Consider the following 72,089-nt stretch of genomic DNA (forward strand, 5'->3'; position numbering starts at 1 on the left):
CCTGTGGATCAGTGGTTGAGGAGATTTTGCAGCCTCTGCTGGAAGCAGGGCAGGCAGGTGTGTCCATTCCTGTGGATGAGATGAGACTAGCCTTACAGGAGATGGAGATGCTCCTTCCCACAGCCACAGATGAGAGAGATGGAGATGCAGTCAGTACAGCAGCCCCCGGGAAACTGTGGCAAATGAAAGGAACTTGATGTGAAAGTGAATACGAAAGAGAAGTTATGATGGGAAAAAAAGAATGTGACTTTTGTGGTTTTTTTTTTTTTACATGAATGAATTTCCAGGTATAAAGTTTATCTGGTTTTAAGCACCTGTCACCTGATCAATGACTGAAATATTATCCACATGCTTGTTCTCAGTTCTCTCACACACTAGAGGAGAACAGACATCACCGTTCTCATCCTGGAAAATGCCAACCTGTAAAATGTTTCCTGCCATGAATGTAGACCACCAGGGGCCAGAGGCTGTGTCCCAGCAAGATTCCTCTGGGCAAGTGTAACTTCTGGGAATGTCTTCAGCCTGGATGAGCAGGATGAGAACAGAATTCAGGTTTATATCAGGCAGAGACTGTCAGTAGCTCACGTGTGCCTCTGTGCAAAGACCCCGTGCTGCAGGCATTGGCTTATGAACCTCAGTTTTTGTGGTTCATGGGCTGATTGTACACAGCTGCCTCAGTATGTTACAACCATGGGCTCAGGCTGGGGAGAGCCCAGGATTTGGGGATGGATAGCATGGGGCTACTTGCTACTCTGAGGTTTCAAGCAGGTCCTAGGGAATCACTCTAGGCAGAGAAAAAGTCACAAGGTATTATTATTAATTTGGTATTGAGGGATATTGTTATGTCCATTTTTCTATCCCAACTCTACCTACTCCTATAAATAGAACTAAACCCAGTTTTCATTCACCTTTAGTTATTGAAAGTTTGTGTCCACAGTTCCATTAGAAGCTGGGAAGCCAGACCATATCAATCCAGTTTCTGAACACAGGAGGTGACTGCAGATGGGAGTAAATGTGAGTCTGATCTTAGGTCTCCAAACCACAGCCACTGGCTCAGGGAAAACCTATGGTTTTGCACTGTCTCACACCTGAATAGGGGAGCACCTTGATCTGTGTCCTCCTGAAGCCCACCACTGACTAGACCACCTTCCGGAAACCTCGTCCTCACTCCTGTCCTTTACCAGATGGACCTGCTCACTCACTATTCTTTCTATATTTTCTATATCTTTCTGTATTTTTTTGGTAAACTATTTCCCCAGAATCACACTGTACTTGGGCCAGGATGTGATGGAGGGAACTGGTGTTTAATCATGTGCCCATTGATGAGGCCATTGAGAGTCTTTCCTAAATGCTATTTTTCCTATGGTCCTGGAATCTGCTGGAAGACAGGGCCATGGGAAGAGCTATGAAATTATTCCTGGTACAAAATGTAAGTGTTGAATAGAATTAAGAAGTTGTCATCACCATCACTGGTCTGGACTCTGGGCCATTATTTCCAGAGTCCCAAACAGAGTTTTCTCTGGGATCAGCAGGGTACAAGTGCCCCTTATATATCTATTTTTTGGGAAATGCAGTGAGCGTTTGTTTTTTTTTTCTCTTTTGTTGACAGTATCAATTCTAGGGCAAAGTGTAACTCTTCTTTCCACATTTGCAAACATCTTTTGTTTCCTGATGCCCACAAAAAAATCATAAGTGGCTTCGTCAAAAAAATTCTCCTTCTTGTCACATAGAATGCTCAGCTTATAGTAAGATATTACCTCCACATCTACAAATCCTTAGAATCTGTCCTGACCTCTGTTTTCATTCACTTGTGTTGACTGTCTTTTCTAAACCTGTGTATTTTCCCCCTTGATATTGTATGAGTCAGTGTTTTTATAAAAGTGAGGCTATATTTTATATACTTCATATTCAGGTAGATTAAAGTACATATGGCCCTAAAAACGTTAGAGGTGATTTTAGACTCTGTGATGATTTTTATCATTCAGAAAGTATTTTTTTATTCTGGCAGTTGAACTGCTAGATGTTTATCACCTTCGTCCAATCAGGGAGGCACTGCTTGGAGGCTGTTCCTCAGCACTGGGTGTTTCCTTGCTCTTCCTGGTTCATCTCCTCTCCCAGGAGTGGCCCTTCCAGCATTCTCCCTGAAGGCTTTGGTCTGATCAGGATCCAACTGTCTCCGCAGTCCTTGGAGATGAGTGTTTGCCTCTGGGCATAGAGATTGCTGAAAGCTCTGCTGTATTTTGAAGCCTCCACCATCTCCTTTCTTTCAGATTTTCAGCTTCTGGGCAGCTGTTTCTGAGACACCAAATGTGTTTAAGGGGCATTAAAGAGAGTTACATAGGGCTCACCCATCCAGCCTTCACTACTTGCTTTCTTAGCTCTTCCAATACCTGCTCTCTTTGTATGTATTCACTAATTCTATGGAGATAAGATGAAATTAAATAATAGGTGTTAATTTGATTTTCTGAACACTCCACATACCTAGATAATTTGAAGGCAAGGTTATCACTCACACAAGGATATCCCAGGTAGAGCAAGATGGTCACAAGCTGGACCAGGCTGGGTTGAGACCAGTAGAAGTTTTGGCTTTTATAAGGCTGGGGAGGGAGTGGGTAAAGTTGCCTTGAGTGGACTTTGGTTCATGAGCTTTCAGCTTTCCTACAGCAGTTGCATGGATATAGGGCAGACAGAAATAAGGGGGTACAAACTGAGAGGGTCATGGATCAAACATTAAAAATGGATTTGGATGCCTTATTACATGGTCTGTCTCTGACGTGTCACATTTAAATTTTTTTATGTTTTGTCCACATTCGTATACTTTTTCTTGGTAGTTGGTATGAAATGAGCTATTCCAGCATTTAACAAAATGGGGATTTCAGAAAAAATAACAATTTAAGGAATCATTTGAAGGAAAAATATAGTGGGAAATATGGGATCCACATAGTTACAAGATAAAGCAATTTGAGGACGAAAAGTAATATTTACGGAGTGCTTACAAATTTTGCCAGTCAATATGATACATATTTTATAAGTATTTCTTGAATTAATTGTTAAAACAGGTCTTGGCATGGTTACACTTTTACTTTCCTTTCTTATAGCTGATAAACCAAGGGGAAAAATTTAAATAAATTGCCAAATTCACACATCTATTAAATATGAGTTAAATTCCAATCAAGGATGGATGGTTCCAGCCACTGTCATTTGAGATGGGAGGAAACAACATTTCTAAGTCCTCTTCCCTGAGCTTTCCACCAGATCACCCCAATTAGACATTGGGAACCTGGATAAGAAGAAAGAGCAGTTGAATCCGTGTACTCTTTTTGTTTGGGGCTGTGACATTTTGAGATACAAGTTCTCATGCTGTTAAAAGTAATAACATGGTACACTTTGAGCATTTAGGCTGCTGACTGCAGAGGTGAAATTTGCCTCAGACCCACTGTAACCACACTAAAGAAGGATAGGGGACAGATGGACGAATTATGATTGAGAACACTGGGCACCTGTCATGTTTTTCATTGGTAGCTGTTCAGGTAGGTAGTAATATTTTGATGCTTTGCCACCAATGGTGACTTTCTGACTTGAAGCTGTTTCTGGATGTTGCTAATTAAGTGAACAACTTAACTTTATTAAAGTCACGTGATCCAAAATATCATTGAGATTAAACACATCACATTCCATGATTTCTCAGATAACTTAAGATTGAGTTCTCTGTAAGAAGTCACAAGTCACAGACCCTAAAGGGTCCTCAGGATTCATCTTCCAATGAGAAGAAATAATAGCTGACTAGTGAATTTTTTTTTATCTCTAAGGAATGCATGTCTCATGGTTTCTCTGTCTTTATGTGTAAAAGGAGGGCAGTGGAGTAGGTGATCTATTCCCCAGTGGTTGATACAGTGCACGTTTCTGTTAGAAGTCATTAAGACATGGGTTGATTAGGTAGGATTCATTCTTACTGCACTCTTGGTCACTTTTGGATAGGGGATAACCTCTTCAATTCAGCCCAATTTCTTCAAGTATCAATGATCTACAAAATTGTACAAAAATTTAACTAAAGAGCAACCTAAAGGGAAAAAGGTAATATATTGAATATCCTTCAAAAGATTCCTTGCATCCATTTTTATTTCTTGTTGCTGCTGTTAAGGATATGTGTGTGTGTGTGTGTGTGTGTGTGTGTGTGTACTTGATCTTGTGCATTCAGTAAGAATATTTAACAGGTGACCTACGCTTTTCCCAAATTACTAAGTGCACCATATGGTATTTTTACCTATGGGCACTGTGTGTTAGAGCACATCTCTAGAAGTTATTCATCTTGCATAACCAAAATTTTCCTACCTATTATTTTAAGGCAGTTTGATCATACGGTGATCATCTACACAATAAAACAGCAGAGTGAAGACACACAATCTAAGGTGGTCCTCTGAAATACTTTGCTTGCATCTAGAATGAACACCAGCTCACATCCTTAGTCTTGTTCCAGGATGGTGTTAACTGTCTTGCTCTCTGTTACAATGTAGACTAGAGAAATGGTGATTATCTGGACATTCCAAAGTACATTGTACTGTAAAATACCTGTTAATCATAACATTTTAATTAACCTGAGGATCAAGAAATTGCAAGAACTCTAGATGACTTGTGAATATATCTGTGGTCACAGGATGGAATGCAAATACTTCCAAAATTCATGACTTGCCTTATTGGTGAATAAGGCCTGGGTGCAGAGGTCTGAGGAAGGATGGCTTATGCTCTCAAGATAGAGAGGAAGTCATTGGAACTTGTATCTCCTATCACTGAAAATAAAGCACAGAGTTTTGTAGGCCTTATGAAATATTGAGCTACCACATTACGTACTTAGGATGTAGGGGTAATATACCATCCAATTGATCAGGTATATTAGAAGGCTTCTAGCTGGCAGGAGGCCCACAGCAGGAGAGGACTCTGCATCAGGTTTAGGTAGGAATACAAACAGTTCCGTCACTTGGACAACATGATCTAACACATTGCCTGGTGCAGGTTACATCTGATTAGTTAAGGACACTGTGAGCACGCTCTGAAAAGCTCTAATATAAAGTCATATCTTACATTTGTAGGCTTGTAGTGTAAGACCACACCATCCTTAAAAAACTAAAATTTAAAAAAACTATACACTGGGTTTCCCTGGTGGCACAGTGGTTAAGAATCCACCTGCCAAATGCTAACAACTGTAAAAGAGGAAATCAACAGTAACACAATAATAGTGGGGAACTTTAACACCCCACTTACACCAATGGACAGACCATCCAGACAGAAAATTAACAAGGAAGCACAAGCTTTAAATGACACAATAAACCAGCTAGATTTAATAGATATCTAGAGGACATTACATCCAAAAACAGCAGATTACACGTTCTTCTCAAGTGCACATGGAACATTCTTCAGGATAGATCACATTTTGGGTCACAAATCAAGCCTTGGTAAATTTAAGAAAATTGAAATTGTATCAAGCATTTTCTCTGACCACAACACTATGAAAGTAGAAATCAACTACAGGAAAAAAAATGTAAAAAACACAAACACATGGAAGCTAAACAATACACTACTAAATAACCAAGAGATCACTGAAGAATCAAAGAGGAAACCAAAAAAAGCTAGAGACAAATGACAATGAAAACACAATGACACAAAACCTATGGGATGCAGCAAAGGCAGTTCTAAGAGGGAAGTTTATCACAATACAATCCTACCTCAAGAAACAAGAAACATCCCAAATAAACAATCTAACCTTACACCTAAAGAAACTAGAGAAAGAAGAGCAAACAAAACCCAGAGTTAGTAGAAGGTGAGAAATCATAAAGATCACAGCAGAAATAAATGAAATAGAAACAAAGAAAACAATAGCAAAAATCAATAAAGCTAAAAGCTGGTTGTTTGAGAAGATAAACAAAATTGATAAACCTCTAGCAAGACTCATCAAGAAAAAGAGGGAGAGGACTCAAATCAATAAAATCAGAAATGAAACAGAAGTTACAATGGACACCACAGAAATAAAAAGCACCATAAGAGACTAGTACAGGCAACTATATGCCAATAAAGTGGACAACCTGGATAAAATGGACAGATTCTTAGAAAGGTATAATCTTCCAAGACTGAATCAGGAAAAAACAGAAAATATGAACAGACCAATCACAAGTAATGAAATTGAAACTGTAATAAAAAATCTCCCAACAAACAAAAGTCTAGGACCAGATGGCTTCACAGGTGAATTGTATCAAACATTTAGAGTAGAGCTAACACCCATCCTTCTCAAACTCTTCCAAAAAGTTGCAGAGGAAAGAGCACTCCCAAACTCATTCTATGAGGCCACTATCACCCTGATACCAAAACCAGACAAAGATACTACAAACAAAGAAGATTACAAACCAATATCACAGATGAATTTAGATGCAAAAATCCTGGACAAAATACTAGCAAACAGAATGCAACAACACATGAAAAGGATCATACACCATGATCAATTGGGGCTTATCCCTGGAATGCAAGGATTCTTCAATATACGCGAATCAATCAATGTGAAACACCATATTAACAAATTGAAGGATAAAAACCACATGATCATCTCAATAGATGCAGAAAACACTTTTGACAAAATTCAACACCCATTTATGATGAAAACTTTCCAGAAGATGGGCACAGAGGGAACCTACCTCAACATAATAAAGCCCATAGATGACAAACCCATAGCAAAAATCATTCTAAATGGTGAAAAACTGAAAGCATTCCCTCCAAGATCAGGAAGAAGATAAGGACATCCACTCTCGCCACTACTATTCAATGTAGTTTTGGAAGTCCTTGCCACAGCAATCAGAGAAGAAAAAGAAATGAAAAGAATCCAAATTGGAGAAGAAGTAAAACTGTCACTGTTCGCAGATGATATGATACTACATAAGAAAATCCTAAAGATGCCACCAGAAAACTACTCGAGCTAATCAATGCATTTGGTAAAGTTGCAGGATACAAAACTAACACACAGAAATCTGTTGCATTTCTATACACTAACAATGAAAGATCAGAAAGAGAAATTAAGGAAACAATCCCATTCACCATTGCAACAAAAAGAATAAAATACCTAGGAATAAACCTAACTAAGGAGGTAAAAGACCTGTATGAAGCAAATTATAAGACACGAATGAAAGAAATCAAAGATGACACAAACAGATGGAGAGATATACCATGTTCTTGGATTAGAAGAATCAACATTGTGAAAATGACTATACTACCCAAAGCAATCTACAGATTGAAAGCAATCCCTATCAAATGACCAATGGCATTTTTTACAGAACTAGAACAAAAAATCCTAAACTTTGTATGGAGACACAAAAGACCCCAAATAGCCAAAGCAATCTTCAGGGGAAAAAATGGAACTGGAGGAATCAGACTCCCTGACTTCAGACTATATTACAAAGCTACAGTAATCAAGATAGTGTGGCACTGGCACAAAAACAGAAATATAGATCAATGGAACAGGATAGAAAGCCCAGAGATAAACTATGGTCAACTAATCTAAGACAAAGGAGGCAAGGATATACAGTGGAGAAAAGACAGCCTCTTCAATAAGTGGTGCTGGGAAAACTGGACAGCTACATGTGAAAGAATGAAATGAGAACACTCCCTAACACCATACATAAAAATAAACTCCAAATGGATTAAAGACTTAAATGTAAGGCCAGACACGATAAAACTCCTAGAGGAAAACATAGGAAGAACACTCTGACATAAATCACAACAAGATTTTTTTGGACCCACCTCCTAGAGTAATGGAAATAAAAACAAACAAAAAATAAATAAGTGGGACCTAATGAAACTTAAAATCTTCTGTACAGCAAGAAGAAAATACAGCCCTCAGAATGGGAGAAAATATTTGCAAATGAATCAACAGACAAAGGATTAATCTCCAAAACATATAAACTGTTCATGCAACTCTATATCAAAAAAACAAACAACCCAATCAAAAAATGGGCAGAAGACCTACATAGGCATTTCTCCAAAGAAGACATATGGATGGCCGAGAGGCACATGAAAAGCTGCTCAACATCACTCATTATTAGAGAAATGCAAATCAAAACTACAATGAGATATCACCTCACACCGGTTAGAATGGGCATCATCAGAAAATCTACACACAGTAAATGCTGGAGAGGGTGTCAAGAAAAGGGAACCCTCTTGCAATGTTGATGGGAATGTCAGTTGATATGGCCACTATGGAGAACAGTATGGAGGTTCCTCAAAAATCTAAAAATAGTTACCAGATGACCCAGCAATCCCACTACTGGGCATATACCCAGAGAACACCATAATTCAAAAAGGCACATGCACTCCAATGTTCATTGCAGCACTGTTTACGATAGCCAGGACATGGAAGCAACCTAAATGTCCATCAAGAGATGAATGGATAAAGAAGATGTGGTATATGTACACAATAGAATATTACTCAGCTGTAAAAAGAAGGAAATTGGGACATTTGTAGAGACATGGATGGACCTAGAGACTATCATGCAGAGTGAAGTGAGTCAGAAAGAGAAAAAAAAATCATATATTAACACATATATGCAGAATGTAGAAAAATGGTACAAGGCAACCGGTTTGCAAGGCAGAAATAGAGACACAGATGTAGAGAACAAGCATATGGACACCAAGTGGGGGAAGCGGGTGGGGGATGGGGTTGGGGTGGGATGAATTGGGAGATTGGGATCGCCATATATACATTATTAATAAGAAAAAAATATCAAATTGTACGCTTTAAATATATGCAGTTTATTGTATATTAATTGTATCTCAATAAAAGTTCTTAAGGAAAAAAAATTAAAAAAAAGAATGCGCCTGCTAACACAGGGGACACGGGTTCAAACCCTGGTCCTGGAAGATCCCACATGCTACGGAGCAACTAAGCCTGTGTGTCGCAACTATTGAACCTGCACTCTACAGCCCACGAGCCATAACTACTGAGCCTATGTGCTGCAACTACTGAAACCCACACTCCTAAAGCCTGTGCTCCACAACGACAGAAGCCACTGCAATAAGAATCCCGTGCACTGCAATGAATTGTAGCCCCCGCCTCTGCAACTATAGAAAGCCCGCGTGCAGCAACGAAGACCTAAATAAATAAATTTATTTTAAAAAAGCCAAAAAAAATTATACACTGTTCAAAAACGAGGTCACAGGATGTTACAGACTTCTCTATGGGATTTTAAGTAGCTGGTGATCCAGCTTCCTACTGATAATTTCACATTTATCAAATTATCAGGATGGATGTGTCACAGCTGCAGTCAGTCTTGCGAAGGAAATATTTCATTTCAGGTTGGGCCTACGCAAATTCAGCAGCACACTTCATTTCCATGAATGGGTATCCCAGGTCCCCATATCACTTACCAATCCTGCCCTAACACCTCCACATCAGCTTATATATTGGCTTCATGAGAGTGGTGAACAAGCTAATTCCATAGGAAAAAACACTCCAGGTTTTCTCCATGGCTATGTTGATATCATGTGTTGATTTGAGTAAAGATGTACAGTTCCCACATTACAGCCCAGTTAATGGCAGGGTCTGAAATAAAATGTTAAACTAGCAGGTATTTGAACAGTGCCCATGGGGACAGTATTAGTCTGGATAGAGAACTGACCTGAGATAAGGGTGTACAGTGATTTCAGGCTAGCTGGTTAATCAAAGAGAAGATTGGAAGACCAGAGATTGGAGTCGGGAGGAAAGAAATGTAGATAAACCTAAGGACATGCACATGATATAATTGTAACTTTGTGTTATGTTGAAATTCTGCAGAGCATCTACCACAGACAAGACACCAAACAACCAAGAACTAGAAGATTCTTACATCTCTGAGCAGATTAATGGACCCCAGACCTTGTGACAACTACCACGGTATTTGCTCTGCGTGTCCATAAGTAGAGCAGCCCTGGTGACATGGGTGGAGGCTGTGCAGACACCCAACATCATGAGCCCATGTCCAACACTTCCACCCTGCCACTTCCACCACATCCACCACCTTCACCGCCTCCACCATATCCATCACCTCCACCAGTGTAGATCTCATATTTTCACCTCTGGATATCAGTGTTCTCAGCATTAGGGACCAATTCCAGCAGCCACGTGGTGGTATTTTGTCCTCCATATCACTTCCTCCTTGAGAAGCTGTGATGCATCACTCCTGGGATTAGTTGTAATTTGGATAGTTTAGCCTTCCCTGCCCACGGAGCCTCAGCTGGTGTTACTATCTTCGGATTCACAGAGCCTGTGGTTTGCCCATAAGAGAAGCCATTGGATCAAGGCACTTACTTTCTGAAGAAAGTCATACATAACAATAGCCATGTGATCAGAGCACCCATTAATCCTACCAAACACAACATTACACAGAGGAGGCTGCCTAGGTGTGAACTCTGGTAGACTCAGGAAACTGCAGTAAGATATTCTGTATATTTTCAAATAGTGACCATGACAGCAAGAATGAATAGGTTTTGATTCAAGGGTGAAACTTACAGCAAGCTTGTGAATCATTCTACACAGTGACCAATTTGGGAAATGCCTGCTTCCTCTCATACAATTTCGGGCCTTGCTGAGGCAAAGTTTCTGATTCCTACAAGTATATGTCTACCTGGAGATTCTATGGGATATTCTAAAGCTGTATCAATATGTGGTCATTTATGGCAGGAGACTGACAGGCAATCAAAGAATTTATTATTTTGCCAAGGTAATGAGCTCTGCTACTCAGGAAGTGAGAGTTTTCTGCCACATATTGTGAGACTGAGGGAAACATACCTGCACATCAGAACTGAGGCACACTGGAGACCACAGGAAAATCCAGATGGTCATTCTCCCCAATTCCCCTTCCTGCTTCTGAGATCGTTTAGTTTTCACCATTTCATTTTGACAATTTAGCATTCGAGGTGTTAGTATTCTGTAGGACTCCTGTATGTATTTCACCACGTTGACAGGTTTTGGTTTTACCTCCTCTCTCAGCCTGGAAACTCTGGATCTCTGGATGTTATCACCCCATGAGGGATCAGTTGACTACGGCCGAGTTTAATTCCTAGTCTTCCCGTTTAGCCTTTGTTTTCCTCTCAGTTCATTCCACAATCTCTTTTAAACTCAAAGATGAATTCATATTTTCAAATACTTTATTGTCTTAAATTTCTTAATTTGAGGGGTCCCGTCTGCTTATTTCTACGTATTTGTTTCCCATACATTTTGAAACCTAATGCAATTGACACATTGGAATTTTCACTGCACTTGCCATGGAGTCCATTATCTTGGGATAGGCAATCAACTCTAAAATATTTTCTGAACGAGAAGCAGATTCAATTGTGTTGTCTAGTCATTCATTCATCCTTGTAATTCTATCACACTGTGTGCTGACACTTAAGTGGCAGGACCCTTATTAGGTCAGATACCATTTGGGGCACTACTGTAAATGAAATCTATTCAATGCATACATTTCATATACATTTCGGACTAAGATACATTATTCAAGTTTATTTTCAGTTAATGACTATGTTATGTAAGAATAGTGAACTTATTGTTTGAACACTTTTCTTATGACACTATACTATCACATTTGCCATATCTAAAGTACTATTTAGTTTAAATATTCTTAATTCTTTTTCAATTTGGGAGTAAAAAGAAGTGTCATATCATCTAGATTTTCTCTGTGGTATATGGAGGAAATTTATGTCCTCCATCATGCATTTTTACTCTTTATTTTCAAAGCACGATTTTTGAAATTGAAAGCCTTTTCACTCAGAAAAACATAAAAGTGGCAAAAACAAAACAAAACAAAAAACCCCCCAAATCTTTTTGGATTGAGATCTTTTATTTTATGTGAATTTCAACGAGTCTACTTAAATACTCAAAAATTAAACGTTTTCACAGATTATTCTTATTCACAGTCTCCTGAGGACAGCTTTGTGTTCAATACTTTCTCAAATATGTTTAAAGAAGAGGCCATATATGTAGTAAAAATTAGAAAATTGAATAGAGTGAAAGACCAATTAGCAATATTGCCAAATAGTATCCAGTTAAAAATATACCCCACACTGTTCATTTAAAAACATGTTAAAATTTTGTTGTCACATATCAATGTTATTTAGTTATTAGACTGGATGCATGTAATTGACAAACATAGACAAGGGAGGGAGATTAGGCGGACCTTCCCCTCTGCCTCCGTTTCATATCACTGGTTGCTACAGGACACAGGACCCCCTACATTCCCTGCTGCTCCTGCCAGGACCAGGCTGTGCAGCTGACAAGCCCTTAACACGTGGTGCCTGAGGTGTAGCTGAGACACTCGTGGTCCAGAGCCCTCAGCTGCACTCTATTCCCCTGAGATCTCCAACATCTTCTTCTTATACAGATGCAGAGAACCTGCTGTCAGTTCCCCAGAGAAGCTGCACGTTGGGCAGCTGGGCAGCCCCAGGCAGGGAGGTTTGTGTTCAGGGCTGTACCACTGTGGGAGGATCTTATTTAGCTTGGCTACAGTAATAAACTCCAGCATCCTCAACCTCCACCCTGCTGAGGGTAAGTGTAAAATCCATCCCTGACCCACTGCCACTGAACCTGTCTGAAACCCCAGAGTCACGTTTAGAAACCTGATTGATAGATCAATCGCCTTGGAGACTGTCCTGGTTTATGTTGTAACCAATACAAATAGATGTTACCATCACTATGAAGGAGGTTCTGACTAGACTTGCAGGAGATGGAAGCGGTCTCTCCAGGGAGGACAGACAGGGAGAGTGGAGTCTGGGTCAGCACAATGTCCCCACTGGATCCTAAAATAATGAGAGAAAACAACAAGGTTATGGACAAATATTATGAGCCATTTTCAGAAATTTCTTTGTATTTATTTCAGTCTCAACGACTTTTTAAAAATTCTGATTAATAACCTAAAACAATGAACTTTAAAGAGAACACAAGATTTCCAAAGCACAAAGGGACCTCTGAAAGTTGCCTACACATCGACTGCTTTCTCTGTCCCAGGCTTCACCAGAGCACAGGTACTTATTTCCTCGGGGTCTGTCCACATTGTCATATTGCTAAACATCACATGCCCTTTACAGAGGGTAAGAGATGTGCATCTAACATGTGGACAAATACACATGAAAAGCAGTGGAGCTCCCAGAGCTCACCAACACCCCCCCCCCCCACCCGCGCCATTCTCCTTCTCCTCTCCTCTCCGTGCTTACCTGGAACCCAGAGCATGAGGAGCCCCAGGAGCTGAGCAAGGAACCTCATTTTCAGAAGTTTGAGCTGAGGTGTCCTGATAAGTCAGAGCAAGACTGGAGCTGAGCTTTTATCTCAGACTCTCAAGGAAAGGGCCTCCCTAGGGAACAGCATGCAAATCCCCAGGTGGGGGCAGCAGTGGGGAAAGAGCCCCAGAGGGTGGGGGACTCATGTGAGCAAAGGAAGAGAAAATGTCTCTGTGTGGAAGGAAAATCTTCATCCTCAGTACAGGTGAAATCCATGCTGTCTAAATGGCGAAAGAGACACAGTTCAAGGTTTTCTTCTATTTTCTCTACCAATTTCTAGTTTTTCTGAAGTTTTCCAGTCACAGTTACACTTCTCCTTATTAGGGTTTTAGTTCCAGAAATATTTGATATAGTTATTTTTTATCTTTCTATACTAGACTCTGGGTTTGTTTGTTTTCATTTTTCTAACTGAAGTATAATTGATTTACAAAGTTTCTGGTGTACAGCAAAGTGCTTAAGTTATACATATATATTCTTTTTCAGATTGTCTTCCCTTTGAGATAAAGCACATACAAAAAGCAGGGTAGATGTCTTAAATGCCTAAATTAAATTGAACTTATAGGAAATATGAAGTGGTTGTGAGACTGTCTATTACTGTATTATTAATAGGCAAGTAATCTGATTGCACCAACATAATTTATTACTTAATATTAGAAATACAAGTCTTTGATTCTATACAGCAAAAAAAAAATCAAAGAAATAATTCCTGGTCACAGTAGTCCTGATTACAGCCATAAACAGACAAGGGCAATGCATTTTTTGTTGGAAATGAATGATAAGGTTTCAAAGTTCAATAAACATAATTTCTCTTTGTACAGAGTACACTTCTAGTGTTGGTCCTAAGAAAACTCAAACTCCACTCAGAACATGTAAAAAAATAGAAGAGATAGTAAAAATGTTACAAAATCTGTCTCAATGTGAACATTTGCAGAGGAAAAAAGAGAGAGATTGAGACAGAGAGAGAGAGAAGGCATCATTTGAATTACCATCTTTATAGCATTAAAATTTCCAATGTGAAAGTCAAATATGGACAACCTTTCTCCAGAACTTGCAGCAGGTAGACAGGTATGTGTTAAGAATTTGACTTGACTGCCCCCTAGTGTGTCGTTGACATAAGAACCAGGTGAAAGGAGGTACAATAGACAGATAGTAATTTCCATTTTAAACCCCCCTAAGAAGAGGACCGGTATAGAAATTGGGCCAAAACAAAGAAAATCATCTGAAATGAGTTGGGAACTCTTCCTGGCTGCCTGGGGACATTCTGCTTGTCATCTGGTGGCTGGTTTCCCTTAGCTGGAGGTGCTTCCTAATTACATTACTGAGCAGGAAAGAGCTGACACCAAATAGCAGAATCAACTTTCCCCCAATGTTAAGAAAGCTCTCACATGCGCCCCATAAACAGGACTGGGGTGCACATTCCTCTCCGTGAGAAACAAAGCTCACATGTCCGATTACCAAAGAAAAGACATGGAAGCCCAGAGCACAGTGAGGCCAGATTTTAATATCAGTCTTGCAAGAGCAGGTGTCTACCCTGTCTGCAGGGACAGGCACACCATGATGATCTCGGAAATTCTTTTTATCCCTAGTCCGCAAATCCCTCCCCTGGTTCCTCATTGGCTGAGTACTACAGGGTTCACGCGCTTTCCCAAATATAGCCTACCAATGAGGTTACAATGTGTACAGTACGACTATTTGATTGGAGGGCTTAGGCCTCCTCTATGACGTCATGACAGCTACCACGCCTCCCTTTCTTCTGCTACCTTTGGCGGGAACCTTTGCCCGTTACATTCTGGTATGAGCCTTTGGTCACGTCCACAAACTTTTACTACATTCCTTGGAAATGAATCACCAGACATCTGTTATCTCTCACATTATCTGGTGTTGAGTGTGTGTTTTTCTCAAAGAAAGGAATCAGCTGATAGCGTCTCTGATTGCTGGTCGCAACACATTCCACTCCGAGGAGGGCTGGTCTGGCTCATGGACCAGGTGACATGGAATCTGCCACATCTGAGTGGGGCCAGAAAAGTATAGGGCTTTTCAGCAGGTCCATCCTGCAGTGTAAGCAGCCCTGGCACCTGGGCCAGTGAGGACACAGAAGACTTGACTGAAGACATCAGCCATTGGACATAACGGACACCTACAGATCAACCTGATGAACAATAGCAAAAATTATTTCAGACCCACCTGACAATAAAGTACACCAGGGAACCTAGTGGATGCTCCAGGAAGCACATGGAAGCAATTCCTTGGATGGACTGTGGGCCTTGAGCTCCCTCCGTGGGGAGGAAGGTGGACACTATGGGGGGCTGTCCTGGTGACACCCTCACCCTTGTTTACCTAGAAGAGGACCCAGGGCTCCATGACCCTCCTCCTCAAGGATCTATGGGATACACAGCAGGATCCTGTGGGGCTCCTGGGCACAAAAGCCTCTCGGGGTCTCCCATCTTCAATAGAGGAAAGAGGCTTCATTTAGCCTCCAAAGACTTTTTTGAGTTCCAAAGAGCAGGTCCAAACAGCTGCTAATTAGGGAAGGGAGGAGATATGGAGACAAGGGAGGAATAATGAAAAGAAAGAACAGTGCAGCCTTGGGGCAGGGTCCTGGCTCCCCCCAAAGGGATTCATAACAATATCTTTGAGCTGTTTTGCAGTTACTGAAACCCCCACCAGGTGCTGTTAAGGATGTGCTGCCCACAGGCACATAGACCTCAGGTCAGCTGGAACCAGAAGGTTGAGGATGCTGACTCCCACTTACCTCCCCACCAACCCGTCAGAAGAATGCCCACAAGCTGATCACTCCCGCTTTCAACCATGACTATAAAATGCCTCATTCCCCCTCCAGGTTGGGACACAGAGTTTTGAGGGCATTAGCTCACTGTGGCCTCCTTTGCCTGGTAAAGCAATGAAGCTATTCTTGTCTACTTCACCCCAAACTCTGTCTCTGAGATTTAGCTTTGGTGTCAGGGTACAGAGGCCAGATCCGACTGCATGCCCTCATTTCCACCTGAGCCCAGCCTGGCGGCAGCTGGTCCTCCACACCCCACAGCTGCTCCTGCCGCCCTTGGGGGCTGAGCCTCAACCGGAAGTTAGTGTTTGGATCCTTAGACTGTGCAGGGTCCAGTGAGCCTCCTGCCCACAGAGGCACGTGCAGCATCTCCAGGCTCTTTGTGGTGATTGTAGTGAGAAATCAACAGACTTTTGAATAGAAATGTGTCCACACTGGGAACTTGAGGAGAAACATACCCTGAACTCTGGGTATCTTTGTATGTGTTACAAACTCATGAGTCTAAAACACTTTATTCTTCAACTTTCTAGGTAAGAACACAATTGTAATTACACTTGCTATGTAATCTATTATGCTGAAAAGGAAATCATTTTTACTAAGTTTTATTCCCTTAACCAGCAACAGGATCATATTATCCAGGGGGATTTGCAATTATTTTACATCAGTCACATGATGTCAGAACATGTAACCAGCATGTCCATTATTCACTCAGAAATATGTTTAGAGCATTTAGAAACTGGAATCTATTTGAAGTATGTGCTTTCTATATAGGTATCACTAGAAAACATGACTCAGATTCAGTTTTAAGATATGAAGAGTCTTGTGAAAATTTGTATTTATTTATTGTTTGAAATTACTTGTTTTAATAACAATACAATACAAAGACTGTAATCTCTGAAAATTATTTTGTTTAAAAACATGAAAACAGAAATATGAAAAATATAAAATCATGAACCCCCACTGCTGGGGAGAATGTTGGACAGTTTGGAAAGCCCACCACTGCAGAAGGCCCAACATAATAAGAGGAAAAAGTGAAGAATTTATATTTCCAAAACTTCAGAGAACAGGGCAAACAGAAGAATTAGATGACATGAAATAGCAAAGTTTTCAAGTTTGAATTGGTATTTACCAAACAATTTTCTCTTCTACATTATGTTCCAAACTGGCACATGAACAGAAGTTCTGACCTGGTTCAAGCAGAGGAATGCAGCTGGAGAAAGGGAATCCAGCTGAGGTCTGTGGTCCCAAAGGGTAACTTCTGTCATGTGGCCAAGTGTCTAAAGGGAACATGGGTGAAGTCTGAGTCAGCAATCAGGCTGGGGGATGCTGGCCCAGAAACAGGGATCTCCTACTTGTTCAGGCACTTTTTCTTTTCCAAGACTGCCCACCTCATTCCTAATATATGTCTGAACCCCCATGTTGGTCTCCATCTCCTCTCCATTTGCATATTTTTTTGAACCTTTCCGTTTCCATGTCACTGCCTGAAGCACCTCCCCACCACATGACCTCTGCTGGACCACCTCCAGGAGCAAATAAGTTTTGGAGACTCTCCTCGGCTGAGTTAGGTTGACAGTGACTGTGGGACATGACCTCAGGTCTCTGCACAGGAACATCACTAAGCTCTTGACGATGACACATCTCAAGCTCTGCTCCACACGCTCATGTCCTGTAACAGCTGTAGCATCTCAGACACAACTTAGGACACCAGGCAGACGTCCCTTCCTCTCTGTGATTCCATGAGGAACATACTGGGTCTCCTCTCTGGGTTCTTACTATCAAGCCTCCGCACCCACCGCCATTGTTAATCCCACCACATAGAAGCCAGAGAGCAGGTTACGTCCAACTGTGTGTGTCCCCTAGACTCCCTTCCTGTGTGGATTCCTGCAGTCTTCACACACTTTAAAAGTTTTGAGAAATAAAAACGCTCTCCTATCATTCTGTGTACTTCCAGTGTTCTATGGGGTAAATTCTATGCCCTATACCTTCCAGTTCATGGTTACTTTTTTTTTTAAATCCTAACTTTTGGAATTTTAAGACACTCATTATCTTTCCGCTAAAGGTAATTGAGACAAATGAGAGATATTTAGCATTAGGATATCATGTCTACCATGAATTTACAGAAGAATATTTGGACAAACATAACCCCAAATTTTCTCTAATTTTTTTCAGCTTAAGCTCCATGAGGGCATCTTGTGTAGACTATGATCTGGCACATGTTAAAGGAGTAGGAAGGTCTTTCGTAAGAAGGAGAATCAGAAAGTGGGAAAAGTGGGAAAAACTACTTTGCATATTATGACATTTTATGTTCTTAAAAATACACCAAGAACTGTCAGATCCCAACCTATTTCCCTTGTTTTGCTGCAAATCTGCCTCAGTTGTCCACCTGTTGTACGGACTACATTTATGTGAGACCTAACTGGACACGAGGGAGGGAGAAGTAGGATGAGCTTTCAGTCTCCTCTCCTTCCTCAAGTCTGTTTGCTCAGAGGCCACGTCGACCCATCCATTCTCCTGCTGGTTCTGTCACTCAAGGCTGTGCAGCTGATGGGGCCTTAACCTGTGGTGTCTGAGGTGCAGCTAAGGCTCTTATGGTCCCGAGCCCTCAGCTTCACCCTATTCCCCTGAACTCCAACAGCTTCCTTCTACACAGACTCAGAGCATCTGCCTGCCTGCTCCCCAGACAGTCAACACACGTGAGCAGCTGGGCCACCCAACAAGGGAGGTTTTTGTTCAGGGCTGTACCACTGTGGGAGGAACTTCTATAGCTTGCATGCAGTAATAAACTCCAACATCTTCAGCCTCTACCCTGCTGATTTTAAGAGTGAAATCTGTTTCTGACCCACTGCCAGTGAACCTGTCTGGGACCCCAGAGGCCCGCTTGGAACCCAAGTTGATCAGGAGCTGTGGGGACTGGCCCGGCTTCTGCAGGTACCAATATAAAAAAATGTATCCATCGAAATCAGAGTCTTCATCACTATGTAGAAGGCTCTGACTGGATGTGCAGGAGATGGAGGCCGGCTCTCCAGGGATGACTGACAGGGAGAGTGGAGTCTGGGTCAGCACAATGTCCCCACTGGATCCTAAAATAATCAGAGAGAATTACAAGGTTTCAATCAAATTTTATGAGTCACATTTAGAATTTTCCATTTGTTATTTACTTCAGGCTAAATTATTTTTTTCTGATTCATACCCAAAATATCAAATTTCAAAGAGAACCCCAAATTTGTAATGTAAAAAGAATTCTCTAGAAGTCATGCACCCTTGCCCACACTTTCTATGTCACGGTCTTTATCAGAGCACAGGTACTTGTTTCTTTGGAACCCTCCTCCCTCTCACAGATCCAAACACCACTTACCCACCCGCAGGGCCCGTCATACACATCTAACCCCCAGACAGAGCACACATGGTGCCCAGTGCTGCCCCCAGAGCTCACCTCCTCCCCCCATTCTCCTCCTCTCCCCTGTGTGCTGACCTGAGACCCAGAGCATGAGGAGCCCCAGGAGCTGAGCAGGGAACCTCATTTTCAGACGTTTGAGCTGAGGAGTCCTGATAAGTCAGAGCAAGACTGGAGCTGAGCTTTTATCTCAGACTCTCAAGGGAAGGGCCTCCCTAGGGAACAGCATGCAAATCCCCAGGTGGGGGCAGCAGTGGGGAAAGAGCCCCAGGGGGTGGGGGACTCATGTGAGCAAAGGAAGAAAAAACGTCTCTGTGTGGAAGGAAAATCTGTAGCCTCGACTGAGATGAAATCCATGCTGCCTAAATGGCGAAAGAGACACAGTTCAAGGTTTTCTTCTATTTTCGCTAGCAATTTCTAACTTTTCAGAACTTTTGCAGTCACAGTTACACTTCTCCTGAATAAGGCCGAGTTCCAGAAATATTTGATATTTTAATTTTTTTCTTATGTTTCTTTACTAGACTCTGGGTGTGTTTTTTTTTTATACTGAATTATAATTGAGTTATGAAGTTCCAGGTATACAGCAACGTGGTTCACGTATACACATATATTCTTTTTCAGATTGTTTTCCATTTGAGATAAAGCACATACAGTAAAACAGGGTAGAAATCTTAAAAGCCCAACTGAACTTAAATTGAACATATAGGAAATATGAAGTGGTTGTGAGAATGTTCATTAATCTGTCATTCCAGGTAAACTGACTACACCAACATAATTTATTATTTTATAAATAGAAACAGAAATCTTTGATTGTATACAGAAAAAGAAAAAAAAGGGAGCAAATAATTCCTGGTCACAGTCATCCTGATTACAACCCTAAACAGAGGGAGGACAGTTCATCTTTGCTGGGAATGAATGATAAGATTTCCATGTTCAATAAACATAATTTGTCTTTGTATAAACTCAACTTCTAGTGTTGGTCATAACAGAACTCCAGCTCCACTCAGAACATGTGAAAAAGCAGAAGATAAAATGGAAAACGTGTTACAAAATCTGTCTCAATGTGAACATTTGCAGAGAGAAAAGAGAGGTTGAGAGAGAGAGACTGGAGGCATCATTTGAATTACAATCTTTACAGCATTAAAATCTTCAATGTGAAAGGGAAATAAGGACAACCTTTATCCGGAACTTGCATCAGGTAGACAGGTATGTGTGTTAAGAATTTGACTTGACTGCCCCCTAGTGTGCTGTTGACATAAGGACCAGGTGAAAGGAGGTACAATACAAGGGCAGATAATAATTCCTATTTCAATTCCCTCTAAGGAGTCCACCGGTACGGAAATTGCGCCCAAACAAACAAAATCATCTGAAATGAGTTGGGAACTCTTCCTGGCTGCCTGGGGACATTCTGCTTGTCATCTGGTGGCTGGTTTCCCTTAGCTGGAGGTGCTTCCTGATTACATTACTGGGAAGGAAAGAGCTGGCACCAAGGATCAGGATAATCTTCCCCCAATGTTAAGAGAGCTCTCACATGCGCCCCATATACAGGACTGGGGTGCACATTCCTATCCGGGTGTTGAATGTGTGTCTTGTTCTCAAAGAAAGGAATCAGCCAACAGCCTCTCTGGCACCTGGTCACCACACATTCCACTCATAGGAGGGCTGGTCTGGCTCATGGACCAGGTGACATGGAATCTGCCACATCTGAGTGGGGCCAGAAAAGCAAAGGGCTCTGCAGCTGGTCCAGCATGCAGTGCAAGCAGCCCTGCCACCTGGGCCTGTGAGCACACAGAAGACTTGATCGAAGACATCAGCCATCGGACATAAGGACACCTAGAGATCAACCTGCTGAACAATAGGATAATCCTTTTCAACCCACCTGATGATAAAGTACAATAGGGAATGTAGTGGATGCTCCAGGGAGGCCATGGAAGCAATTCCCTGGATGGTCTGTGGGCCTTGAGCTCCCTCCGTGGGGAGGAAGGTGGACACTATGGGGCGCTGTCCTGGTGACACCCTGACCTCTGTTTGTCTAGAAGTGGACCCAAGATGTGACCCAGGCCTCCATGACCCTCCTCCTCAAGGATCTATGGGATACATAGCAGGCCTGTGGGGCTCCTGGGCACAAAGTCCTCTGTAGGTCTCCCATCTTCAATACAGGAAAGAGGCCTCATTTAGCCTCCAAAGACTTTTTTGAATTCCAAAGAGCAGGTCCAAACAGCTGCTAATTAGGGAAGGGAGGAGATATGGAGACAAGGGAGGAATAATGAAAAGAAAGAACAGTGCAGCCTTGGGGCAGGGTCCTGGTTCCCCCCAAGGGGATTCATAACAATATCTTTGAGCTGTTTTGCAGTTACTGAAACCCCCACCAGGTGCTGTTAAGGACGTGCTGCCCACAGGCACATAGACCTCAGGTCTGCTGGAACCAGAAGGTTGAGGATGCTGACTCCCACTTACCTCCCCACCAACCCGTCAGAAGAATGCCCACAAGCTGATCACTCCCGCTTTCAACCATGACTATAAAATGCCTCATTCCCCCTCCAGGTCGGGACACAGAGTTTTGAGGGCATTAGCTCACTGTGGCCTCCTTTGCCTGGTAAAGCAATGAAGCTATTCTTGTCTACTTCACCCCAAACTCTGTCTCTGAGATTTAGCTTTGATGTCAGGGTACAGAGGCCAGATCCGACTGCATACCCTCATTTCCACCTGAGCCCAGCCTGGTGGCAGCTGGTCCTCCACACCCCACAGCTGCTCCTGCCGCCCTTGGGGTGGAGCCTCATCAGGAAGTTAGTGTTTGGCTCCTTAGACTGTGCAGGGTCCAGTGAGCCTCCTGCCCACAGAGGCACGTGCAGCATCTCCAGGCTCTTTGTGGTGATTATAGTGAGAAATCAACAGATTTTTGAATAGAAATGTGTCCACACTGGGAACATGAGGAGAAACACACACTGAACTGTGAGTTTCTTCGTATATTTTACAAACTCATTAGTGTAAAACACTTTTTTCTTCAACTTTCTAGGTAAGAATACAAATTTAATTACACTTGCTGTGTAACCTATTATGCTGAAAAGGAAATCGTTTTCACGAAGTTTTATTCCCTTAACCAGCAACAAGCTCATATTGTCCAGGGGATTTGCAATTATTTTACATCAGTCACATGATGTCAGGTGTTGTAACCTACATGTCCATTATCCGTTCAGAAATATGTTTAGAGCATTTAAAACCTGGGATCTATTTGAAGTATGTGCTTTCTATACAAGTATCACTAGAAAACATGACACAGATTTGTTTTTAAGATATGAAGTCTTGTGAAAATTTGTATTTATTTATTGTTTGAAATTACTTGTTTTTATAACAATACAATACAAAGACTGTAATCTCTGAAAGTTATTTTGTTTAAAAACATGAAAACAGAAATATGAAATATATAAAATCATGAACCCCCACTGCTGGGGAGAATGTTGGACAGTTTGGAAAGCCCACCACTGCAGAAGGCCCAACATAATAAAAGGAGAAAGTGAAGAATTTATATTTCCAAAACTTCAGAGAACAGTGGAAAATAGAAGAATTAGATGACATGAAATAGCAAAATTTTCAAGTTTGAATTGATATTTACCAAACAATTTGCTCTTCTATATTATGTTCCAAACTGGCCCATGGACAGAAGCTCTGACCTGGTTCAAGCAGAGGAATGTAGTTGGAAAAAGAGAATCCAGCTGAGGTCTGTGGTCCCAAAGGGTAACTTCTATCACGTGGCCAGGTGTCTAAAGGGAACATGGGTGAAGCCTGAGTCAGCAATCAGGCTAGGGGATGCTGGCCCAGAAAACAAGGATCTCCTACTTATTCAGGCACTTTTTCTTTTCCAAGACTGCCCACCTCATTCCTAATATATGTCCGAATCCCCCATGTTGGTCTCTCTCTCCTCTCCATCTGCATATTTTTTTGAACCTTTCAGTTTCCATGTCACTGCCTGAAGCACCTCCCCACCACATGACCTCTGCTGGACCACTTCCAGGAGGAAATAAGTTTTGGAGACTCTCCTCGGCTGAGTTAGGTTGACAGTGACTGTGGGACATGACCTCAGGTCTCTGCATAGGAACATCACTAAGCTCTTGACGATGACACATCTCAAGCTCTGCTCCACACGCTCATTTCCTGTAACAGCTGTAGCATCTCAGACACAACTTAGGACACCAGGCAGACGTCCCTTCCTCTCTGTGATTCCATGAGGAACATACTGGTCTCCTCTCTGGGTTCTTACTATCAAGCCTCCGCACCCAACGCCATTGTTAATCCCACCACATAGAAGCCAGAGAGCAGATTACATCCAACTGTGTGTGTCCACTAGACTCCCTTCTTGTGTGCATTCCTGCAGTCTTCCCACACTTTAAAATTCCTCCAATTTGGGAAAAAAACAAACAAAAACTATCTTATGTCATTCTGAGTCTTCTAGTGTTCTACGGGTAAATTATATGCTTTTCAACTTCCAGTTTATGGTTTGTTTTTTTTTAATTTTTAAATCCGAACTTTTGAAATGTGAAAACTCACATTTTTCTTTTGGTAAAAGGTATGTGAGACAACTCAGAGATGTTTTGCATTAGAATATTATGGCTGCCACCAATTCAAAACAGAATATTGGGGGACTCATAATCCAAAATTTTTACTAATTTTTCCCCACTAACTCCCCCTGAGGCAGCTTGTGTAGACTGCCACCTGGCACATGTTGAAGGAGTAGGAAGGTCCATATTAAGAAGGGGATCTAAAAAGTGGGGGAAGTGGGAAAAAACTGTTTCTGAATATTATGACATTTTATGTTCTTAAAAATATACCCGAAACTACTAAAGCCCAGCATGTATCTTGCTACAAATCTGCCTCACTTGTCCACCTATTATACTGACTCCATTTATTTGACACCTAACTGTACACAAGGGAGGGAGAAGTAGGATGAGCTTTCACTCACCTCTCCTTCTCCACAGGTCTGTTTGCTCAGAGGGCACTTAGACTGGTTCATTCTTCTGCTGGTTCTGTCGCTCAAGGCTGTGCAGGTGATGGGACTTAACCTGTGGTGTCTGAGGTGAAGCTGAGATATTTGTGTTCTTGAGCCCTCAGCTTCATCCTATTCCCCTGACCTCCAACATCTTCGTCTTACACAGACACAGAGCATCTGCCTGTCTGCTCCCCAGACAGTCAACACATGTGGGCAGCTGGGTCCCCAGGAGAGGGGAGTTTTTGTTCAGGGCTGTACCATTGTGGGAGGAGATTGTGTTCTTTGCTGGCAGTAATAAACTCCAATGTCCTCAGCCTCCACCCTGCTGATTTTAAGGGTGAAATCTGTCCCTGACCCACTGCCAGTGAACCTGTCTGGGACCCCAGAGGCCCGCCTGGAAGCCCCATAGATCAGGAGTTGTGGAGACTGGCCTGGCTTCTGCAGGCACCAGTGCAAACAATTGTCTCCATCACTATGTAGGAGGCTCTTACCGGATGTGCAGGAGATGCAGGCCTGCTCTCCAGGGGTGACTGACAGGGAGAGTGGAGTCTGGGTCAGCACAATGTCCCCACTGGATCCTAAAATAATCAGAGAAAAATGTAGATTATGGATAAATTTCATGAACCATTTTCAGAATTTTCCTTTTGTTATTTACTTTAGGCTAAATCAGTTTGGTGTTTTGGGTTTTTTTTTTTTTTTTTTGATTCTGAAAAATACGCAAAATTTCCAATTTCAAAAAAAATCCAAGATTTACCAGTTTTCTAGTTTCTTAGGCCTTCTTCAATCATATTACACTTCTCTTTAATAAAGCTGAGTTTCCATGATGATGTGGTGTTTTTGTTATTTTTTAAATTTCTTAAAAACACTGTTTTTGTTCTTTTTCAATTTCATTGAGATTAAAAAAATACAGAAAAAAGGGCAGATATCGTAAGTGCTCAATTGATGCAGGTTTACATATTTCACTACTTAGATAAAAACACAGAATATGTCACATTCTCTGAATGCCTCACTCTTACACTTTTCAAGTCAAGAACTACTCCCAACCTAGGACACTGGATTCTGAGGGTTAGGGTAGAAGCATGTGTAGTTTCTGGGAAAACTGGGGTTAGGGTCACCAGGGACAGAAAGCCGGAGCCGAGATGCATAAAGCACATAGAAGCCAGGAAGCTGATTAAAAACCAGCAAATTCAGAAACAGATTTAGGTGAACAAATTTGGAAGCTCTGACTGAATAACGCTCACATGAAATTAAAATTTTATCATGGATTTATGTTTCTCATATACAGATATTTTTAGGATTTTAAGAGTGTAAATATCAGAATGCTCAAGCTTAACACAGACTAGGATTTTCTACTAGAGAGACTGGGAAAGACAGTTTTCTCAGCTCCACAGGCCAGGCCCTCTTTGGGGCCCTGAACCTGTCTATAACCAAATGTCTATGAGATTGGTAGTGAAGTCAGGGCAGGGCAGGCCTGTGCTCCTGGTGCCTGGAGAGCAGGTGGCCAGTCCTGCAGGGGTCAGGGCTGATGAGAACTGAGGTGAGAGAGTCAGCATGGAGCCATCTGTGAGCATCTCAGCCAGCTGTGCAGACACTGGGGACCTAATGACAGGGACTCCTGGGCTTGGGACCTGAACATGTTCCCACCTCCTTTAAGGACTCCCCACCTCCTCACCCCAGCTTGGTTCTACACTGAAAGGAGCCACTGCTCTGACCCTGATTCTCTGGAGGAAGCAGCTGCTCCACTGAGCACAAGGGCTGAGCCCACATGGGAGGTGTGTGTTTAGGGCCATTGTACTGTGCAGGTCTCAGTGAGGGCTCTGTGCACCGAAGTAACGTGCAGTGTCTCCAGTCTCCACACTGGTGACTGTGAGTGTGAAATCCTCCCCAGACCCACTGCCATTGAGCTGAGCTGGGACCCAGGAACCCTGTTGGACCCGCCATGGGTCAGTGGTTCAGGAGATTGTGAGGTTTCTGCTGGAAGTAGAGCAGGTAGGTGTGTCCATTCCTGTGGATGAGATGAGACTGGCCTTACAGGAGATGGAGATGCTCCTTCCCACGGCCACAGAGGAGAGGGATGGAGACGGAGTCAGTACAGCAGCCCCCGGGAGATTGGGAGAGAGAAAGAAACTTAGTGTGAATGTAAATATGGAAGAGCAGTTATGAAAGAAAAAAACGGATGTGCCTTATTCAGGTATTTTTTTACATGAATATAGTTCTGTGTATAAAGTTGGTCAAGTTTTAAGCACCTGTCACCTGATCAATGACTGAAATATTATCCATATGCTTGTTCTCAGTTCTCTCACACACTAGATGAGAACAGACATCACAGTTCTCATCCTGGAAAATACCAACCTGTAAAACGTTTCTTACCGTGAATGTAGACCACCAGGGACCAGAGGCTGTCTCTCAGCAAACTTACTCTCAGGAAGGGTAACTTCTGGAAGTGTCTTTAGCCTGCATGAGCAGAATCAGAGCAAAGTTCACTTTTATATCAGGCAGAGACGGTCAATAGCCCACGTGTGTCTCTGTGCAAAGACCCCCTGCTGCAGGCATCGCTTTATGAACCTCAGGGTGTGTGGCTCCCGGGCTGATTGTACACAGATGCCTTCATATGATCCAACCATGGGCTCAGGATGGGGAGAGTCCAGGATTTGGGGGTGGATGACATGGGGCCGCCTGCTACTCTGAGGCATCAAGCAGCTCTTAGGGGATCAATGCAGGCAGAGAAGAAGTCACAGGTTGTTATCTTTAATTCGGTATTGAAAGATAATACTTATGTCCATTTTTCTATCCTGACTGTACCTACTGTTATAAATAGAACTAAAATCAGGCTTCATTAACCTTTAGTTATTGACAGTTTGTGTCCATAGTTCCCGAGAAGCTTGGAATCCAGACCATGTGAATCCAGTCTCTGTATACAGGAGGAGACTGCAGATGTGTGTAAATGTGAGTCTCATCTCTAGGTCTCCAAACCACAGCCACTGGCTTAAGGAGAGCTTTGGTTTCACACTTTCTCACACGTGGATAGGGGAGCACCTTGATCTGTGTCCTCCTGATGCCCGTCACTGCCTAGACCACCCTCCAGAGACCTCGTCCTCATTCCTTTCCTTCATCAGATGGACCCGCTCACTCACTATCGTTTGTAACATGCATTTTCTTTGTGAACTAGTTCCCCTGTACTTGGGATAGGATGTGATAGAGGGAACTGGTGTTTAATCAAGTGCCCATTGACTAGGTCACTGAGAGTCTTTCCTAAGTGTTATTTGTCCTATGGTCCTGGAATCTGCTGGGAGACAGGGCAGCGGGAAGAGCTGTGAAATTATTCCTGGTGCAGAGCGTCAGGGCTGAGTAGAGTTAGGAAGTGGGAATAATAGTAACAATCATAAAAATAACCATAATAATACTACTCAGCATCCGTCTGGACTCGGGGCCGTTACTACCAGAGACACACACACAAGCCCTCTCTGGGGTCCCTGGTGTGCAGGTGCCCCTTAGTGACTCCTTGTTGAAAACACCCTGAGGTTTTTTCTCCAGCATCATTTCTAGGGCAATCTACACCTCTTCTTTGCACAGTTTCAAACATTGTTTCTTTCCTGATGCCCACACAACTGTCATAATTGCTTCCCAGGTACTATCCAGGAGCATGGTCACATTATACAGAGATGCCCAGTTTCAGTTAGATGTCTATGTTCTAAGAATCCTAATGTTTCCAAGTGGTCTGGGATCCTCCTGCTGGGGAAGCCACTCAGGCACTTGCTGCTCAAGGCTCTCTCGTGAGGATGGAGTGACTGGGGAGGCACGAGGCTTGAGGCCAGGATCCAGCTAGTCTGGCTGACAACACACTTCTGCCCTCGTCCAGTCGGTGCAGCGTTGCTGTCCTGTCTGTCCCACTGGTATCCCTCAGCTCCCCCGGGATGGATTAGAAGGACAGGGTGATGGCTGCACAGGAGAGCTGCTTTTCAGGTTCTCAGTGCTGGCTGGTTCTCAGTGTCACTCAGCTGAGAAACCTCACAGGTGATGGTGCCACCAGGTGATTACTGAGAAAGTGGACTGTGTCGTCATTCTTCCCTAAACCAAGTACATGCTTCCTTTTTATGGAGGTTTAAGGCTGTGTTGGCTGAAAGGCTTAACTCGTTGTTTAGAATCTCTGTTGAGTGCAGTGTCTAAGGCTGGGAGTTGTGTCCTCATTCTCTGCTTTGCTTCCTTGTCCCACAAAAGGCAGGGACCTGCCTGGTTAGGATTGTGCACATGTCCACTGGGTGTGTCCTTAATCCTTTAGCTCTCTGTCCTCTCTCCCAGCCCCCTCCTGATTCTCTCTCTGGTCCAGCAGTTCTCACAATATTTGGTCTGAAAAGTACTTTGTGTTTCTTCTTTTTTTTTTTTACAATTACCCTTTAATAGGTGAAATAATTCCAACATTAAATCAGGTCACGTTTAACATTCAGAAAGCATTTTCTTTGTATTTATAACAGATCTCTGCATGGCCGGAACAAACTTGCGCCAGGTCATCTGGGAGAGTGGGGGATGCTCACGTAGATTCTCTCCATTTCCTATATTTTCCTCTGAAGGAAGGACCACAATTCATTTTCCTCATTCTTGTGGTGAGTGTTCATTTATTTGTTGAATATGTATAACACGGTAATACTGCCACCTCATATCAAAATAGAAAGGGAAAAAGATATGTTCAGAGAAGTGTCACATCCCCACCCATTCTATCTCTTTGTTCTCCCCATTTCTGCAGGAAACTCAGTCAAGTCCGCTGTTAATTTATGCACTGAATTCTTATGGGATGTTTTTAAAAGTTTCTGGCTTCATGAAAAATTCTACATCTTGTCACATAGTATGATAAGCATATAGTAAGGAATCCCCCTCGTGTCTACAAATCATTTGGCTCTGTCTTTTTGCTCCCTTTGTCTCAGTCTTGATTTCTTTCTTCCACCTGTGTTGATTGCCTTCTCTAAAACTGCGTCTATTTCCCCTTGATGTTTCATGCCTCAGTGTTTGAATAAAATTGAGACTGTATTTTATATACTTAATATTTAGGTAGATTACTGTACATATTTACCGCAAAAACATTAGAGATAATTTTAGGCGCTGGAACGATTTTATCCTCCAGAAAGTATTTACTTTTTATTCTGGCAGCTGAAGTGCCAGGTGTTTATCAGCTTCATCCCATCAGGGAGACACTGCTTGGAGGCTGGTCCTCAGCCTTGGGGGATTCCTTGCTCTTCGTGGTTCATCTCCTCTCCCAGGCGCGGCCGTTCCAGCATTCTCCCTGAAGGCTTTGGTTTAATCAGGATCCAACCTTCAGGTGGTCCTTGGAGATGAGTGTTTGCCTCGGGCCATAGAGATTGCTGGAAGCTCTGTGTGGCTTCCAGGCCACCACCATCGTGTTTCTTTCAGATTCTCAGCTCTTGAGCAGCTGTTTCTGAGACAGCAAGGGACAATACAGAGAGTTACGAAGGGCTCACCCATCCGGGCTTCACTACTGCTTTTCTTAGTCTTCAAATACCTGCTGTCTTTGTATGTCTGCAGTCACTCCACGGGGATGAGATGGAATTAATACAATAGGTATTATCCTGAGTCTCTGGACATTCCACATACCTAGATGATTTGAGAGAAAGGCTGTCACTCACATAAGGAAATTCCAGGCAGTGCAAGGTGGACGCAAGCTGAACCAGGCTGGGTTAAGACAAGTAGACATTTGGGCTTTTATAGGACTAGGGGAGGGACTGGGATATTGTCCATTGAGTGGCCTTGGGTTTGTGAGTTGTGAGTTTCCCTGTGGCAGTTGCACAGATTTGAGTCAGAAAAGAAAGCAGGAGGTACAGATTGAGAGGTGTCACTGACCAAACCTTTTTTTTTTTTTTTTTTTTTGTGGCACACGGGCTTAGTTGCTCCGCGGCATGTGGGATCTTCCTGGAGCTGGGATTGAACCCGTGACCTCTGCATTGGCAGGCGGATTCTTAACCACTGCGCCACCTAGGAAGCCCACTGACCAAACCTTTTAAATGGAGTCAGACTTCTTATTACAGAGTCTCTCTCTGATGGCTTCACATTTTTATTTTTTAACATTTTTCCAGACGTGTATACTTCTTCTTGGTAGCTGGTATGAAATAAGCGATTCCACCATTTAACAAAGTGGGAGTTTGAGAGAAAATAACAATTTAGGGAATAATTTTGAAATAAAACCATTTGGGGAAAGATGGGACCCACATAATTACAAGATGAAACAAGCTGATGACGGGAGTGTACACAGTGCCGCATAGTTTCCCCGGCTCCAAGAGAGATTTTTTTTTTAAGCTCTTTATTGGAATGTAATTTCTTTACACTTTTGTACCAGCTTTTGCGGTATACCACAGTCAATCAGCTGTATTTATACATATTTCCCCATATCTCCTCCCTCCCGCGACTCCCTCCTGCCTTCCCTGTCCTGGCCCTCTAAGGCATCACCCATCATTGAGTTGATCTCCCTTTGTTATATAGCAATTTCCCAGTAGCTATCTATTTTACAGTTGGTAGTGTATCTATGTCTAGGATAGATGTTTTATAAGTACTCGTTTATTTAATTCTTTTAACAGGTCTTGTCACAGTTACTCTTTATTTTCCTTTATTACACATGATAAACCAACTGGAGAAATTTTAAATAAATTGCCAAACTCACACAGCTTTCAATGCAAGAGTCAAATCCCATCAAAAATGTATGGTTCCAGACACTGTTGTCTGAGATGGGAGTAAACAACGTTTCTCAGCCCGTTTCCCAGGAAATAGCTACATCTGTATGCTCTCTTTTTTCAAGACTGTCACAATTTAAAACAAAACTTCTCCTGTTGTTGAAGGTAATAACACAGTGCATTTTGAGCCTTTAGGCTGCTGATTCTGGCAGTCACATCTGTCTCAGACCCACTGTAACTAACCCAAAGAAGGACACCAGGGGACAGATGGATGTGTGGTTTCAGAAGACCGGGGGCCTGTCATGTTTCCTTGGTAGCTGTTCTAAGTAGGTACTGATATTGTGATGCTTTGCAGCCAACAGTGACGTTCTCTCTCTCTCTCTCTCTCTCTCTCAGCTTTTTCTAGATGTTGCAAATTAAATGAGCACTAGAGCCCAGTGGCAACTTCAATGTTTAAAGACACAGGATCACAGATATCACTGAGATTAAACACTTCACACTTCATGAGCTCTCTGGTCACTTATAACTGAGCACTCTGTGAGAAGCACAGGTCCCAGACCCAAAAAGGGCCCCAGGATTCATCTTACAAACTGAAGAAATAAGAGAAGACTAGTGAATTTTTTACCTCTAAGGAATGCATGTCTCTTGGGTTCTCTGTCTTTTTGTGTAAAAGGAAGTCAGTGGAATAGGTCATCTGCTCCCCAGGGGTTGACACAATGCATGTCTCTGTTAGAGGTCATCAGGACACGGGGTGGCTTAGGATTCACTCTCACTGCATCCTTGGTCACCACTGGATGGAAGATAACCTGTGCAATTGGGCCCAGTTTCTCCAAGTTTTCCAGTTTCATCGATCTACAAAATGTTACAAACAGTTAACTAAAGAGTAACATAAAGAGGAAAATGTAATGTATTGAGTATGCACTTATCATGTGTAATATTATCTTAGAGGAAAATATGCCAAAAGACTCAGGGGACTCACCCAGCCAATATTTGAGAGACATGCCAACTGTTGATGAATGAAACATATGCTACTTTATTTGCAGCATGAAAAAGAAATTTTAAAATATAGACTCAAACAGGCAAACTTCCTAACCACCTCACCTTCACTTTCTGAGATGCTCCTCTTTACTAGACTGGATGGTGTCCCTTACATCTCATGTGAAGACAAGTGTTTTTACCTATATAATCAATTTTCTAGCCATATAGATAGCTCAGTGTTCGTTTACAGGTAGGTTTTTTAGTTTTCAGTATCTGTATAAATCACAAATTGTATGACTTACGTGATGAGGTTATCAATAAATTTGTACCCTAAATGAAAGAAAAATCTAATCAGTAGTTATCTCCTACTTGGAACTCAAAGCACCATTGTTGACCTACCATTACTGTGAATTTCATAGGATGCAAATATTTAACTTTTCACATTAGAAAAACTATCTCAATTCATACACTGTGGGTTCCTACAGAGTTAGAAGTATTTTCAAGTCAGCAGGTCAATTTGGTGGGAGTTCTATAAGAAATGAATAAAAAGAAAATTCCCCCAATAGAGCGAGTACTATATCTAGTCATAGACACCAGTTTTGGGATGGAATGTACTCAGATTCATCTCAATTTATTTAATTTACATGACAATTTCATATAAATGCATAGCATGCCTGTGAGTGAGCGTCACAGAATAGTAGTCAGACATGAATTCATGTATATATAATATGCGCCAAACAAGAATATAGCAAATAAATAGTTGTGCACCTGCATGTATATTATATACAAACCTTTTTTTAACTGAGATAAATTATAGTCTTTTTATTCACATACTATTTAATATTAATTTCTTCTTAATATATTTATAGATAGGTTGCTTAATATTCAATTTTAATAAAATATCTCTACATATATGTATACATAAATCCTGAATTGGGTAGATTTTGCATAATAATTAATAATCAACCACTCAAATCTCAGAGGGTCAGGACACTGAGCATGAACTTGGATGTTCACAGATGCTCGTGGTCACAATGGTTTGGCTGATCCAGGCTGGGCCCTGGATGGTTCTGCTCCACATCGCTGAGCTGGTCTCCAGCCCATGGATTGTGTCTCATCTGGAACCAAGATTGAAGGATGGTGCCTACTGAGGGTACAGCATTCTCATGGTAAATTTCAGGAGTAAACAAAACCCTTCAACCAAGCTGTAGAAGAGAACTGAATTCCAAACATCTGTTTCACAGCTGCTCACAATTTTTGTTCATTTTTTCACCTTGGTAACTCTTCAAGTTTCTAAAATGTATATTCCATGAAAGTCTTAAGGTATTTGGTTATGACATTGAGAGAATTATGTTTTACAAGCTTTACATCTTAAAAATATTCTTAAATGTAATTTTGTGTTGATTTGTAAATTAAACTGGGTATGTTTTCAACATGTGGCTTTCCTAAATTCTTTTCTTAAATGGGCTCAGTGGAAAAAATTGATTTCTTTAGCTGAAGAAAAGATTCTCTAAAACATAATTTCGTGAATCTCATGTAGATCACTTCTCATGTTGTTAAAACGCACACTGTCTTTGAGGTGTAAGAAGGAGCTGCTAGTTTGCGTTTATAACAGGTTTCCAGTGCTACTGAGGCTGCTGCTGGCTTCTGGAGCCTGCAAGTTGTTTTCATGTTTAACTTATTTCATACAGAAAGAATGTTATATTGATTCGGCTTGTATGTATTTTAGTTTTCAAAAAAAAGTTTTTTTCATTTCTTTGTCAATTTTCCCCATTTTTCTGTTTACACTAGGGCTGAATGATCTTCCATTTTGTAATCCCAAACTTGTTGATGAACCTTGGAAGCACATTCAATTATCATCTGGGACCATCCACATCCTGGTAAAATTCTGAGAGATGGAAACTAGGAACCACGCTGGGCTGTCTGCTGTCAACTCCCCATCCCCATCATTACTTCTGGAAGCAGATTCCCTGAAACCCATTTTCCTCTACAGTTTCCTGTAGATATGCTCAGTGAGGAGCCCTTACTGAGATTTGGAGTCAGAAGAGGAGGCTTCAATTCTGTCCATCAGCCCCTGAAGGCAGATGTGTGGACAGAAGTAAGGACTGGACAGTTACCTGATGAAGGGATGCAGGCAGCAGAGAGCTTCAGGACCCCATCCCTGGGATTTCTAGACAGGCCTGAGGACCACATGGTTAGACAGCCTATACCTTCATGGCAGATGTAATCTGGTTTCAGGGGAAGCTCCAGAACTTCCCCACCCCAACACATACAGTGTTCCTAGGATCGTCTCCCCTGACTCTCATACCCACACACCTTTGAGAAGTTGTAGTTTAAGCTTGAAATCCCTCTGTTAAAAGAAACACTGCTTGAAAAATATAGAGTTTATTTCCTTTGGCTGCATAAACCCTAACTAATGCTGGAACTCCAACTCCTCAGGTGTAATCATTTCTGATTCATTAAATCAGCAGTCATTGTCGTGTCTGGGGCTGATGAGGGAGAGAGTTAGGCTGCTAGGGAGGTGTCCTGGCCCTTCTCTCACAACCTTCCTCTGACCTTCAAAGTGTGGTCGCCTCTGAGAAACGCTCTCAGCAGATGGAGGCACCAGGAGGAGCAGCTGGGGCAGCGCAGTCTCACACAGCTGCTTCCCTGGGTGGTTTATGTTCTGGCTTGTAGCACTGTGGGAGGGCTACTGTAATCATGTAGACAGTAATAAGCTACAGCATCTTCAGCCTCCAGGCTGCTGATGGTGAGGCTGAAATCTGTCCCAGATCCATTGCCACTGAATCGGGATGGGACCCCGGTGTGCAAATTGGATGCATAATAGATCAGGAGGGTAGGAGGTTTCCCTGGTTTCTGTTGATGCCAGGATAATTCCTTGCCAATGCTCTGACTGGCCTGACAAGTGATGGTGACTGTGTCACCTAGAGATGCAGACACAGAGGATGGAGACTGGGTCAGCTGGATGTTGCACCTGGCACCTGAGATTGGAAACAAAAACACACATCCACACTATTAATGATGTTATATGAAGCCTTCCCTGAAGGGCCAGGCAGTACTGACCATACCAGGTGAACAAATTCCCAGGGTTCTCCTCCTTACCTGGGAGCCAGAGCAGCAGGAGACCGAGGAGCAGCATGGGGGCCCTCATGTTCATCTGGGTCCTGACTGGGACTGACTCCTGCACAGGCTGTGACCAGACTATTAATTAGTAAGTGTGCAGGGCAGTGGGCTGGGCTCTGAGAACATGCAAATCAGCAGGGGATGGGGTCGGGCTGGGCACAGCTGATCTCAACAGCAGCACAGATGCAGTGACCCCCCTGGGGTCTGGGTCCCACCAGCGCAGCACACATTTACTGCAGAGAACAGATGTCCCCCTGGAGAATCACAGGACAGAATCAGTCTACTGTCCTGTAAATACAGTTCTTTTGGGGTGGGTGCAGGGTGTTGGGGCTCAAGCAGGGTGAGGAAACAAGCCCGGAGGAAGGTGCAGGCAGGTGCCCTGCACACGGGGCTGGAGCCCAAACGGTGTGGAAAGGGTGGGGACCCAGGCACAGGGTGTCCCCTCCTGAGGTGGTGCCGCTGCTGGCCCAGGGCAGGGTGTGGAGCTGGGGTGAGATGAGGATGCCATTCCTACGTCTAGTGACGCCCGTCCTGATCATCTCACCAACAATCACTGCTTCTCTCTCCAGTTAGAGAGAAGGTCCCTGGAATTGGAGCCTGGGTTAGGATCAACCGAAAATCAGCCCAAATCCAGTAAAGTCAGTTCTCTGCAAAGGAGGGTGGAGACCAAGACCATATCCCCTGGAGTTGCTGGGAGATGCAGAGAGGACAGGGAGGAGGAGCCCTGGGGATGAAGAGGAACCAGCTCTGCCATCAGTGGAACAAGACCAGGGAGGCCCCCAGTCCTCCTGTGGTGGCTGCAGAGACAGGGAAGCTGTGTCTACAACACACAGTGGCAGCCTGTCTGGGCACAGTGTTCCCGGTGTCGTGTGTGTCCTTGAGGACTCGAGGATCAGCTGGTATATAGACAAGTGTTAGATCAGAGAAGTGTTACTTGATACCTCTTAATAGCTTTCTACCCCAAATGTATTCTAAATGCCTCCATCCAAAGCAATAGTCTGTGTATAGAGGAGAAGAAGATCTTATATTGTATTGGGTTTGCCAAAAAGTTCATTCTGCTTTTTCTGTAAAATGAGACAGAAAAACCCAAAGGAAACTTTTGGCCAACCCATCTGATGTGGAATAGGTTCTGAAATATCATTAAAACATGCAGCTAATTAAAATATGCACCTTTGCTGCTACTAAGTTTGTCAGTATTACTTTTATTCAGATAATGCTTGAGAGAGAGAGAGTGTGTGTGTGTGTGTGTGTGTATGTGTGTGTTTTCTGATCCCTTCCTTCTTCTGCACAACTTCCGGAACAAGATCATATTCTGTCTCAGATTCATTACAAAGATTATTTGAAAAGTTAATTTATACTTCTGGTTAAGGGTTTTTAATGGTTTGAATTTAAACATTTTGAACATTTTATGAAATTATGAACTCTCATGCCATAATTGTGCTGCTATAGACAATATGTGGCCTACCATTGTTATATCTAACCAGTTTTCAAAATACACTTATTTTAAGCAATGGTTCTTCTATATTTCCAGTGATTTGATATTTTAGGGTAAAAAACAAGCGGTATTTCCAATTCCACTACCAGTTTACATAGGTTCAAGTTTATAGAATCCTTTGGAAAATTTTAAGTTCAAGTGATCAGAAACCTCAATTCACAGTGCAGTAACTAGTAAATAGTAACAGTAACAGGAAACAGCATTAGGACACTTATGTAAAAGAACAGTCCTGGGCTTCGGCTTCAGGAAAGGCTTCACACAGCGGCTCAAGCAGCAGGGCGCCACGCACAGCCTGGCAGAGCTAGGATCTGTACACCTGAGCAGAAGGGGGAGGCTGCCCGTGCACGTGGCCGAGAGCTTCTTTTGCCGCATTTTGCATTTCACTGTGTATTGAACTGAATCTGGATGGGAAAGAGAGCCCACAAAGTTATCTTTCCAAGTGGGTTGTGACATAATGGGGCCTTGAGGATGTCAATGAAATGAACTTTCGAATCTTCTCGCCAACAAGATCAGCTTCAGCAGTTGTGGAAACATGACCTCCTGGGATTGAGCCTATTCGGAAAACTTGGAATTGGGCTCTGGGGACACAGCCATCTCAGCAAGGAGGGGGCAAGGCCAGGCTTCCAGACACAGAGCACAGGGCACAGGGCACAGGGCACAGGGCACAGGGAGGGTTTCTCCACCACTCAGCACTGCTGCAGCTCCTCCGCAGGTGTCCCCATCATACCTGAACCCATTCAAGCCTTAGGGGCTCCTGTTGAAAATGGGACAGGATCAGTTACTTTCTCAGTATTTCCAAGATCATGCTTATGACTTTTGTTTATTGTGGTGTTTGTCTGCCATCTAATGGCAGATTTGTGACACGACAGCTACAGGATTTTGATGTGGTGTCTCACCGAGTCTTCCCTATGGCATTCTGACTGCTGTTCATGAAGCTGATAGTATCACATCCATCACTAGGCCATATCTACAGGAAACACAGCTTTATTGACATACAAGACACTCCACATATTTAATGTATGCAGTTAGATGAGTTTGGACATATGCACACATCTGTGAAACCATCACCAAGATGAGGGTAATGGACATTTCCTTCTCCTTCGAATGAGTCCTTGCACCCATTGTTTATTGCTGTGGTTGTTTGTGTCTGTGTCCGTGTGTGTGTGTGTATGTGTGTGTATGTGCATGATAAGAATATTTAACATGTGATCTCCCCTCACACAAATGTAGAAGTACACTGTGTGGTAACTACAACTTATGCATCTTGCATAGTGACACTTGTTACCCATTATTTGAAAGAGTTTTGTCCTTGCGTGATCATATACACAGCAGAGAAGCAGCGTGAAGACCCACGATCTCAGACACTCCTGGTATAGTTTGCATTCCTCTGCAAGGCATCCACAGTTCATCCCATCTTCAGTCTTGGCCCAGGACAGCGTTGACTGTCTTGCTCTCTGTCACAGTGTAGGCTGAGGGAACTTTGAGTATCTGGATAATCCGTCCTGCATCCCACTACACAATCCTTATTGAAGACATTACATAAATGAGACCTCACCAACAAAATGTTGCAAAGACTCACGTTGACTTGTAAAAATATATGTGTTCCACAAGGTGAAATGCAATTTGTTCTAAAATTCATGAGCCTGCCACATCAGTGGCTAGGTCAGGGGTCCACATGTCTCAGGCCTGCTGGCTTATCCTATTCAAGTTAAAGGTTGAAAATGAGTCTGTACCTTCTACCACTGAGAAGGAAGCACAGTATTTTGCAGACCTCTGTGGAGTGTGGAGACACCACATTACACCACTGAGTATATGACACCATCCTGTCTGCCAGCTGCTTTGGAAGCCTGTTACATCATGTGAGTCCTGGAAAGGACAGGACTCTGCATGAGGTTTAGGCATCAGTATGAGTGGCTCCATCACTTGGGCCACATGATCAGCACATCACTTGGTGAGGCTGCATCTATATTAGATAAGGATATGTGTGCAGAGTCTGAAAAGCTCTGATATCAAGTCACATCAGATTTCTAAGATTCTAGTGAAAACCATGCCAGGCTCAAAACAAAACAAAAAAACTAAACATTGACAAAAAATCAGCTCCCAGAGTGTCAGAAACCTTTGGTAGACTTCTCTATAGGACAATAAGCTGCTATGTGATTGAGCTGCCCGTAATAATCTGCTAATTTCGGATCCACTAAATTATAACCATGGGTGGCTCTAAGTGACAATCAATCTTAGGATGGAGGTGGTTCTTGTAGGACTGGGTCTAAGCAAATTTAGCAGAGACACTTCATTTCCTTGGGAAGGGGTCCCAGTCCCCCACATCAAGTACCATCCTTGTCCTAACACCTCTTCATCAATTTACAATTTGCTGTAATAGGAGCATGCAACCAGGTAATGGGAGAGAAAACACTGCAGGGATTGTCCATGGACACGTTAGTATCATCTGTTGGTTGGAGAAGAGTGTGCAGCTCCCACACTACAGCCCAATCATGTCAGACTCTTAGATAAACTGTTAATATACCAAATATGTGAGCAGTGCACTTAGTTACCAAGTTAGTCTTCAGAGAGAGCTGGCCGGAGATAAGGGTTGACAGAGATTTCTGGGGAGCTGGTTAATCAAGGGCCCAAAAGTGATGATTGGAAGAGCAAAGACTAGGAGTAGAGGGGAAAAGAGCTGTGCTGATATCTAAGGAGTGGGTACACTGTACGGTGAAAATGGGACAATGCAAGACGGAAATTATAATTTCAGTTTTAAACCCTCCCATCTAGAGCACCAGTCTAGAAATAGTCTAAAGAGAAACAAAATCATCTGAAAGTCACACAGAGACGCCTTCTCAGCTGCCTGGTGACATTCTAATTGTTTTCTGGCAGATGGTTTCCCTTACCTGGAGGTGCTTCCAGATTACATTTCTGGGCACCAAACAGCTGGCACCAAACCACACTGAATACTTTCCCCCAGCAGTAAGAGAGCTCTTACGTGTGCCCCATACACAGGACGGGGATGGACATTCCCTTCCAGGGTGTTGAATGTGAGTCTTTTCCTTAAAGAAAGAATCAGCTGAAAGCCTCTCTGACTTCTAGACACAACACATTCCACACGTAAGAGGGCTGGTCTGGCTCGTGGACCCAGTGACATGGAATCTGCCAGATCTGAGTGGGGCCAGGAAAGCAAAGGGCTCTGCAGCAGGTCCAGCCTGCAGGGCCAGCAGCCCTGCCACCTGGGTCTGTGAGGACACAGATTTGATCAAAGACATCAGCCACTTGGACATAACTGACCCTTCGAGAACAGCCTGGTGAACAACAGTGAACACACCAGGGAACCTGGTGGATGCCTCAGGGGGGACATGGCAGCTTTTCCCTGGAGGGTCTGTGGGCCATGAGCTCCTTAGTGGGGAGGAAGGAAGAGGCTCTGGGAGGCTGTCCTGCTGGTCCCCTGACCCCTGTTTACACAGATGAGGACCCCGTGGCTGTGTCTGAGGCCTCCACGTGGCGTCTTCCTCCAGGCTCTACACTCATTTCCACCTGAGCCCAGCCTACTGTCAGCTTGTCCTCTTGGCACTGCTATTGCTCCTGCTGCCCTGAAGGTTGAGCCTCCTGGGATGTTTGTGTTTTGGGCTGTTCACTGTGCAGGGTCCAAGGAGGGTCCTGGTCACAGAGGTGTGTGCAGCGTCTCCAGGCTCCTCGCTGGTGACTGTAGTGAGAAATCAATAGAAGTTTGAATGGAAGTGTGTCCCCACTGTGACCGTGTGGAGAAATGCACTCTGAAGATTTGTGTTTCTTTGTGTGTGTTGCAAACTCTCTAACGTAAACCACTTTTTTTCTTGAGCTTCTAGTTAAGAATACAATTTTAATGACACTTGCTAAGTTGGAAAGGAAATCATCCCTAAGAAGTTTTATTCCCTTAACCAGCAACAGGATTATACAGTCCAGGAATCGGAAGTTCTTTTATGTCAATCATAGCATGGGGAACATGTAACTAGCATGTCCCTAGTTAGATCAGAAATATTTTTAGAGCATTTTAAAAAGTGGAACACATTTGAAGTACTCACTTTCTATACAAGTATCACTAGAAAAGGTGAGTTAGACAAGGTTTCAAGACATGAAGATTCATATGAAAACATTGTATTTATTTGTTTGAATTTATTTGTTTTGGTGACAATAGAATACCAAGATTTTAACCCCCCCAAATTATTTTGTTTAAAAATATGAAAACACAAAAAATGAAAAAAAAATAGAAGCATGAATATCCATTCCTAGATAGAACATTAGATGGTTTGGAAAACCAACTCCTGCAGAAGGTAAGTACAACGTAATAAAAAAGCAAAGTAAAGAATTCACATTTTCAAAACATCAGAGACTTACTTCACTCAGTATGCTAATCTCTAGGTTTATCCATATTGCTGCAAATGTCATTCTTTAGTCCTTTTTTATGGCTGAATAATATTTTATTGTCTATATGTACCACATCTTCTTTACCCATTTTTCTCTTGATGGAATCTTAAAAAAAGGTACAGATGGACTTGTCTACAAACAGAAATAGAGTCACAGATGTAGAAAACAGACTTATGGTTACTGGGGGGCAGGGGGGAGAGATAAATTGGGAGATTGGGATTAACGCACACACACTACTATATATAAAGTACATAAACAATAAGGACCTACGGTGTAGCACAAGGAACTCTTCTTAATACTCTGTAATAATCTACATGGGAAAATAAGCTAAAAAAAAAGAGTGGATATATGTGTATGTATAACTGATTCACTTTGCTGTACAGCAGAAACTAACACGACATTGTAAATCAAATATACTCAAAAAATTAAAATAAAATATGTGATAAAAAAATCAAAGAAGAGTGGGAAATATAAGATTTAGATGACATGAAATAGCAAAGCTTCAGATTGGAGCTGATATTTACTAAACAATCGGTTCTTATATATTATTTTCCAAAATTGCATGTGGACAGAAGTTCTGACTCGGCCCAAGCAGAAGAACCCACCTGGGAAAAGAGAATCCAGCTGAGGTTTGGTGGCCCCAAGGGTAACTTCTATCTCTTGGCCGGTTTTCTAAAGGGAACATGGCTGAAGCCTGAGTCAGCAGTCAGGCTGGGGAGTGCAGGGCAGGAAAGCAGGAATCTCCTGCTTAAACAGGAACCTTTTCTTTTGCAAACCTACCCAGATCACCCTTCATATATGTGTGATTCCTCCAAGTGGTCACCATCTCCTTGGCATTTGCTCTTTTTCTACCCTTTATGTCTTTTGGTTTACATATCACTGACTGTCACACATCCCCAAATCAACCACACGGGCTCTGCTGGACCACCTCCAGGACCAAATAAGTTTTGGAAACTCTTCTCGGCTGAGTTAGGTTGACAGTGACTGTGGGACATGACCTCAGGTCTCTGCATAGGAACATCACTAAGCTCTTGACGATGACACATCTCAAGCCCTGCTCCACACGCTCCTGTCCTGTAACAGCTGTAGCATCTCAGACATCACCTAGGACACCAGGCAGGTGTGCCTTCCTCTCTGTGATTCCATGAGGAACATACTGGGTCTCCTCTCTGGGTTCTTACCATCAACCCTCCACACCACCACCATGGTTAATCCCACCACATAGAAGCCAGAGAGCAGATCATGTCCAACTGTGTGTGTCCCCTAGACTCCCTTCCTGTGTGCATTCCTGCACTCTTCCCACACTTTAAAATTCCTCCATTTTGAGGGAAAAAAAAACCATCTCGTATCATTCTGTGTACTTCCAGTGTTCTATGGGGTAAATTCTATGTCCTATACCTACCAGTTCATGGTTATTTTATTTTTAAATCGTAACTTTTGAAATTTTAAGACAAATTATCTGCTAAAGGTAATTGAGACAAATAAGAGATATTTAGCATTAGGATATGATGTCTACCACGAATTTATATAAGGATATTGGGACACACATAACCCCAAATTTTTACTAAATTTTTTCAACTGAAGCTCCATGAGGGCAGCTCGTGTAGACTGTGATCTGGCACTTGTTGAAGGAGAAGGAAGGTCTGTCTTAAGAAGGAGAATCAGAAAGTGGGAACAGTGGGAAAAACTACTTTTGAATATTATGACATTTTACTTTCTTAAAAATATACCAAGAACTGTCAAATCCCAACATATTTCCCTTGTTTTGCTACAAATCTGCCTCAGTTGTCCACTTGCTGTATGGACTACATTTATGTGAAACCTAACTGTACACGAGGGATAAGTAGGATGAGTTTTTGGTCTCCTCTCCTTCCTCAAGTCTGTTTGTTCAGAGACCATGTAGACCCATCCATTCTCCTGCTGGTTCTGTCACTCAAGGCTGTGCAGCTGATGGGGCCTTAACCTGAACTGTCTGAGGTGCAGCTGAGATACCCATGTTCCTGTGGCCTCAGCCTCACCCTATTCCCCTGACCTCCAACAGCTTCCTCCTACACAGACTCAGACCATCTGCCTGCCTGCTCCCCAGACAGTCAACACACGTGGGCAGCTGGGCCACCCGAAAGGAGAGGTTTTTGTTCAGGGCTGTACCACTGTGAGAGGATCTTCTATAGCTTGCATGCAGTAATAAACTCCAACATCCTCAGCCTCCACCCTGCTGATTCTAAGAGTGAAATCTGTTTCTGACCCACTGCCGGTGAACCTGTCTGGGACCCCAGTGTCCCGGTCGGAACCCCCATGGATCAGGAGCTGTGGAGACTGGCCCGGCTTCTGCAGGTACCAACTGAAAAAATTGACTCCAGCACTATGTAGGAGGCTCTGACTGGATGTGCAGGAGATGGAGGCCGGCTCTCCAGGGATGACAGACAGGGAGAGTGGAGTCTGGGTCAGCACAATGTCCCCACTGCATCCTAAAATAATCAGAGAAAATGACAAGATTTCAGACAAATTTTATGAGTCATGTTCAGAATTTCCCTTTGTTATTTACTTCAGGCTAAATTATTTTTTTCTCATTAATACTCAAAATATTAAATTTCAAAGAGAACCCCAAATTTGTAATACAAAAAGAAGTCTCTAGAAGTCATGCAATCTTACCCATACTTTCTATGTCATGGTCTTCATCAGAGCACAGGTACTTGTTTCTTTGGAACCTTCCTCTCTCTCACAGATCTAAACACCACTCACCCACCCGCAGGGCCCGTCATACACATCTAACCCCCAGACAGAGCACACATGGTGTCCAGTGCTGCCCCCAGAGCTCACCTCCTCCCCCCATTCTCCTCCTCCTCTCACCTGTGTGCTTACCCTGGACCCAGAGCATGAGGAGCCCTAGTAGCTGAGCAGGGAACCTCATTTTCAGAAGTTTGAGCTGAGGAGTGCTGATAAGTCAGAGCAAGACTGGAGCTGAGCTTTTATCTCAGACTCTCAAGGGAAGGGCCTCCCTAGGGAACAGCATGCAAATCCCCAGGTGGGGGCAGCAGTGGGGAAAGACACAGGGAGACAGTGGGAGGGGCTCCACTTTGAGCAAAATGAAATAAAGGTCTTCTGTGTTTGGATAAAAACCAATAGCTAAAGACCATACTGCTTAGAACAGTGGGAAGACAAGTCGCAATGTGAAACTCCAGATTGATTGCCAGAACGCAGCGCACATGACCTGCAGCTCTCAGGAAGCATTTGAGCCGTGTAGACATGTGTGTCCAGGGTCAATGTGCGCCAGGGGAAGGGCCATCTCGCTCGGATTCTTCCTGGCTGATCTAGATCAGAGAACAGCCCCTTCCACCCCAGGGCGGATCATCAGAATTTTCTCCAAATAGCAGCGTGGAGTCGAGCTGTTTCAAGAGCTGTCAGGTCACTGCAGTTCCCAGGTTACCTGTTTAAGAATGTTAGAATCAGGTGTTAGAAATGGTCTTTTCCTGGCACCTAGTGAATTACATATCAAAGACCACTTAGATCACAAGAACTTGACCGGGAAAAAAAATATGTCTGTTGTGCAGAGCTGATCGTTCAGTTTAAGACAGTAAGGAAAGGTGCAAGAATTTTATGCCTAAGACAATAAAATGAAATACCCGAGAACAACTTTTTTCATTCTCGTGCGTATTCTATCATAATTCTATCTATGTCTCTACCTCTCTCTTCATTTTTATATATGTGTCATGTATATAGATATACATGGCATCTTAATCAAAGCATTTTTTGAGGAAAAACTTCACTTGGGATGATGGAACTGTATGAAAAAAGAATGGTTTGATAATATTCGTTCCTGAGTGGTGCTTAGAAAGACTCTTCCCCTGTGACTCTCTCTCATCAAGTAGAACCAGGTCCTTCAGGGTTTCCCGGGTCTTGTCATCCCTGTGTGAGGACCTAAGGCTCTCACTGCCTGTGTGTTGGAGGCCCAGCCGTGAGTCTACAATTCAAAGGGAGACGCAGTTTGTGAGCAGAGCAATGACTGGACCCTTTATTGTAATGTCTCAGGGTGACCTGTGTCTATCACTGACACGTTCCTGGGCTTTTAGTTGAGAGTGGTCCCTGATGGAACAGGGTTCCAGGCCACTACTGCTCAGGGGGACAGTCTGTCACACCAGCTTTCATTAAACGGGAAAACGACATGACTGTTCTCATGTGTCACCTGGTGCAGGTCACAGTGAAGTGAACGGCTCCTGAAAAATAGTGCTAATGTCAAGTTGCTTTTGTCCTGAAAATAGATTCTTGGAGAAATTGAAAGTGTAGACTTTGCTGTCTTATTCAAGTTTGGGTAATTTACATCCAAGTCAGACTTAACTGACCACGGAGACAAATTAGCTAGACAATACTACATAAGATTCCACAAGAGTGTTTGATGTGCATATTCTCTGGGAAATACTCAAGAATAAGATTTTGAGACAAGGCTGAAAAGATAACTGAGCAAAAATGATGTTTACCTTTAAACTCTGAACTTTATGGCAATAATCTCATTTACTGAGAAAAATCGTGGTGTAGAAGTACATGCAGAATTACACGTGTTCCATATTTCACTAGTCACAATATTATTTACCTTTTTATTGTACTCTATCTCTTTAAGTTTTTGCTATCTTTGGCCTGGTCTTTTTTTATGATGCTTGCAAAGAGATCCTGGGTCTAACCTCTGGCTTCTGAAGGTACCAAGACAAATAGGGGTTTCTAGTAGGTAGCAGGCTGCTGCCCTGAGAATTCCAGCCCTCTAATTAACCATGCAGTGAACGAAGTCAAGATAAGCATCTGAAAGAAAAACAAACATATATGAAGGAAAATGGAGAAGCTACTATGAATATTGGAGCTCGCTATACGCCAACCTTATAACATGTATTAAATTAAGAATTGTTTGTGTGCACTCTTATTGGATGATTTCTGTTCCCCTAAAAATTATAATGAAGTTTTAGACTCCAGGACCTCAGGATGTAACAGTATTTGGAAAATATTCATTGTCGACATAAGTAGGTAATTAAGATGTGGTCATACTGCAGACTGGTGGGCCTGTAATGAACATGACAAGTGGCCTTATAAGAAGAGGAGAAAGGCCACAAACACAGGGGTACATAGAAAAGAAAGTACATGAAGACAGAGGCAGTGATTGGACTTATGAAACCACTAGCTAAGGAAAACCTGGGGCCACCAGAAGGTGACAGAAGGCAAGGAGGGGTCCTCACCTGCAGGTTTCAGAGAGGACCTGGCCTGGACAACACCTTGATTTCATACCTCAGGTCTCCAGTCCTGACAGAGAATACATTTCTGTTGTTTTAGGCCACCAAATCCCTAGTACTTTCTTACAAAATTTCAAGAAACATATAAACCCAGTACTGAATATGGAAACGTAAATTATGGGAAAAAGAGTAAAAGTGAGAATTCGGTTGTATTTTCTTTTTTTTACAAATCAATTTTTCAGAAACCCCTTTTACAAAATAGTTTTTAAGATGGGTGAATTTCAAAGAGAATTTGTCACTTTTGTGAAATTACCAGAAAACTTTTAATCTCCAATTATTATTTGTTGTTTTAGCTTATAACCAACTGTCCTAAAATTTATAGAAAATGTAAACTCTCTCAAAACTCATTCTTGTTCAGGAAAAAGGCTTTGAAATACTGCTTTCTTACCTTCAGACAGGAGGTATAAGATTTCTGATTCTAAAAGAGATCCCATATCTGTGACCAAACCATGCTGAGGTCTCTAAACAAAACTAACCAACAGCCAACACTAGTCACCTCCCACCACCCAGCAATAGTAGGAGATCTTCAGGGTAGAATGAGTGACCTCCATGAGGCCCAGGTGGGGAGCAGGCCTCTGTGAGTCTCTAATTATGAGCACAGTTAACTGAATGAGAAAGGTCTTGCAAGGCAGGCTCATTGTACTTTTGTTTCTGTTGTCAGATGCTATTCATTTGAGGTACTTAAAACTGGAAGCCAGTATATCACATGCATGGCTTGGGAAGACTGTCTTGTTGGTGTTTGAGTTTGTTTTCCTGCTGTCATTTTCTGTGGGGTGGAAACCTTGATGCTGTTACACACTCTGTGCAGTGGGTTCTGTAGACCTTGCCACGCACACAGCCCAAACCCATGGTACTTTGGACAAAATTCGAGAGACGTGGAGGCCTGTTCACCTCCTGGATCCAAATGGATTTTGTGTGTGTTAACAGGTGAGAGATGGTCCTTGAGGGAGAGTTGAGATCAGCCCACACAGCAGAGGGAGCTCCCCAGCTGCAGGTGGGCTGGAAGGGATCCTGAGCCCCCCGGGACCTATGATTGGAGCTGGTTGCCTTTCAAAACTAACAGCAACTTGTCACCCACCAGAGGGTAAAGTCCATGGGAAAACATTTAGTCTTATAGGGACCTCAGGAAAGGCTCTGTGAATGTATTTATCCTCTGACTGTATAAATTTTCTGAAAACGTTGGAGAGGCAAGTTGGATTCCATGCCCAAATTTTCTACATCCCCACACCTTACTCTCCATGTTCATGATAGAATCTGTATCTAAATGTTTGACCCATTTTTTTCCCTTTCTCTTGGAATAAATATAAAAATCCCATAGATAAATACAACTGATCAATAGGAGGAGTGGGGAAATCACGTGCTAGAGACGAAGGGTTTTGTCTGTAAATGTTAAACTGTGTGCTGCATCCCCTCACCCAGAGGCTAACTGGACACAGTAACACAATAATTCCACGGAAGTGACTGCCTGAGATTTCACTGCCCTATAAGTCTTCATCTTCTCTGGGATCATCACTCAAATCTCACCCTGGTACTCAAAAGAAGGTCTCCTTACAAGCCATAGCTTTTTCTGGATGTTTAATCATTTTTTCCACTGTATACACGTGAGGTTTTTTGGGTTTGACGTTGTACGAATGTCTAGTTCACTTGAGGAATAGGGAGTGGAGAACAGAGGAAGATTCTGAGCACCAAATTCAATATTCTAGTTTCTTAAATTTGACTTGAGGCTGCTTTTTGATTATAACTTTATGGTATAGCAAGATCACAGAAAAATATATTTTTTGAAAAATTCAGAATTTTCCACTTAGATCGAGAAGTGAAAAAAAAAAGGAGACTGTAAAATGAGAATTCTCAAACCAAATGCTTTTCTTACATATTCAACAATTTCAGGAGTCTAAAATTCTTAGAATTAAAAAAAAAAGGGATATTCAAGACCTTCTGAAAAACACAACATCAAATTAAACCACTTAAACGAATATCTAAAATCAACTAGATTCCGTATAACCAGTTCTTTTCCTCTCCTGTTAACACAAATGGAAAGTTCAGAACAGGAAAGGCACAAGGGATGAATGAAGTATTAGGTGGCCATTCCTTATCTTATAATAAAAATGCACTGCCTGCATCCGTCAGTGAAAATGGTGATTTTCTGCCTTAAGAAATTACTGGTACCACAGTAGTGAACTTGGCATCTATTTCATCACTGTGGCCTAGGAGCTGGGGGTCACCCAAAGTTCAGGTGCTCCTTGAAGAATCACTGCCTCCATCTTTCAGTGCTTCCAGAAATACACATGTTGACTCTTCTAAAGCAATGATTAGACCAAGAGGACAATAGGGGTCAGATCTTAAAAATAAATACATGAATAAAAAATTTAAAAATTAAAGTGGATAAATAGCTGAGCTCCCTGGAGGAGACAAGAAGATAAGTTTAAGAAAGAACTGGAGGCTGAAGTAAACTGCTGGACACACACCTGTGCAGGTCTTACATTACACATCCTTCTCCTGGTCACTTGGGAGCACCTTCAACCCGCAGACTAGCTCTCTATTCTGGAATCCTCACACCCTTATGTCAAACATGAAGCCAGTTACTAGAATGCAAAGAAACCTATTACTCCAGGTAATTGCACCAAAATAATTCATTATTTTATAAACATGAAGAGGAAAAGTCTTTGAATCTATTTTAAAAAATAAAGCAAATAATTGCTGGTCACAGTAATCCTGATTATGCCCCTAAACGCACAATCCCTTTTTTGTTTGGGACTGAATAATGTTTCACGATTCAGTAAAATACTTGTCTTCGTATCAACTCAACTTCTAGTGTCAGTCATAACAGGAGTTTACCACACTCATAACATGTAGGAAAAAAAAGAGAGAATGAAAAACATGTTACAAAATTAATTTCGGTAAACATTTGCAGAGAAAATCGAGAACAGAGAGAGAGAGAGAGAGAGGGACCATAATATGAATTACCATCCTCCCAGCATCAAAATCTTCAAGGTGAAAGGCAAATAAAGAAAAACTTAGGACCAGAACTTGCAACAGGCTAGTCATGTAGGTGTATTAAGAATTTGACTTGACTGCCCCCTAGTGTTCTGTTGACATAAGGACCAGGTGAAAGTACGGTACAAATAATAATTTCTCTTTGTTTTTAACTTTTTATTTTATATTGGAGTATTGTTGATAACAATGTCTTGTTAGTTTCAGATGTACCACAACATGATTCAGTTACAATTTAAACCCTCCTAACTAGAGCACCAGTACAGAAATTGTGTCAAAACAAAGGAATCAGAAAATGAGCTGGTAACTCCTTCTGGGCTACCTAGTGACATTCTTACTGTTTTCTGGTGGATGGTTTGCCTTAGCTGGAGGTGCTTCCAGATTATACTCCTGGGCACCAAACAACTGGCACCAAATCTCACAGAACATTTTCCCCCAGCAGTAAGAGTGTCGCCCATAAAAAGGACAAGGATGGACATTCCCTTCCAGGGTGTTGAATGTGAGTCTTTTCCTTAAAGAAAGGAATCAGCTGACAGCCTCTCTGACTTCTGGACACAACACATTCCACACGTGGGAGGGCTGGTCTGGCTTGTGGACCCGGTGACATGGAATCTGCCAGATCTGAGTGGGGCCAGAAAAGCAAAGGGCTCTGCAGCAGATCCAGCCTGCAGGGCCAGCAGCCCTGCCACCTGGGCCTGTGAGGACACAGAGACTTGATTAAAGTCATCAGCCACTTGGACATAACTGACCCTTCGAGAACAGCCTGGTGAACAACAGTGAACACACCAGGGAACCTGATGGATGCCTCAGGGGGGACATGGCAGCTTTTCCCTGGAGGGTCTGTGGGCCATGAGCTCCTTAGTGGGGAGGAAGGAAGAGGCTCTGGGAGGCTGTCCTGCTGGTCCCCTGACCCCTGTTTACACAGATGAGGACCCAGTGACTGCGTCTGAGGCCTCCACGTGGTGTCTTCCTCCAGGCTCTACACTCATTTCCACCTGAGCCCAGCCTGCTGTCAGCTTGTCCTCTGGGCACTGCTGTTGCTCCTTCTGCCCTGAAGGTTCAGCCTCCTGGGACATTTGTGTTGTGAGTTGTTCACTGTGCAGAGTCCACGGAGGGTCCTGGTTACAGAGGTGTGTGCAGCGTCTCCAGGCTCCTCGCTGGTGACTGTAGTGAGAAATCAGTAGAAGTTTGAATGGAAGTGTGTCTCCACTGTGACCGTGTGGAGAAATGTGCTCTGAAGACTTGTGTTTCTTTATGTATGTTACAAACTCATTAATGTAAACCACTTTTTCCTTGAGCTTTCTAGTTAAGAATACAATTCTAATTGCACTTGCTGTGTAATCTATTCAGTCGGAAAGGAAATCATCCCTTAGAAGTTTTATTCCCTTAACCAGCAACAGGATTATACGGTCCAGGAATCTGAAGTTCTTTTATGTCAATCATAGCATGGAGAACATGTAACTAGCATGCATATAGTTAGTTCAGAAATATTTTTAGAGCATTTTAAAAAGTGGAATACATTTGAACCATTCACTTTCTATACAAGTATCACTAGAAAAGGTGAGTTAGATGCATTTTCAAGACATGAAGATTCATATGAAAACACTGTATTTATTTGTTTTAATATATTTGTTTTGATCACAATAGAATACCAAGGTTTTAGTCCCTCAAATTATTTTGTTTAAAAAGATGAAAACACAAAATATGAAAAAATATAGAAAAAATGAATATCCACTCCTAGGTAGAATGTTAGATGGTTTGGAAAACCAATTATTGCAGAAGGTAACTACAACATAATAAAAAAGTAAAGAATTCATATTTTAAAAACATCAAAGACTTACTTCACTCAGTATGATAATCTCTAGGTTTATTCACGTTGCTGCAAATATCATTTCATACTTTTTTATGGCTGAGTAATATTCCGTTGTCTACACGTACCACATCTTCTTTATGCATTGCTCTGTTGATGGAATCTTAAAAAATGGTACAGATGGACTTATCTACAAACAGAAATAGAGTCACAGATGTAGAAAACAGACTTGTGGTTACCAGTGGGAAGTGGGGAGGGATGAATGGCGAGGTTGGGATTGACATATACAAACCACTATATATAAAGTAGATAACTAATAAGGACCTACTATATAGCACAGGGAACTCTTCTCAATACTCTGTAATGATGTATAAGAGGAAAGATTCTTAAAAAAATGGTGGATATATATATATAGATGCAGATATATATAGCTGATTCACTTTGCTGTATGGCAGAGACTAATACAACTTTGTAAATCAACTATACTCCAATAAAAATTAAAATAAAATAAAATAGAGTAATGAAAAAAATCAAAGAACACTGGAAAATATAAGAATTAGATCACCTCAAAGAGTAAAACTTTCAAGTTTGAGCTGATATTTACCAAACAATCTGTCCTTATATATTATTTTCCAAAATTGCATGTGGATAGAAGTTCTGACTTGGCGCAACCAGAAGAACCCACCTGGGAAAAGAGAATCCAATTGAGGTTTGGTGGCCCCAAACCTGGAAGGTATAGGACCTTTCTATATGTTTATGGTTATTTTATTTTTAAATACCAACTTTTGGAATTTTGAGAAGCACATTATCTTTCTGCTAAAGGAAACTGAGAGAAATAAGAGATATTTAGCATTAGGATATGATGTCTACCATGAATTTAAAAAAATATGTGGACACACAAAACCCCAGTTTTTTACTAATTTTTTTCAACTTAAGCTCCACGAGGGCACCTTGTGTAGACTGTGATCTGGCACATGTTGAAGGAATAGAAAGGTCTGTTGTAACAAGGAGAATCAGAAAGTGGGAAAAGTGGGAAAAACGACTTTTGAATGTTATAACACTTTATGTTCTTAAAAATATACCAGGAACTGTCAAATCCCAAGATATTTCCCTTGTTTTGCTACAAATCTGCCTCAGTTGTCCACCTGTTGTATGGACTACATTTATGTGACACCTAACTGTACATGACGGAGGGAGAAGTAGGATGAGCTTTCAGTCTCCCTTCTTTCCTCAGGTCTGTTTGCTCAGAGAGCACTTAGACCCATCCATTTTCCTGCTGGTTCTGTCACTCAAGGCTGTGCAGCTGATGGGGACTTAACCTGAACTGTCTGAGGTGCAGCTAAGGCTCTTATGGTCCCGAGCCCTCAGCTTCACCCTATTCCCCTGACCTCCAACAGCTTCCTCCTACACAGACTCGGAGCATCTGCCTGCCTGCTCCCCAGACAGTCAACACACGTGGGCAGCTGGGCCACCCAACAAGGGAGGTTTTTGTTCAGGGCTGTACCACTGTGGAAGGATCTTCTATAGCTTGCATGCAGTAATAAACGCCAACATCCTCAGCCTCCACCCTGCTGATTTTAAGAATGAAAGCTGTCCACAACCCACTGCCAGTGAACCTGTCTGGGACCCCAGGGGCCCACTTGGAACGATCATAGATCAGGAGCTATGGAGACTGCCCCGGCTTCTGCAGGTATTAATACAAATAAATGTATCCATCACCATGCAGGAGGCTCTGACTGGATGTGCATGAGATGCAGGCCAGCTCTCCAGGGATGACTGACAGGGAGAGTGGAGTCTGGGTCAGCACAATGTCCCCACTGCATCCTAAAATAATCAGAGAGAATGACAAGGTTTCAATCAAATTTTATGAGTCACATTTAGAATTTTCCATTTGTTATTTACTTCAGGCTAAATTATTTTTTTCTGATTCATACCCAAAATATCAAATTTCTATAAGAACAAAAAATTTGTAATGTAAAAGGAAGTCTCTAGAAGTCATGCACCCTTGCCCACACTTTCTATGTCACGGTCTTTATCAGAGCACAGGCACTTGTTTCTTTGGAACCCTCCTCCCTCTCACAGATCCAAATACCACGTACCCACCTGCAGGGCCTGTTATCCACATCTAACAGGCAGACAGAGCACACATGGTGCCCAGTGCTGCCCCCAGAGCTCCCCGCCTCCATTCTCCCCTCCCCTCCGTGCTGACCTGAGACCCAGAGCATGAGGAGCCCCAGGAGCTGAGCAGGGAACCTCATTTTCAGACGTTTGAGCTGAGGAGTCCTGATAAGTCAGAGCAAGACTGGAGCTGAGCTTTTATCTCAGACTCTCCAGGGAAGGTCCTCCCTAGGGAACAGCATGCAAATCCCCAGGTGGGGGCAGCAGTGGGGAAAGAGCCCCAGGGGGTGGGGGACTCATGTGCGCAAAGGAAGAGAAAATGTCTCTGTGTGGAAGGAAAACCTTCACCTTGAATCAAAATGAAATCCATGCTGTCTAAGGGGTAAAGGCACAGAGTCAAATGTTTGCTTCTATTTTCTCTCCCAGTAGAACTTTCTCAGTTGTATTACACTTCCCTATAATAAGGCTGAGTTTCAATGACTATGGGGTGATTTTAGTTCTTTGATTTTTTTTCATGCAGTTGTTTAAATTGTTCTTTTTCAATTTAATTGTGATTAAAAAAATACCGGAAAAAAGGGCAGATATCTTAAGTGTTCAGTAGTTGAAGGTTTACATATATCATTATCTGGATAAAAATATGCAATGCGTAGCATTCTCCAGATGCCTCACTCTTCCAGTTTTCAAGCCAGTAACTACTCCCAACCAAGGACACTGGATTCTGAGGGTTAGGGGAGGAGCATGTCTAACTCGGGGAGCACTAGGTTCAGGAATCCCGGGACTGAAAGCTGGACCTGAGATGAACGGAGCACTCAGAAGGCATGAGGATGATTAAAAGCCTGGACATTCAGAAACAGATTGAGTTGAATAACTTTGGAGGCTCTGACTGTATGACACACACATGAAATTTATTTATTTATTATTTTTTAAATTTTATTTATTTATTATTTTTTGGGGGGTACACCAAGTTCAATCATCTGTTTTTATGCACATATCCCCGTATTCCCTCCCTCCCTCGACTCCTACCCCACCCTCCCTCGAGTCACACATGAAATTTAAATGTCATAATTATATGTTTGAATATACAGACATTTTTCAGATTTTAAGAGAGCAATTATCAGAATGATTAAGCTTATCACAGACTAGGATTTTCTACCAGAGAAACTGGGAAAGACAGTATTCTGAGACGCACAGACCAGCCCCTCCTTGGGGCCCTGACCCTGTCTATGACCAAATGTGTATGAGATTGGCAGTGAAGTGAGGGCAGGGCAGGCCTGTGTTCCTGGTGCCTGGAGAGCAGGTGTCCGGTCCTGCAGGGGTCAGGGATGCTGAGAGCTGAAGGGAGAGAGTCAGCATAGAGCTGTCTGTGAGCATCTCAGCCAGCTGCTCAGACACTGGTGATCTAATGACAGGGACTCCTGACATTGGGACCTGAGGATGGTCCCACCGTCCCTCAAGGGCTCCCCACTGTTTCCTCCTCACCCCAGCTTGGTTCTACACTGAGAGGAGCAGCTGCTCTGACCCTGATTCCCTGGAGGAAGCAGCTGCTCAGTTGAGCACAAGGGCTCAGCCCTCACGGGAGGTTTGTGTTTAGGGCCGTTGCACTGTTCAGGTCCCAGTGAGGGTTCTGTACCGTGAGGGTTCTGTACCGAAGTACCGTGCAGCGTTTCCAGTCTCCACACTGGTGACTGTGAGTGTGAAATCTGTCCCAGACCCACAGCCACTGAGCCGGGCTGGGACCCAGGAGACATGTTGGACCCCCTATGGATGAGTGGTTGAGGAGATTGTGTGGTTTCTGCTGGAAGCAGGGCAGGCAGGTGTGTCCATTCCTGTGGATGAGATGAGATTGGCCTTGCAGGAGATGGAGAAACTCCCTCCCACGGCCACAGACGAGAAGGATGGAGACAGAGTCAGCACAGCAGCCCCATGGGAAAGTGGGGAAAAAAAGGAACTTAGTGTGAATTCAAATATGGAATACTAGTTACGAAGTAAAAAAATAGATGTGCCTTTTTCAGGTTTTTTTCCCATGAATATAATACAGTGTATAAATTTTATCTAGTTTTCCACATCCATCACCTGGTTAGTAACTGAAATAGCCATAGTGCTTGTTGTCAATTCTCTCACACATTAGATGAGAACGGACTTTACAGTTCTCACCTTGGAAAATGTTTTTATCCCATGAATGTATTGATAGAACATCAATGACCAGAGACTCTGTCCCAGCAAGATTCCTCTGGGCAAGGGTAAGTTCTGGAATTGTGTTCAGCCTGGATGAGCAGAATCAGAACAAAGTTCACTTTTATATCAGGCAGAGACTAATAGCTCACGTGTGTCTCTGTGTAAAGACCCGGTGCTGCAGGCATTGCTTTATGAACTTCAGGGTACGTGGTTCATGGGCTGATTGGACACAGATGCCTTCATGTGATGCCACCATGTGCTCAGGATGGGGAGAGCCCAGGATTTGGAGATGAATAACATGGGGCCATTTGCTACTCTGAGGTATCAAGCAGGTCCCAGGGGATCAATACAGGCAGAGATAAAGTCACAGGTTGTTATCTTTAATTCAGTTTTGAAAGATAATACTTATGTACCTACTGTTATAAATAGAACTAAAAACAAGTTTCATTAACCTTTAGTTATTGACAGTTTGTGTGTATAGTTCTTGAGAAGCTGGGAAGCCAGACCATGCGAATTCAGTCTCTGAATACAGGAGGTGACCGCAGATGTGAGTAACTGTGAGTCTGATCTCTAGGTCTCCAAACCACAGCCACTGGCTTAGGGAAAATTTTGCTTTTGCACTTTCTCACACATGGATAGGGGAGCACCTTGATCTGTGTCCTCCTGATGCCTGTCACTGCCTAGACCACCCTCCAGAGACCTCGTCCTCACTCCTTTCCTTCATCAGATGGACCCACTCACTCACTATCGTTTGTAACATGCATTTTCTTTGTGAACTAGTTCCCCTGTACTTGGGATAGGATGTGATAGAGGGAACTGGTGTTTAATCAAGTACCCATTGACTAGGTCACTGAGAGTCTTTCCTAAGTGTTATTTGTCCTATGGTCCTGGAATCTGCTGGGAGACAGGGCAGCGCGAAGAGCTGTGAAATTTTTCCTGGTGCAGAGCGTCAGGGCTGAGTAGAGTTAGGAAGTGGGAATAATAACAATCATAAAAATAACCATAATAATACTACTCAGCATCCGTCTGGACTCGGGGCCATTACTACCAGAGACACACACACAAGCCCTCTCTGGGGTCCCTGATGTGAAGGTGCCCCTTGGTGACTCCTTGTTGAAAACACCCTGAGGTTTTTTTCTCCAGTATCATGTCTAGGGCAATGTGTAGCTCTTCTTTGTACACTTCAAACATCTTTTCTTTCCTGATATTCACAACACAATAATAAATGTTTCCCAGGTACTACCCAGGAGCATGGTCATATTATACAGAGATGCTTAGTTTCAGTTAGATGTCTATGTTCTAAGAATCCTAATGTTTCCAAGTAGTCTGGGATCCACCTGTTGGGGAGGCCACTCAGGCACTTGCTGCTCAAGGCTCTCTCGTGAGGATGGAGTGACTGGGGAGGCATGAGGCTTGAGGCCAGGATCCAGCTAGTCTGGCTGACACCACACTTCTGCCCTCGTCCAGTCGGTGCAGCGCTGCTGTCCTGTCTGTCCCACTGGCATCCCTCAGCTCCCCCGGGATGGATTAGAAGGACAGGGTGATGGCTGCACAGGAGAGCTGCTCTTCAGGTTCTCAGTGCTGGCCGGTTCTCAGTGTCACTCAGCTGAGAAACCTCACAGGTGATGGTGCCACCAGGTGATTACTGAGAAAGTGGACTGTGTCTTCATTCTTCCCTAAACCAAGTACATGCTTTCTTTTTATGGAGGTTTAAGGCTGTGTTTGCTGAAAGGCTTAACTCATTGTTTAGAATCTCTGTTAAGTGCAGAGTCTGCAGACTGGGAGTTGCGCCCTCGTTCTCTGCTTTGCTTTCTTGTCCCACAAAAGGCAGGGACCTGCCTGGTTAGGATTGTGCACGTGTCCATTACGTGTGCCCTTAATCCTTTAGCTCTTGGTCACTGCTGGATAGAGGATAACGTGTTCAATTGGGCCCAATTTCTTCAGCTCTTCCAGCATCAACGATGGACAAAATATTACAAACGGTTAACTAAAGAGCAATCTAAAGAGAAAAATGTAATATATTGACTATGAATTTCTATAGTGTAATTTGTCCTTTAATTTCCCCCAAAAGTCGGGGTCCTCATGCAACCAATATTTGCAAGGTATGCCAACCCTTGAAAAAGCAAATATATGCTAGTTTATTGATAGCAAAAAAAAAAAATTTAAACATATTATTGAATCAATCATGGAAAGATTCCTCACTACCTCTTCTTCATTTTCTGAAGTTCTCCTCTTCACCATACTGAATGTTGTCCATTATATTTCATTTGAAGACAAGTGTTTTTGTCTATGCAATCAATTTTCTAGCCATTTAGGCTGCTTTGTGTGTGTTTTTTTTTTAATAGGTAGGTTTTTTTTTTTTTAGTTATTATTGTCTCTATAAATCACAAATTCTATGACCTATTGGATAAGGTTATCAAGAAAATTGTACCTCAAATGAAACAAAAATCTGATATGTAGTTACTCATACTTGGAACTCAAGGGATCATTGTCAACATACGATTACTGTGAATTTTAAATTCATGGATGCAAATATTTAACTTTTAACATTAGAAAACTTAGCTCCATTCAAACCCTGTGGATTCCTATAGAGTTAGAAATATTTTATTTAATTTTAATTTTATTTTTTAATTAATTAATTTATTTTTGGCTGCATTGGGTCTTCTTTGCTGCACACAGGCTTTCTCTAGTTGCGGTGAGTGGGGGCTACTCTTCATTGCAGTGTGCGGGCTCCTCATTGCGGTGGCTTCTCTTGTTGCAGAGCATGGGCTTTAGGAGTGCAGACTTCAGTAGTTGTGGCACATGGGCTGAATAGTTGTGGTTTGTGGGTTCTAGAGCGCAGGCTCAATAGTTGTGGCACACAGGCTTAGTTGCTCCATGGCATGTGGAATCTTTCTGGAGCAGGGCTTGAAGCTGTGTCCCCTGCATTGACAGGCAGATTCTTAACCACTGTGCCACCTAGGAAGTCCAAAAATATTTTAAAATCAACTCATCAATTTGGCAGGAGTTTTGGAAACAAGGAATAAAAAGAAAATTCCCCTCAATAGAGCAAATACTATATCTGGGCCTAGACACCAATTTTCAGATGAAATATACTCAGATTCATCTCAATTTATTTAATTTACATGATAATTTTGTATAAAGGCAAAGCATGCCTGTGAGTGAGAGAGTCACAGAGCAGTAGTTGGATATGAATTCATGTGTATATAATGTGTGCCAAACAGCAATATAGCAAATAAACCTGTGTGCTCCTGCATCTATATTATATATGAATATTTTTATCTTTTTTTTTTGGCTGCTTTGGGTCTTAGTTGCTGTGTCTGGGTTTTCTCTAGTTGCGGCGAGCGGGGGTCTACTCTTCCTTGCCGTGCATGGGTTTCTCATTGCAATAGCTTCTCTGTTGCAGAACACTGGCTCTAGGTGTGCAGGCTTCAGCAAACTCAGTAGTTCTCTGTGTGGGCACAGCAGTTGCAATATGTGGGCTCTAGAGCACAGGCTCAGTAGTTGTGGTGCATGAGCTTAGTTGCTCCAGGGCATGTGGGCTCTTCCTAGACTAGGGATAGAATCAATGTCGCCTGTATTGGCTTTTTTTTTTTAAGTTTACTTTTTAATTTTTTATTTTATATTGGGATATAGTTGATTTACAACGTTGTATTATTTTCAGGTGTACAGCAAAGTGATTCAGTTATACACATACATAGGTCAATGGAGACCTACTGTATAGCACAGGGACCTCTACCCAACATTCTGTAACAATGTATATGGGAAAAAATATGAAAAAGAATGAATATAGGCAGGTGGATTCTTAACCACCGTGCCACCAGGGAAGTCCTGAACATTTTCATAAATGAGGTATGATGTGCTCTTTTTATCCACATCCTATTTCATATTGATTTCTTCTTCATATCTTTATAAATAGATTGCTTCATATTCAAGTTTTAATACAATACGTCTCTCTATATATGGGTGTGTAAATATTGAATAGGGCAGATTTTGCATAATAATTGATAACCAACCACTCAAATCTCAGAGGGTCAGGACACTAAGCATGAACATGGATATTCACAGATGCTCATGGGCACAATGGTTTGGCTGATCCAGGCTGGGCCCTGGGTGGTTCTGCTACACGTCACTGAGCTGGTCTTTAGCCCACGGATAGTGTCTCATCTGAGACAAGACTGAAGGGTGGTGACTACTTAGGGTACCACGTTCTCATAGCAAGTTTCAGGCATAAACAAAATCCCCCAACGAAGCTGCACAAAAGAACTGAAGTCCAAACATCTGTATCACAGATGCTCACAATTTTGGTTCATTTTTTCACCTTGGTAACTCTTCAAGTTTCTAAAATTTATACTCTATGAAGATTCTAATGTATTTGGTCATGCCATTAAGGTACTGATCATGCCAATTTCAAGCTTTACATCTTAAAAATATTCTTAAATGTAATTTTCTGTTGAGTTTTAATTTAAACAGAGTATATTTCCAACACGTGGTTTAAATAATTTTTTCTTAAATGGCTTCAGTGGAAAAATATAGCTTTCTTTAGCTGAAGAAAAATATCCACTTAAAAATAAGTTGTCAAATCTCACATACAGGGCTTCCTAGGTGGCGCAGTGGTTAAGAATCCACCTGTCAATGCAGGGGACACGGGTTCAAGCCCTGATCCGGGAATATCCCTGCTCCAGGAAGATCCCACATGCCGCAGAGCAACTAAGCCTGTGAGCCACAACTATTGAGCCCATGTGCTGCAACTACTGAAGCCCATGCGCCTAGAGCCTGTGCTCCATAACAAGAGAAACCATGGCAATGTGGAGCCCACGCACCACAACGAAGAGTAGCCCCCCACTCACCACAACTAAAGAAAGCCCATGCACAGAAAAAAGACCCAACACAGCCAATAAAATAAATAAATTAATTAATTTTAAAAAATCTCATATAGATCACTTGCCACCTTGTTGAAATGCACACTTTCATTGAGGTGTCACAAGGAGCTTGCTTCTCTGCATTTCTAACAGGTTTCCAGTGACACAGAGGCTGCTGCTGGCTTCTGGAGCCTGCAAGTAAGTTTATTTTTTCATTTCTTTGTCAATTTATATATATTTATGTGTGTGTGTGTGTATGCGTATTCCCCATTTTCTGTTTACACTAGGGCTGAATGAAGTTTCTTGCTGTAATCCCAAACTTGTTGATGAACCTTGGAAGCACATCCATTGTCTTCTGGGACCATCCACAAACAAGCAAAATATTCTGAGAGGTGAAGACTAGTGATTATATTGGGCTGACTGCTGTCAACTCCCCACCATCACCATCACTTCTGGAAGGAGATTCCCTCACCCCCCTTCCCCTTAGGGTTTCCTGTAGAGTTGCTCAGTGAGGGGCCCTTCCTGAGATTTGGAGTCAGAAGAGGAGGCTTCAATTCTGCCCATCAGCCCAAAAGGGAGATGTGTGGACAGAGGTAAGGACTGAAGAATCACCTAATGAAGGGATGCAGGCAGCTGAGAGATCAGGACCCCATCCCTGGGATTTCTAGACAGGTCTGAGGATCACATGGTTAGGCAGACTATACCCTCAGATGCAGGTGTGCTCTGGCTTCTGGGGAGGAACCAACCTCTCCTTCCCAGCACACATGCAAACACATAATATTTCTAGGGTCTGTTTTTCTGGCTTTCATTACTGCATGCCTTTGAAACATTGTAGTTTAGACTCAATATCTCTCTCTTAAAAGAAACCCTACTTAGAATATACAATGGAGAAAAGACAGCCTCTTCAATAAGTGGTGCTGGGAAAATTGGACAGCAACATGTAAAAGAATGAAATTAGAACACTTCCTAACACCATACACAAAAATAAACTCCAAATGGATTAAAGACCTACATGTAAGGCCAGACACGATAAAACTCCTAGAGGAAAACATAGGCAGAACACTCTATGACATACATCAAAGCAAGATCCTTTTTGACCCACCTCCTAGAATCATGGAAATAAAATCAAGAATAAACAAATGGGACCTCATGAAACTTAAAAGCTTTTGCACAGCAAAAGAAACCATAAACAAGACTAAAAGGCAACCCTCAGAATGGGAAAAAATGGTTGCCTATGAAACAACGGACAAAGGATTAACCTCCAAAATTTACAAGCAGCTCATGCAGCTTAATACCAAAAAAGCAAATAACCCAATCCATAAATGGGCAGAAGACCTAAATAGACATTTCTCCAAAGAAGACATACAGATGGCCAACAAACACATGAAAAGATGCTCCACATCACTCATCATCAGAGAAATGCAAGTCAAAGCCACAATGAGGTATCACTTCACACCAATCAGAATGGCCATCATCACAAAGTCTGGAAACAACAAATGTTGGAGAGGGTGTGGAGAAAAGGGAACTCTCCTGCACTGTTGGTGGGGCTGTAAGTTGGTACAGCCACTATGGAAAACAATTTGGAGGTTCCTTAAAAAACTACAAATAGAACTACCATATGATCCAGTCATCCCACTACTGGGCATATACCCAAAGAAAACCATAATCTGAAAAGAAACTTGTACCATCATGTTCATTGTAGCACTATTTACAATAGCCAGGACATGGAAGCAACCTAAATGCCCAACAACAAATGAATGGATAAAGAAGATGTGGCATATATATACAATGGAATATTACTCAGCTATAAAAAGGGATGAGATGGAGCTATAGGTAATGAGGTGGATAGAACTGCAGTCTGTCATACATAGTGAAGTAAGTCAGAAAGAGAAGGACAAATATTGTATGCTAACTCACATATACGGAATCTAAAAATGGTACGGATGAACTCAGTGACAAGAACAAGGATGCAGATACAGAGAATGGACTGGAGAACTCGAGGTATGGGAGGGGGCGGGGGGTGAAGGGGAAGCTGAGACGAAGCGAGATAGTAGCACAGACATATATATATTACCAACTGTAAAACAGTCAGTGGGAAGTTGTTGTATAACAAAGGGAGCCCAACTCGAGGATGGAAGATGCCTTAGAGGACTGGGGCGGGGAGGGTGGGGGGGACTCGAGGAGGGGGGAGTCAAGGAAGGGAGGGAATACGGGGATATGTGTATAAAAACAGATGATTGAACCTGGTGTACTCCCAAAAACATTTTAAAAAAATTAAAAAAAAAAAAAAAAAAAAGAACACTCCCTAACACCATACACAAAAATAAACTCAAAATGGTTCGAAGACCTAAGTGGAAGGCTGACACTATAAAGCTCTTAGAGGAAATTATAGCCAAAACACTCTATAAGTGACAGCAAGGTCTTTTTTGACCCACTGCCTAAAGTGAAGGAAATAAAAACAAAAATAAACAAATGGGACCTAATGAAACTTAACAGGTTTTGCACAGCAAACGAAATCATAAATATGATGAAAAGACAACCCTCGGAGTGGGAGAAAATATTTGCCAATGAAGCAACTGACGAAAGATTAATCTCCAAAATATGTAAGCAGCTCATGCAGCTCAATAACAAAAAAAACAAATAACCTCATCCAAAAATGGGCAGAAGACCTAAATAGACATTTCTCCAAAGAAGACATACATATGGCCAGCAAACACATGAAAAGATGCTCAACATCACTAATCATTAGGGAAATGCAAATTGAAACCACAATGAGATGTCAGCTCACACCAGTCAGAATGGCCATCCTCAAAAAATCTAGGAACAGTAAATGCTGGAGAGGCTGTGGAGAAAAGGGAACCCTCCTGCACTGTCGGTGGGACTATAAAGTGACACAGCCACTATAGAAAACAGTATGGAGGTTCCTCAAAAGTCTAAATATAGAGCTACCACATAACCCAGCAATCCCACTACTGGGCATATACCTAGAGAAAACCATAATTCGAAGAGATACATGTACCACAATGTTCACTGAAGAATTATTTACAATAACCAGGACATGGAAGCAACCTAAATGTCCATTGACAGATGAATGGGTAAAGAAGATGTGGCACATATATACAATGGACTATTAGCCATAAAAAGGAATGAAACTGAGTTATTTGTAGTGAGGTGGATGGACCTAGAGTCTGTCATACAGAGGGGAGTAAGTCAGAAAGAGAAAAACAAATACCATATGCTAACACATATATAGAACTTAAAAAAATGGTACTGATGAACCCAGTGGCAGAGGAAGAATAAAGACGCAGATGTAAAGGACAGACTGGAGGACACGGGACGTGGGGGAAGGAGAACTTGGGACAAAGCGAAAGAGTAGTATTGACATTTATACACTACCAAATGTAAAATAGATAGCTAGTGGGAAGCAACTGCATAACACAGGGAGATCAACCCAATGATTGGTGATGACCTAGAGGGGTGGGGTAGGGAGGGTGGGAGGGAGGATCAACAGGAAGGGGATATGGAGAAATATGTATCAATACAGCTGATTCACTTTGTTGTCCAGCAGAAACTGGCAGAACAGTGTAAAGCTATTATACTCCAATAAAGATGGAAAGAAAAATAAAGAATCCTTGCTTGAACAATCTAGTGTTAATTCCCTTTTGAAGTATGACCACAACTAATGCTATAACTCAGACTCCTCAGGTGTAATAATTTTTTTAAGACATTTTATAGTTTATTTATTTTGTTTATTTTATTTCTGGCTGTGTTGTGTCTTTGTTGCTGGGAATGGGCTTTCTCAAGCAGTGGTGAATGGGGGCTACTCTTCATTGCGGTGCGTGGGTTTCTCATTGCGGTGGCTTCTCTTGCAGAGTATGGGCTCTAGGCCTGTGGTCTTCAGTAGTTGCAGGGCATTCGCTCAGTAGTTTTGCCTCAAGGGCTCTAGAGCACAGGCTCAGTAGTTGTGGCGCACGGGCTTAGTTGCTCTGCGGCATGTGGGATCTTCCGGCCCAGGGATCGAACCGGGTCCACTGCATTGGCAGGTGGATTTTTAACCACTGTGCCATCAGCGAAGTCCCTCAGGTGTAACAATTACTGCCTTGATTAAGTCAGGAAAGGCAGTGTCATTTATGTCTTTCTGGGGTTGAGGAGGAGGAAAGATTTAGGATGCAAACAAGCCTCTCTGGCACTTCTACCCAGACCTTCCACTGTCCTTCAAAGCATGGGTGTATCTAAGAAACACTCTGAGCAGATAGAGGCACCCAGAGCAGCTGGGGCAGTCTAGCCTCACACATCTGTTTCCCTGGGTGGTTTATGTTCTGGCTTGTAACACTGTGGGAGGGCTACTGTTAGTCTGTAGACAGTAATAAGTTGCAGCATCTTCAGCCTCCAGGCTGCTGATGGTGAGGGTGAAATCCGTCCCAGATCCACTGCCACTGAACCTGGATGGGACACCGGTGTGCAAATTGGATGCCTTCGAAATCAAGGGTCTAGGAGCCTTCCCTGGTTTCTGCTGATGCCACTCTAACCAACTGCTAATGCTCTGACTGGCCCGACAAGTGATGCTGACTCTGTCTCCTAGAGACGCAGACACGGAGGATGGAGACTGGGTCAGCTGGATGTCACATCTGGCACCTGAGATTGGAAACATAAAAAACACACATCCACATTATTAACCATGTTTAAAGAAGACTTCCCTGGAGGGCCAGACAGTACTGACTGCACCAGGTGAACAAATTCCCAGTGCTGGTCTTTCTCCCTTACCTGGGAGCCAGAGTAGCAGGAGACCGAGGAGCAGCATGGGGGCCCTCATGTTCACTGTGGGTCCTGACCGGGACTGACTCCTGCACAGGCTGTGACCAGCCTATTAGTAAGTGTGCAGGGCAGTGGGCTGGGCTCTGGGAACATGCAAATCACAGGGGATGGGGCCGGGCTGGGCACAGCTGCAGGGCTGGCTGATCTCAACAGCAGCACAGATGCAGTGACCCCCCTGGGGTCCGGGTCCCACCAGGGCAGCACACATTTACTGCAGAGAACGGATTTCTCCCTGTGGATCACAGGACAGAATCAGTCTACTGTCCTGTGAGTACAGTGTTCTTTTGGTCTCTTCAAGACCCAACACGTGCTTTTCTTGCTATGTGTCCTTCCAAGAGAGGGTCTGTCAGGTACGACAATCAAAGAAATTGTCGAGTCTCCTCTTTTTGGTACCAGTGGATATTATTGTGGCTAGAGGGGCTCCTCTTTGCTTTGATTCCTTGATATTCTTGGTGGGAGATATTGTCATCACTACCATTCAGAGACACAATGAGTTAGAAGAATAGTAAAAAAAGAAAAAATAAAGGCTGTGTAATTAAGTGATTGGTAATTAAGTGCCCAGCTATTGATCACTTGCCATGGATAACCTGTCATCTCCAGCTAAGCCATGTGTCCTCCATGCAGATGGCTCTGTCCCACCCCTTCCTCCTAGGCCACCAAGGCCAGGGACCTTGTCCCTCCAGCCCTGAAAGACCTAGCCTCCTTTCTAGCTCTGCACACCTTCATCCGCATCCATGCATGTGTGCCCTGACCTCCTTGGATGGTGGTTCGTGTCTCTCACCCCCTTTAACCCAAGCTGCTCCCTTCGGAAGCTGTGACCCTAGGACTTCCTAGGTGGCGCAGTGGTAAAGAATCCGCCTGCTAATGCAGGGGACACGGGTTCGAGCCCTGCCCTGGGAAGATTCCACATGCCACGGAGCAACTAAGCCCATGTGCCTAAAAAAAAAAAAAAAAAAAAAAAAAAAGAAGCTGTGACCCTCCCCAGACCAACTCCTCATCTCATATCCCTGAATCCGTGTGTTCCCGGCTCCTGTATGCTTCTCCATCACCACATCTCCTAAGAGCTGGCACTTCTCAGGGGCGGGTACAGGGTGTTGGGGCTCAAGCAGGGTGAGGAGACAAGCCCAGCGGAAGGTGCAGGCAGATGCCCTGCACACGGGGCTGGAGCCCACATGGTGTGGAAAGGGCTGGGACCCAGGCACAAGGAACCCAGCACAGGGTGTTGCAGCTTCAGTGGGGTGAGGAGGTTGTCCTCTCCTGTGGGTGGTGCCACTGCTGACCCAGGGCAGGGTGTGGAGCTGGGGTGAGATGAGGACGCCATTCATACGTCTAGTGACGCCCGTCCTGGCTGTCTCACCAACAATCACTGCTTCTCTCTCCAGTTAGAGGGAAGGTCCCTGGAATTGGAGCCTGGATTAGGATCAACTGAAAATCAGCCCCAAACCGGTAAGATCAGTTCTCTGCAAGTGAGGGTGGAGACCAAGACCATATCCCCTGGAGTTGCTGGGAGATGCAGAGAGGACAGGGAGGAGGAGACCTGGGGATGAAGATGAACCGGCTCTGCCATCAGTGGAACAAGACCAGGGAGGCTCCCAGTCCTTCTGTGGTGACTGCAGAGACAGGGAAGCTGTGTCTACAACACACAGGGGGAAGCCTGTCTGCACACAGTGGTCCCCGGTGTCTTGTGTGTCCTTGAGGACTACACGTGCATCAGCTGGTATACAGATAAGTGTTAGATCAGAGAAGTGTTACTTGCTACATTTTAATACCTTTTACTCTCCAGAATTGTACCCTAAAACTTCTATTGAAAACAATACTCTGTGTATACAAATGATGAAAATCTTATGATGTAGAATGTGGAAGAGATTGTGAAATATATGTTAACACATCATGTGGACCTTTTCTACTACCAAGTATGCCACTATTATTTTTATTAAAATAATGCTTGAGAGAGTGTGTGTATGTGTGTTTGAGTGTGTGAGTGTGAGAGTGTGTGTGTGTGTGTGTGTGTGTGTTTTCTGATCCCTTCCTTTTCTGCACCCATTCCTGTTCAAGATCATGTTCTGTCTCAGGTTCCTTACAAAGGTTATTTAAAAATTAAATTTATACTGCAGGTTAAAGGTTTGTTATGATTTGGATTAAACATTTTTGAAAATATTAGGAAATTATGAACTTTCAAGCCAGAGTTTTGCTGATACAGACAATATGTGGCCAATTTTGATGTTTATCCAGTTTTAAGAACAGGATTACTTTTTAGATTTAGATATTAAAATTTTCTTAACTTTTATTGATTTACAATGTTGATTTAGTTCCATAAGTGCAGCAAAGTGAATCAGTTACACATATACAGATATCCACTCTTTTTTAGGTTCTTTTTCCAATATAGGCCATTGCAGGGTACCGAGAAGAGCAACTTTATTTTAAACAATGGTTCTTTTATGTTTTCTGTGATTTGATATGTTAGGGTGAAAGATAAAATATTTTCAATTCCATTAGCAATTTGAATTGCTTCAAGATTATACAGTCATTTGGTTAGTTTTCAGTTCAAATGATCAAAAATCTCAACTTACACTGCATTAAATAGTAAATAGTAATAATAACAGGAAACATCATTAGGACACTTACGTAAAGGAACAGTCCCGGTCTTCGGCTTAAGGAAAGGCTTCACACAGCGGCTCAAGCAGCAGCACGTGCGGGGCGCCACGCACAGCCCGGCAGAGCTGGGATCTGTACACCTGAGCAGAAGGGGGAGGCCTGCTGTGCATGTGACCAAGAGCTTCTGCCATGTTTGTAATTTCACTGTGTATGAAACTTAAGATGGATGGGAAAGAGACACCACAAAGCTACTATTTTTTTTTTTTTTTTTTTTTGCAGCGCCCCTGGGCTTGTGGGATCTTAGTTCCTGGACCAGGGATTGAACCCGGGCCTCAGCAGTGAAAACACCACATCCTAACCACTGGGATACCAGAGAATTCCCCCATTACCTTTATTTAGTGGGCTGTAACATAACAGGGCCTGAGGATGCCAATGAAATCAATGTTTCTAATCTTCAATAGCAGCTTCAGCAGGTGTGGAAATATGGCCTCTGCTTTCAGGGTCGGAAGAGGCTGTCAGGCCCATGGAAAAAGCAGCTACTCTTCTGACCCAGGGAACCAAAGTCTTTGCATGGGGCCAACTGTCAGGGGACAGGAAAGGACACGACTGACCCCCTGGGCACTGAACCAAGCTGAGAGTCCAGCGCCCAGGTGACACCCAGAGTGACCAGGACCTCAGAGCTGGGCGGGGCTCTGTGGGGCCCGCTGTTCTCAGAGCCGCTCCCCCTGGTCCTGAGTGGTCTTGATCCTGCTGGAGCCAAGAGTGAGGGGCAGCAAATGTCCCAACTCAGGCAGATTGGGTAACGGTTAGGAGGAAAGGAGGTACGTGCTATATAAATCAGTGAATAAATTTTAAAGATCGTTTACTTACATGTCACATAAATATGTATAAATGATAGATATTTAAGTATACTTTATATATGAATTACATTTATATAAACTATGTATCTGTATTGTAAATAAATATAGTGCATATAACAAACAATTAAATATCACTTTACATGCTGATATAAAGTATGGCTTATATTCTAATGAAATAAGCATGAACCTTTAGAACCAGCAATGGGTTCACTGCCCTGGGCCCTTTCCCCACAACAGAGCCCAGGCATCATGAAGCCCAGGAGCCCCATCCTCACGTTCCTGCCGAGCCAGAAAGCCCCCTGCCCATTGCTGAGCACTTGAGGGAACTGAGTTGGGGTCTAAGGAACCCCTAGAGCAGCAGGTGCCTGGGGAGACAAGCAGTGAGGCTGGGACTCAAGAGGACAGAAGCTTCTCTCCATAGCTCAGCCCATGGGCAATGCCTCCCCTGGAGGCCTCCACCAGACAGAAGCAGCACAGGTGGCCTCAGTGGCCTATGTGGTCACAAGAAATCAGGTCGCTCCATCTCCTGTTCACAGGCTCACATCTGACTCAGAGGAGGGTCGTCCCCCCCAGCTGTCATCACTGATCATGGCTGCAGGACTCTTGTTCACCGTGCTCAGCCCCACCCACTGGGAAATTCTTCCTCTCGTGAAATTCTGAATATTCACATTTTACTATCTGGTTTCCAATAACTGCAACTTACCAACAACAACCCCTCCCCGAGGACTCATGGAGTGAACTCAAAACTATAGGATAACAATGGACCAGAATGTGAGAGGAATAAAGGTCTCAGCTTTGAGGACGAGGTCACCTGTGTGTGACATAAGGGTGAACTGGAGTCAGTGAACTCAGAACAGGAGGTTGGACAGAGCACACTGAAGTGATTCACTCAGCGACGCAGAAAAGATGCCCTGGAGGTACCCATAGACGAGGTAGGAAGGGAGGCCAGGAGAAGAGGGATGTAGTTTCACAGCTGTTGGCCCAGAACCTTCCTCCTGAGAAGGTCAGAGACCCTCAGAAGCCCCCAAGCAGGAGCTGCAGCTGGGTGAGGCTTGTGCCCAGAGTGGTGACAAGAGAAGGGCCTGGGCTCCTGAAGGCTCCTGGTTGCTGTAGGTGAGTGACGTCTGTCCAGGCCCACCACCCCTGACAGGTAGGTATCCTTCCGGGGGAGCTCCGGAGCTGGTCCTGGTCTCTGCCGGTGACAGGTCAGGATGATCTAGCACTCTGCTGCTCTGCAGGTGTGCAGGTGACTGTGATCCTCACTCCTGAGCACAGGGAGGAGCATGGGGGCCACACAACATCTTCATTGGCATCTCATTAGGGAAGCAAACAGGGCATCTCCAAACATGATACCAAAGATGCAAGGCACTCAATCTGATGCAGTTCTGATCTGAAAACAGGGCAATAACGTCTTCCAGAAAATGGTCATGGTTCATACAAACAAACTGAGGATGAAGCCTGAATCCTCCTTCCTCATCACAAAGTCAGGAGAACAAGAGAAACAGAATACAGCTGGGAACACTCTGTCCCCCCATGTGCCCCCTGAGATTGATCCTGCTCAGAAAGGGTAGAGATGGGCTCTGGGGACACAGCCATCTCAGAGGGCAGGGGGCAAGGCCACCCTTCCAGCCACAGACACAGGGCGCAGGGAGGGTTTCTCCACCACTCAGCACAGCTGCAGCTCCTCCCCAGGTGTCCCCATCACACCTGAGCTCATTCAACCCTTAGCGGCTCCTGTTGGAAATGGGACAGTATCACTGTTACTTTCTCAGTATTTCTAAGATCAGGCCTATGACTTTTGTTTATTGTGGCGTTTGTCTGCCATCTAGTGGCAGATTTGTGACACGATAACTATAGGATTTTGATGTGGTGTCCCACCGAGTCTTCCCTATGACACTTTGACTGCTGTTCATGAACCTGAGAGCATCACATCCATCACTAGGCCATATCTGTAGGGAACACAGCTTTACTGATATGCAAGACACGCCACATATTTCATGTATGCAGTTAGATGAGTTTGGACATATGCATACATGTGAAACCATCACCAAGATGAGGGCAATGGACATTTCCTTCTCCTTCGAATGAGTCCTTGCACCCATTGTTTATTGTTGTGGTTGTTTGTGTTATTTATGTCTGTGTCCTATGTCCGTGTGTGTGCATGCGTGCATGTGTAAAACGAGAATATTTAACATGTGATCTACTCTCATACAAATGTTAAAGTGCACTGAGTGGTAACTAGAACTCATCCATTTTGCCTAGTGAAACTTGTTACCCATTATTTGAAAGAGTTTTGTCCTTACGTGATCATATACACGGCAGAAAAGCAGTGTGAAGACATGATCTAAGACATTCCTGGTGTGGTTTGCATTCCTCTACAAGGCACCTACAGTTCATCACGTCCTCCGTCTTGGCCCAGGACGACGTTGACTGTCACAGTGTAGGCTGAGGGGACTTTGAGTATCTGGACATTCCATAGTGCATCCCACTACACAGTCCTTATTGATGACGTTACATGAATGTGACCTCACCAGCAAAATGTTGCAAAGATTCACGTGGACTTATAAAAATATACATATACCACAAGGTGAAAGGCAATTCTTTCTAAAATTCATGAGCCTGCCACATCAGTGACTAGGTCAGGGGTCCACATGTCTCAGGCATGCTGGCTTATCCTACTCAAGTTAAAGGTCAAGAGATTGAATCTGTACCTTCTACCACTGAGAAGGAAGCACAGTATTTTGCAGACCTCTGTGGAGTATGGAGACACCACATTACACCACTGAGTGAGTATATGACACCATCCCATCTTTCAGCTGCTTTGGAAGTCTGCTACATCATGTGAGTCCTGGAAAGGACAGGACTGTGCATGAGGTTTCGGCAGCAACATGAGCAGCTCCATCACTTGGGCCACATGATCAGCACATCACTTGCTGAGGCTGCATCTGTGTTAGATAAGGATGCTGTGTGCACAGTCTGACAAATTCTGATATCATCACATCATAGATTTCTAAGGTTCTAGTGAAAACCATGCCACGCTCAAAAACAAAACAAAAAACTAAACATTGATAAAAACTCAGCTTCCAAAATGTCAGGAAGCTCTGGTGGACTTGTCTATAGCACAATAAGCTGCTACGTGACTGAGCTGCCTGTTATAATCTGTTCATCGCAGACCCACAAATTTACCTGTATGGGTGGATCTCAGGGGCAATCAATCTTAGGATGGAGGTGGCTATTGTAGGACTGGGTCTAAGCAAATTCAGCAGACACACTTCATTTCCTTGGGAAGGGGTCCCAGTCCTTCATGTCAAGTACCACCCATGCCCTAACACCTCTTTATTGGCTTATAATTTGCCGTAATGGGAGTGCACAACCAGGTAATGGGAGAGAAAACACTTCAAGGGTTGTCCATGGACACGTTAGTATCATATGTTGGTTTGAGTAAGAATGTTCAGCTCCCACACTACAGTGCAGTGCATGG

The 72,089-nt window shown here is 43.0% G+C and overlaps 2 gene segments (V, D, J or C); both read right to left on the reverse strand.

Annotated features, from left to right (window-relative positions):
* Positions 1-34,754: 34,754 nt before the first annotated feature.
* LOC130857628 (immunoglobulin kappa variable 1-6-like) lies at positions 34,755-35,259 on the reverse strand. The segment is given in 2 exon segments: positions 34,755-35,077; positions 35,199-35,259. Coding segments are annotated over 2 exon segments (378 nt in total).
* A 7,986-nt stretch (positions 35,260-43,245) lies between these two features.
* On the reverse strand, positions 43,246-44,020 carry LOC130857629 (immunoglobulin kappa variable 2-28-like). The segment is given in 2 exon segments: positions 43,246-43,577; positions 43,972-44,020. Coding segments are annotated over 2 exon segments (381 nt in total).
* Positions 44,021-72,089: the final 28,069 nt, after the last annotated feature.

This window comes from Hippopotamus amphibius, chromosome 7, assembly GCF_030028045.1.
Source record: "Hippopotamus amphibius kiboko isolate mHipAmp2 chromosome 7, mHipAmp2.hap2, whole genome shotgun sequence".
Classification (NCBI taxonomy): domain Eukaryota; kingdom Metazoa; phylum Chordata; class Mammalia; order Artiodactyla; family Hippopotamidae; genus Hippopotamus; species Hippopotamus amphibius.